The sequence below is a fragment of the Triticum urartu genome, chromosome 7, assembly GCF_003073215.2.
Source record: "Triticum urartu cultivar G1812 chromosome 7, Tu2.1, whole genome shotgun sequence".
NCBI classification, from domain to species: Eukaryota; Viridiplantae; Streptophyta; class Magnoliopsida; order Poales; family Poaceae; genus Triticum; species Triticum urartu.
In genome coordinates this window covers 505,523,812-505,595,900 of record NC_053028.1, presented here as the reverse complement: position 1 = coordinate 505,595,900, position 72,089 = coordinate 505,523,812, and the positions used below count along the sequence as shown (strand labels likewise).

Genomic DNA, 72,089 nt, shown 5'->3' with positions numbered 1-72,089 from the left:
CACCACATGGCCGCCCCGCGCGTCACCACTTGGCTGGACACATAGTCCTTCACTCGGCCACCTCGCGCATCCTCACTCGACCGCCCCGCGCGTCGCCACTTGGTTGTGCACGTCTTCACCACTCGGCCGCCCCGCGCGTTGCCACTCAGTTGTGCACGTCTTCATCATTCGACCACCTCGCACATCGTGACTCGGCCGCTCTACGCGTCGCCACTCGGTTGTGCACATCTTCACCACTCGACCGCCCCGCGCGTCGTCACTCGGTTGTACACATCATCGCCCCTCGGCCACCTCGCGCGTCACCATCATTTGAACATGTCTTTACCTCTACACCCCCAGCACAGGAACGACTAAGTTACTCATATGATCAAACCTCATATCACACTCTGTAGCAAGCTTACCTCTTTCAAGCATCCCTCGGGGGCTACGCATAGCCGTTGGCCATGCTACCCTCAAAGGTTATGCCCATTCGATCAACCCATTGATCGCATCAGGAATATCTTTCTGACCATACATGCTCGTTCCGCCGAAAATCTATAAGGGTAGTACTGTCCACTCGGACGATCGCCCAAATCATTTCTTGAAGTCAGCTTCAGGACTGCAAAAGGGTGAAAACGACTCTCCTCTACGGATACACTTGGCCCTTATCCTAGGCTCCAAGGTGTCAGTTTCACAAACTTGGACTCAGAGATGGCATGTGTTGGTGTTCCCTCGGGATAATGAGTGGCATCTCTCCGGAGACTCAGCCCACACACTAGCCTCGCCACTCGGGTTTCATGGCACATCCATGTCAGACCACTAGTCTATCTCCTCCGGGAGACATACGAGTGCCACCAAGTTTTTCCTTGTAGTCAACATACCCCGATCAGTTGGGAAGCACGTCCACTCGGACAAATACCCCTTTCACGCAAAATCCAACGGTTAATATAAGAAGTACTACTGGAATGATTACCCCCTAGAGTGTCTAGCTTTTTTCTACAATCGTCAGTTTCAAAGCCGAATTCATTCACCGTGCTGAGAGCACGAAGATTCAGCTGCTTGACCGAGTTCCAGGCTGAATTTTTTCCATACTGAGTGCATGAAGATCAGTCCGACTGACTCAGCTCCAGGCTGAGCTTACCATGTCAAGCGCCTGAAGATGCATCCGATTGACTCAATTTCAAACAAAGATATTTACCGTGCCGACTGCATGGAGGTTTACCGGGAGACTTAAACCCTCTGCCAGACTCATCTAGTACGACAGAGGCTCGGGGACTGCACCCAGTGGGGGCACTCAGCGTGCCCCCACTGGAGTAATCTCCACTCGGTACGGCCTGACCAGTCCGAATGATGAACAACAACAAAAAAGGACAGGCTCTAAGACTCCCGCCGACTGCTCGCAGTCGACGGCAGTCTCGGGGACTACACCCAGTGGGTGCACTCAGCGTGCACCCACTTGAATGGTATCCACTCGAAATGGTCCGCCTGGTCCGAGTGACGGCCAAACAACAAAAAAACACGTTCCAGGCGTGAAGAAATTCTGACTGTCGTGGTAACGATTTCGAAAATAAGAGAGGGGTAGGATAAAGGAGCATGATCTATCGAGATGCATATGGGTGACACGGTGGCTTTAGCGAGTTCGGGCCTCTCACGGTGGAGATAACAACCCTATGTCTCGTGCTCCGGAGAGGCTTTGTTTTATCTTAGTATGTATCCAGAGATTACAATGAGGGGAACGGATCTCCGTAGTCCTAAGACTAATGATGAAAAAGAGAGAGAGAGATGGAAGCCAAGAGCCCCCTCGTCTAGTGGTGGGGGTTGCTTATATAGAGTGCGCCACCCCTCTACCTCCTATGTTACAAAGTGGGGCATGAATGCCATAATACCAGCCCACTACCAAGCCCTCTCTATGAGAATGATGCCGACTGCTTTGATGCCTACTGGTCTTCGTATATCCGAGTGAGTCGTACAGTCGAGTGGTGAACTGTCATCTTAGTAGATGGTATATATGCTGCTTGGTCAAGTGGATGGTATGCTGCTTGGTCGAGTGGATAGTATGCCAGTATGAAATTTATCTGGACCCACATGTTGTGCGGACCCCATGCTTTATGATGTTTTGACCCTTTGTGGGCCTACCTATTATGTGTATCTCCAACATTAGCCCCCGAATCGATTGCGATTTTGCAGAACGAGTTTGTGAAAGACACAATTTGGTCCGAGTGATTACGGAAATACTCTGTACTTGTCATCGTGCTTTTAGACAACCAATGTTTGAACAAAATCTCAATGGATTCCGGCACTATGCTTCCCGACTGATCTGGAGCCTATGTCGGACTAGATGAGTCTGGCAGAGGGTTTAAGTCTCCCAGTAAACCTCCATGCAGTCGGCACGGTACATATCTTTGTTTGAAATTGAGTCAATCGGGTGCATCTTCGGGCGCTTGACATGGTAAGCTCAGCCTAGAGCTGAGTCAGTCGGACTGATCTTCATGCACTCGGTATGGAAAAAATTCAGCCTTGAACTCGGTCAAGCAGCTGAATCTTCGTGCTCTCAGCACGGTGAATGAATTTGGCTTTGATACTGACGATTGTAGAAAAAAGCTAGACACTCTAGGGAGTAATCATTCCAGTAGTACTTCTTATATTGACCATTGGATTTTGCGTGAAAGGGGTATTTGTCCGAGTGGACGTGCTTCCCAACTGATCGGGGTATGTTGACTACAAGGAAAAACTTGGTGGCACTCGTAGGTCTCCCGGAGGAGATAGACTAGTGGTCTGACATGGACGTGCCATGAAACCCGAGTGGCGAGGCTAGTGTGTGGGCTGAGTCTCCGGAGAGATGCCACTCATTATCCCGGGGGAACACCAACACATGCCATCTCTGAGTCCAAGTTTGTGAAACTGACGCCTTGGAGCCTAGGATAAGGGCCAAGTGTATCCGTAGAGGAGAGTCGTTTTCACCCTTTTGCAGTCCTGAAGCTGACTTCAAGAAATGATTTGGGCGATCGTCCGAGTGGACAGTACTACCCTTATAGATTTTCGGCGGAACGAGCATGTATGGTCAGAAAGATATTCCTAATGCGATCAATGGGTTGATCGAACGGGCATAACCTTTGAGGGCAGCGTGGCCAATGGCTATGCGTAGCCCCCGAGGGGTGCTCGAAAGAGGTAAGCTTGCTACAGAGTGTGATATGAGGTTTGATCATATGAGTAACTTAGTCATTCCTGTGCTGGGGGTGTAGAGGTAAAGACATGTCCAAATGATGGTGACGCACGAGGTGGCCGAGGGGCGATGATGTGTACAACCGAGTGACGACGCGCGGGGCGGTCGAGTGGTGAAGACGTGCACAACCGAGTGGCGACGCGTAGAGCGGCCGAGTCACGATGTGCGAGGTGGTCGAATGATGAAGACGTGCACAACTGAGTGGCAACGCGCGGGGCGGCCGAGTGGTGAAGACGTGCACAACCAAGTGGCGACGCGCGGGGCGGTCGATTGAGGATGCGCGAGGTGGCCGAGTGAAGGACTATGTGTCCAGCCAAGTGGTGACGCGCGGGGCGGCCATGTGGTGAAGGCATGCACAACCGAGAGGCGACGCGCGGAGCGGCCAAGTGACGACGCGCGGGGCAGCCGAGTGAAAGATTACGTGTCCAGCCAAGTGGCTGAAATGGTCTTCGAAGGAATTAGCCAGATGCTTTTGAAGCTAATGTAGCGATGAGGTTGATGTAGTGTGGTTGCGACGCAACAAGACCGGCGTGACAACTGAGTTTGAGTAGGAATGAAGATGGCGCGCACAGCGTCTGGGTGATTATAAATATGAGAAATATAGTGTTGAATGGATAATTTGTAATTCATCGAGTCGGACTCGGGTAAAGATGAGGAGAATCTTTCGAGTGATGCTCGAAAGAGGCAAACTCGAAAAGGAGTGAAGTGTGAAGTTTAATTTTAAAAGGGACTTATCTGTCTCATGCCTGGCGAGGTCTATATCATTGATACAATGAAGAGGATTCAACAGAGGGGTTGGCTCGATGTGTTTAAAGTCAACAGAGCGACAAGGCCGGTGTTGTGGTGCGCTAGGACCGGTACGGTGACCGAGTCCGAGCAGCGATGAAGTTGGCGCATAGGGCCGTCGAGTGATCGCGTAACTTGTGTAAAAATGGCACAAGCCAATGAAATAATTTCTCGACGAAATTTGATGTGTGCTGAAATGATTTGTGTGAATAACACCCATAGTTTGTGTGAATAACACCCATAGACACCCGCTGGGAGTGCAAGGGGCTTGCTGGTTAACCAGCAAGAGTCTGAAAGAGCGAAGTATCCGTTCGAACTTGTCGAAGCGATGGATCCGACTGAACTCATTGGAATACTGGCTCAAATAAAATGGAAGTGTAGTGTTTCAACTGAGTTGCAGCCCCAGAGGACCGATGCAAACTCGAAATGAAGAACGACACATGGTGTTCGTGAATGATGTATGCGAAAAAATGGAAGCTGGACTCGTGAGTCACATAATCAGTACTAAGTATGTGAAAATAAGCAGCCGAGCGTAGAGGTACACTCGGTGGCGTGGCCTCCGAGTGAACGTGATGTGTGAATTACGGGACACTCGGGAAGACGGAAATAACAGGATGTAAAATGACTTAGCTGTCTGAAGGCGCGCGAGTGGCCGAGTGGTGACGAGGCGATGGTGACAGTCGACCTTTGTCTCGGTGTCCTTGCGGATAGGGATGGAGCGCATATTATACTTGTGATGCAGCTCCTTGAGTTAGAGGTTTGCTCTTGTCTCAGTCGGATTTTGGCTACTTAGGAGAGTCCTTGGACTGCAGCTAAGCCTCCGAGTAGGAGGCTTGCTCTCCACTCGGTAGGATTTCAAACACTTAGGCGAGCACTGGACTGCAGCTAAGCCCCCGAGTGGGAGGTTTGCTCTCCACTCGGTAGGATTTTTTCAAACTTAGGGGAGTACTGGACTGCAGCTAAGCCCCCGAGTGGGAGGTTTGCTCTCCACTCGGTAGGATTTTTTTCAAACTTAGGCCAGTACTGTACTACAGCTAAGCCCCCGAGTGGGAGGTTTGCTCTCCACTCGGTAGGATTTTTTCAAACTTAGGCGAGTACTGGACTGCAGCTTAGCCCACGAGTGGGAGGTTTGCTCTCCACTCGGTAGGATTTTTTCAAACTTAGGTGAAACAGATTCGCAGCTAAGCCCCCGAGTGAGAGGCTGACTCATCACTCGGTAGGATTTCTTGAACTTAGGCGAAACAAATTCGCAGCTAAGTCACCCACTGGGGGATTTTGGTTACAAGTATAAGCAACAACAATTATTTCAGAAAAAACTATTAAAATCTGTGCGGTGATGAGGTGACCAATCGATGGCGATGCGCGGGGCGGCCGAGTGGTGATGAGGTGACCAACCGAGTGGCGACGCGCGTGGCGGCCGAGTGGTGATGAGGTGACCAACCGAGTGGCGATGCGCAGGGCGGCCGAGTGGTGATGAGGTGACCAACCGAGTGGCGACACGCGGGGCGGCCGAGTGGTTATGAGGTGACCAACCGAGTGGCGACGCGCGGGGCGGCCGAGTGGTGATGAGGTCACCAACCGAGTGGCGACGCGCGGGGCGGCCGAGTGATGATGAGGTGACCAACCGAGTGGCGACGCGCGGGGCGGCCGAGTGGTGATGAGGTGACCAACCGAGTGGCGACGTGCGGGGCGGCCGAGTGGTGATGAGGTGACCAACCGAGTGGCGACGCCCGGGGCGGCCGAGTGGTTATGAGGTGACCAACCGAGTGGCGACGCGCGGAGCGACCGAGTGGTTATGAGGTGACCAACCGATGGCGACGCGCGGGGCGGCCAAGTGGTTATGAGGTGACCAACCGATGGCGACGCACGGGGCGGCCAAGTGGTTACGAGGTGACCAACCGACGCGCGGGGCGGCCGAGTGGTTATGAGGTGACCAACCGATGGCGACGCACGGGGCGGCCAAGTGGTTACGAGGTGACCAACCGACGCGCGGGGCGGCCGAGTGGTTATGAGGTGACCAACCGATGGCGACGCGCGGGGCGGTTGAGTGGTTATGAGGTGACCAACCGATGGCGACGCGCGGGGCGGCCGAGTGGTTATGAGGTGACCAACCGATGGCGACGCGCGGGGCGACCGAGTGGTTATGAGGTGACCAACCAATGGCGACGCGCGGGGCGGCCGAGTGGTTATGAGGTGACCAACTGATGGCGACGCGCGGGGCGGCCGAGTGGTTATGAGGTGACCAACCGATGACGACGTGCGAGGGCCGAGTTTGGCAAGTTGATGAAGATGTGCCTAACTGTGCGGCCACGTGCAGGGTGGCCGAGCGGGCAAGTCGATGAAGACGTGCCCAAGTGAACGGCGGCGCACGGGGCGGCCGAGCGGGCAAATTGATGAAGACGCGCCCAACCGAGCGGCGACGCGTGGGGCAGCCGAGTGATGAGGACATGCCCAGCCGAGTGGCTATGCACAGGGAGGCTGACTCAGACAAGTTGATGAAGATGTTCCCAGCCGAGCGGCGACGCACGGGGCACCCGAGTGATGTAGACGTGTCCCACGGAGTGTCGATGCACGTGGCGTCCTAGTGATGCAGACACATCCCGGGGCATGACGACGCGCAGCGCATCCGAGTGAAATAGACGTGTGCCGCGGAGTGACGATGGCGGGGCGTCCGAGTGATGTAGACGCATTCAGCAGAGTGGCAACGCGCGGGGCATCCGAGTGCAATAGACGTGTGTCCCGTGGAGTGGCGACGCGCGGGATGTCCGAGTGAAGTAGACGCGTCCCATTGAATGGTGACGTGCGGGGCATCCAAAGGAAGTTGACACGTCCGTGGAGTGGTGATGCACGTGGCGGTCGAGTGAACCTCCACAGGAAGGTCGAAGGCGCGTTGAGCGAGAGGAAGCAGATGTCGCAGTCGAGGGTCGCCCTGACCTGTCGCCGCGTTCACTGAAGGAGACGAATCCACCAGTGTGCTCGCCGCAGACTGGTTAAATGTAGTGGTCATGGTCATTGCGTTGGAGGACCGGCCGAGTGAACCCCGCGACCTCCCGGTCGAGTGAGGCCTGTCCGAGCAGACTCCTCATCCGAGTGTTTCCGCCCGTCCGAGTGAACCGCAGCCGCGGCTGTGAAGGTGCAAAGCAGATGACGCAGCGACGCGATACCGTGCTAGAGCTGGGTTGCTGACGAAGAGGTCAACTTGGTGCAGGACTCGGTCAATAACGGAGGAATAAATCCCTGTTAATTAGGCGTAATTGCTTGGCTAGCCAACGCATGGAAGGAGTAGCCCACGTCCAGACCATGAATGGAGAATCATGTACGCAGAATCGGCATGTAAGAGGCATTAATTAGCGCTAATTAAGCAAAACTTAAAGCCGTTAGTGTATGTAATGGATGTAAATGGAAGTTTCCCTTTCCCACGGCCATTCACTGCATGCAGTTCATTTCTGTGCCGTGGGGGTTTGCCGGACTTGATCTCGCGGCCCCGGAAGGCATCGAACTCGCCGGGTACGGGACCGTCGGAGGTTCCGGAGAGCAGCTCGGAGACCGTCGACGTCACGGCCGTCGAGGGCGTGCCTGGTGCGGAGGAGCACGTCGACGAACCCGACGACACCGGCGGGCACGTTGTACCCCACTATGGCGTTCCGGGCCAGGTTGCGACTGTCGGAGTCGCGCGTGTGTGTGGCACTGCCTCCATCGTTATGTGCACATCGATGGATCTGCGTTTCCATCGCAGGGGCAGCCGTAGTGTAGCTGTCCAGAGGAAAATGACGGCATCGAGGCCGGAGATGACGACGGTCAGACGGCGTCGGTGCCAATGCATGGAAGCGCAACGTCAGCGTCGTAGATGGAGTCAGAGATGGCAACGCATGGACGGCGTCGCTTCATTGCCTGGGAGCAGAACCAATGATCACAACAAATTGAGGTGTCCCTTTCGCTGCTTCTTCTCCTTATGATTGATCACGCATGGGTGATGTCGGATCCTACAGGAGGAAAAGATCAATCCATTGTTACATATAATTAATTCAAAGAAAGACTAGATTGAATGGATACTTCCCTGATCCTTTGCTCTGTACGAATGGCCCAATGGTCAGAACTCCAGCGGCCAATTACTCTGGCGATGGTCGTTGATCCGTTGCTGAAGATTGAAGAAACAACCATTTGCAGATGGCTCGATAGACGTCGTGCCCCACAGTGGGCGCCAACTGTCGTGGATCTAAGACTGACAGTAGAATGGGCGTGGTATGAGGAGGCAAGATCCTAGATATGGAGTAGTTGTACACACGAGTTTTACGAGTTCAGGCCCTTCTCAGAGGATGTAACAGCCCTACGTCTCGGTGCCCTGAGGCGGTCGACTGGATTATACGTGTGTGTGTGTTTACAAAAGTGCGAACCCCTGTCCCAGAGGAGGGGGGTGGCTTATATAGAGTGCGCCAGGACCCCAGCTCCCCTCCTTTACACAGGTTTCAATGTTCATAAAGGTGGGGCGGTCGACTGGATTATACGTGTGTGTGTGTTTACAAAAGTGCGAACCCCTGTCCCAGAGCAGGGGGTGGCTTATATAGAGTGCGCCAGGACCCCAGCTCCCCTCCGTTACACAGGGTTCAATGTTCATAAAGGTGCGGCATTACTGGTAACGTCTACAATAAAGTGTTATAAATGCCCATAATGCTATGGTTTAAGTCGCGACCGTTGCAGAGTGGAGGGCTTCTCGTCTTCTGATGGTCGAGTGTCTTCAAGGTGGTCGAGTGTCTTCAAGGAAGTCGAGTGATCACATCTTCATGGTCGAGTGGATGATATTTTCTCTTTGACTGCTTCTGATTCTTTGTAAAGATGTCCTCGGGGAGGGTATGCTGGACAGGTCCATGACCCTACCCTAGGTACATAGCTTCATCACCTGGTTTCCTGCCATCACGGTCCCACACCATTGTCAACCTATGTAGTACTAGTCAATAAACGAGAGAATTGCACAAGAAGCGGCCGACAGCTGGGACCAAGCAGCTCGAGCAGTATTTGTGTTTTTGAGGTGTGAGCACTGCAGAGTTTTTCGATGTTTAGCTCAGATATTAATTTTTCTCCTCTGAACAACAACGAAAACATCGTTGCAGGTATTAACTGGGGGGGTTGTGGCCCGTCTAGCCCAGGCCAGATATCCGGCCCAGATATTAATTTTTTTCAAGCTAAAAATGGCTAGCCCAGCTATACTTTTTTTAGGAATACCCAGGCAAGGTCAAGTTGTTGTTCTCCGCCCCGCTGGGCTGCAAATCTTTCCTAGGAGGGATGCATTAGGCTTAACAAGAAAATGGGCTTTAAGAAATAATAAATGGGATGTAATTATAAAAACTAGGCAGTAACTATAAAAAATGCACCAAACACGTGATTACTTTATAAAATATTATTTTTGGATATTGAAAATTTTAATTTCATTAGTTGTTGCGAGCGCAATGTTTCATTGGTTTTTTACGTAATATAAATTTATATTGAAATTGTATTTAATCTGACTAGAAATTTCGGGATAAAAATATTTCGGATCCCATCAAAATGTGGGAAATTTTATTGAATTCTGTTTTGAACGATTGGTTGAAATGGGTTGTACTTTTAACAAACTGTAAATGGGCTGTAGTAAATTCCATTAGAATTCAAAAATGGGCTACACATTCTTACAAATCTCAAATGGGCTATAAGTTCTCTGCCACACACTTCTGGGCTTACTAAGTTGACGTGTCCCCTAAAAAAACAGAGTTGACGCGTATGCAAGGCTTTGTCAACTTATAGTCAACACACGGTTCTAGCAGCAGTGGCCGTTGGATGTCCATCCAACGGATGCCGTGCTTCTTCTTCAATCTCGGATATTCTAGCTTCACCCACCCAAAAAATGATTCCTCCCCCTGACATCTGGGGCACACCATTTCAGAAGCTGACCTGTGGGCCTACTAAGTTGACGTACCAAGGGCTTTGTCAACTTAGTCAATATAAATGATTCTAGCTGCAGTGACCGTACGATGTCCATCCAACGGCCGTAGTGCTTCTTCAACCTCTGGTCTTCTTGCTCCAGCCGCCCAAAGCAGCGCCGGTCGTGCCGCCTGCTCCTGCCTCCCGTGGCCGGCTGTGCTGCCGTGGAGGCCTCACCGCCCCCTACTATTCCCACTGCTGGCCAGGCCCTGCGGCAACGACAACCTCACACCGCAGCCGAACGAGTGAACCCTCATACTCCTCTCCGCGTGGGCATCCACTGCCGCGTCTTCACCGGATCCGCGTCGTCCCCTTCCTAGGCCTCGTTGTCGTCCACCGCCCTGGTGCTCTTGGCGCGGCGTGGTCAACGTGGAAGGAACGACTTCCATCGGACATGGACTGTACATGGAGAGGCTGATAGCTGGGTCCACGGCGGCAGCAAGGAAGTGCCTCCTTATTATGCGGAAAATAATGATTCCTCCACCTAATAGCAGGGACCCACTGGACGGGCCACCAATATTTTGCGAAAAAAATCGTTTCCCCCTGACAGCTGGGACCCACCGGACGGGCCACCGTATTTCGCGAAAAAAACGTTCCCTCCGCTGTTAGCTCGGACCCACCGGAAGTGCCTCCTTATTACGCACAAAACAATGAATACTCCCCCGGCTAGCTGGCACCCACCTTGCTGGGAGGCTGACTTGTGGGCCTACTAAGTTGACGGTGACGAAGGGCTTTGTCAACTTAGTCAATATGAACGATTCTAGCTCCAGTGACCGTACGATGTCCATCCAACGACGGTAGTGCTTCTTCAACCTCTGGTCTTCTTGCTCCAGCTGCCCAAAGCAGCGCTGGTCGTGCCGCATGCTCCTGCCTCCCGTGGCCGGTTGTGCTGCCGCAGAGGCCTCCCCGCCCCCTACTATCCCCACCGCTGGCCAGGCCCAGCGGCGACGGCAGCGTCACACCGCAGCCGAACCAGTGAACCCTCGTAGTCCTCTCCGCGTGGGCTTCCACTGCCGCGTCGTCCCCTTCCTAGGCATCGCCGTCGTCCACCGCCGTGGTGCTCTCCGCGCGGCGTGGTCAACATGGTCAAGGAACGACTTCCATCCGAAGAGTATTGTACGTGGAGAGGCTGACAGCTGGGTCCACTGCCACAACACAATTTTTTTGTGATTTGCCAAGTAAGTCGCTTTGTCGGGCCTGTTGGGCTGCAAATCTTTCAAGACGAGAAGAGATTTCATTTGGCTTGCCGAGAAAATGGCCCATCAGTAATGAGAAATGGGCTGTACATTTTTAAAACACATCAAACCGGCAATTAGTTTCAAATATCTTTTTTTCATTTCAAGATTTTAAATTACATTAATTTTTATGCGTGGAGAATTTGTTGGATTTTATATTGATATACATTTATTTTTAAAATCAGTTTGAATGTGAGTCGAAATTTCAGGATTAAAAACAGTTCGGACCGCACTGAAATATGCAAAATTTCGTATAATTTTTTAACCGTTGCCACAATATGGGCTGTAATGCTAACAAAAAGAATATGGGCTCCAAAGAAACCTTAAGAATTAGCAAATGGGTTGTAAATTATTAGAAATAATGGCAGATGGGTTGTATGCTGTTTTCCACAGATTTGAGGCTTTTCTAAAAAAAGGTTGACGCACAAGCACTGACTGTTGGATGTCCATCCAACGGCCGTCGTGCTTCTTCAATCTCTGCTCTTCCTGCTCCAGCCGCTCAAACAAGGGCCGGCGGGACTGCCTGCTCCCTCCTCCTCGCGGCCGGCTGTGCTGCCGCGCAGGCCTCACCGCCCGACCATACTCCCATCGCTGGCCTAGCCATCCCTCTACTCACCCGCACCTGCTGTTATTCTCCGGCGACGGCAGACGAACCAGTAAACCCTCGTACAATCGTACTCCCCTCCACGTGGGAAACAACTACCGAGTCTTCCCTGCCTCCGTGCCGTCCCCTTCCTAGGCCTCGCCGTCGTCCACCGCCCTGGTGCTCTTGGCGCGGCATGGTCAACGTGGTCAAGGAACGACTTCCATCGGACGTGGACTATACGTGGAGAGGCTGACAGCTGGGACCACGGCTGCAGCAAGGAAGTGCCTCCTTATTACGCGGAAAATAATGATTCCTCCACCTGACAGCTGGGACCCACCGGACGGGCCACTGTATTTCGCGAAAAAACGTTTCCCCCTGACTACTGGGACCCACCAGCTACATCTTCGCACGCAAGGAAGTGCGTCCGGGCAAAAAAAAACGATTCACCCCCTGACTGCTGGGACCCACCAGCTACATCTTCGCAGGCAAGGAAGTGCCTGACAGTCGGGACCCACCTGGTCGAAGCGTACGTAGCGTTGTCATTCTAGTCGCGGACGTGTACATACATACTGGTCGATGTAGAGGCGCGCATGTGTCGTAGTAGAGGCGTGCACGTAGCATGTACACGTACGTACAGCGGCCAAGGTGCAAGAAAGAAAATACGGCCACGTATGTGTACATACGGGCGGGGTCTCGAATGCCTACTCACGCATACATACGGCCAGGGCTCGTGTACATTGCTAGGTCGGAACGGATAAACATCATCGTCATTGTGTTCATGGGGAGGCAACGGAATGCGTCGTGTTCATCGGGAGGGCTTGGACGGAACAGGCGATGGAAACGAGGCCTAGCGTACCGCACAACGGACAAAACGGACCTCCTACGTTCGGAACGGGGTCCTGTTGATCAGGAGGGGTCTGGTGTACCACAAAATGGAGGAAACGGACCTCCTACGGTCGAAACGGGGGTCCTGTTGATCGGGAGGGGTGTGGCGTACCGCAAAACGGATGATACAGACTTGTGTTGGAGCGCTACGGTCGAAACGGGGGTCCTGTTCATCGGGAGGGGTGTGGCATACCGCAAAACGGGACTCCACTGGATACTATTCATCTCCACCATTGACCCCCTCCAACCTCCACGAGCTACTATTCATCCACCGTCGACCTCCTCCAGCCTCCACCTGCGACTGTTCATCCACGGGCTCCTGTTCATCCAGCCTCCACCGCGCGCTACTCCACCGGCTACTGTTCAACCAGCCCTCTCCACGGGCTCCTGTTCAACCACCCCTCCACGGGCTACTGTTCATCCTGCCCTCCGCCGTCTACTGTTCATCCTGCCCTCCATGGGGTGGTCCTGTTCATCCAGCCCTCCACGGGGTCCTGTTCATCCAGCCCCAACCGACTCGATCGATCGGGGTCCTGTTCATCCAGAGGCAACACCACGGGGTCCTGTTCATCCCCCCCCACCGGGAACTGTTCATCCAACCCCCCCCCCCCTGCAACGCTCACTGTTCATCCAGAGGCAGCATCGATCGGCTTCAGTTAGCAGCAGTAGCGAAGGAATCACTCGATCGGGTTCAGTTAACAGCCATCGATCAATCGCTCGGGTTCAGGAACACGTAGCCTGCAGTGCAATCGCTCGGGTTCAGTTAGAGCCCAATGCCTCGCTCGGGTTGAGTTAGAGCCAATGCCTCGCACACACGCGCGTATGTGTACGAGAGAAACGCGCATCGCTCGGCCCCCGACCTCCCACCGTAACCGGGAACTCCCCAAAATTTTCCTCGCCCTCACTTCTACCACGGTTTTTTCCGTCATGGACGGCCCAAAGAATGTCATGCAGCTGCATCTCCGGCCCGCACAGGACGAAAAGCCCATTTTCTTTCATGATTTTTTGTCATAGAAGTAGGAGCCCACCACATCTATGATGATACCGGGTTTTGTCACAATTATCGTCATAGAAGTGTCATATGTATGACAGAAAAAATTTCATTCGGCCCAAAATGTCACGGATGTGTCTTTTTTTGTACTGCTTGGTTCTCAAAAACTGAGGGAAATACTTACGCTACTTTGCTGCATCACCCTTTCCTCTTCAAGGGAAAACCAACACAAGTGCTCAAGAGGTAGCAATCATCCTGCCCTGAAAAGCAAGATTGTTCTCGAGCTTAGTAGCATATCGGTGGTTCATGATTTTCTGAATATCTTCTCGGAAGTGTTACCAGGTTGTCACCTGGCCGCTATGTTGAGTTCATGATCAAGTTGGTTTCTTGTAAACCACCCCTTCTCCAAGAATCTGTGTTGGATACCCCTGAGCTAGTTGGTTAAGCCAAACAACAATTTGGAGAGTTGGAAGATAAAAGCTTGTCTAACTTTTTGTTTGTGTGTGTGTTGAAGAAAGATGATGTCTTCATCGATTGATCTCGTGACCAGTTGATGGATCTATTATCTTGTCCAAACTTTGATTTGAGTGTGGGCTATCCTCAAATCAAATCAGAACCAACGATGTTCGTAATGTTGTCTTACTCATGGTTGATCCCCCGAGCATACACCATTACATCTTTTGGTCTGACCAATGCTATCACCGTGTTCACTTAATTGTGGAATTCCATCTATATGGAAGCCTGGATGGATTGTTGTTTAGCCCATTGACAACATTTTCATCTTGTCCATGATTCATGTTGAACATCTAAGTTAGTGTTGGAAACTTTGAAAGCATTTTCTTCGTGCTAGATCATGAAGTTTATGTTTGGTGAAAGAAGAGACTTTCTCCAAGTTCACGTGCATTAGGTGTAAGCTGCCGCCATGAATTTGAGAAAAGTTTGTTTTGCTTCCTCTGGAATCATACCAAGTCAATCACGCATGTGCGAAGTATTCTATGGTTTGATAGACTGATCATCTCCATTCCATATGTATTCCCTAGTACACCAAGCCACTGATTGATTTGTTTAAGGAGAAGAAGTGCCTTCTTAAGAGCATGCCTTATGCAAGGACTTCGTTATCCTTGATGATGGTTCCCAACTAGAACTCGGTAGTTTTTGTTGTAAGACTTCTACATGGTCATGCTTGTCTTGGACAACGTGTTTACATGTATGTAGCAGAACCAGCTCATGTTTTGGAGCTTGCTATGGTAGTTCATTTCCCAAGAATCTCGCAACGTCATCTCGTCGGTTTGTGTTGCAAACTTTCTTTTCCAGACATGTTGTCTGAAATATCATGTTACCAACCAGATCTGAATCTCAGGCAGATATGATGGTTGGAACTTTTCCAAGATCTATGAGGTAGGCTCCAGCAAGGTTGATGTTTTGGCCGACACACCTAGCCGGAAGATCTATTATTGTAGCATCTTGATCAAGCAATTGACCATCTTCTCCATGAGGATGTTTTGCGACTTATTTTCGAAGTTGTTCCTTATGGATCCTTTGTTCTCCCGAAGTCAGACCTTTACTTCATATTCCAGATACCAAATGGTATTGGGTTAAGCTAGTACATCAAGGAGAACATTAGAAGTGGAGTGCTAAATGTCTCTCGGTCGATCATCCAGATTTCATTTCCTTGGCATCGCTAAGATGAAGTCTGAGAAAGTGATGTCTTCCTTTGCATCTGCATCATCCATCACTATTCATCATGGTAGTATGATGTGTTGCCAGGATCCTCGACACGGATGTTGGTAAGACCCTTATGAATATGGAAATGCTCAAGTTCTTGAGAGCACGCTCAGACACTAGGTTATATCCTCGATATCAATTGGAATGTGCCTTCCATTTGCCGAGTTGTCTTATAACTCTAGTTTCCTTTCCAAACTGAGTATGCCATTCTTTCGAATTCCATCAAACGATCAATTGTGAATTGCCTCTGGCTGGAATAAAGAGTTCCAATGATCTATCTATCAAAAGTAATTCCTTTTTCCACTCAAGGGAATACTTCTATGAGTCACGTCCTCTAAGGTGCCCTGTTATGGGATCATGGCAATCAATCTCCTCGCTACTATGAAACAATGCGCCATCCTATTCTAGCGTGGAATTGTTTCCTACCAATTTGAACATTCGTCATCTGGTTGTTTCCATCCCTCTTGAACTGTGTTTGTGTCTCAGCTCAAGAGATGATTCAACATCTCACTCCATGAGTTGATCTTGAGTGCTTGATGTTCAAGGAGATCATTTCCAGTAGATCTTCTTTTCTGTCATCATCGTGTTGGATGAAGATCTCGAAAGCAAAGGCGTCAAGATCAATTTGAAGCAATGGATCAACATCTTCGAGAATGGCAATTGGATCATGAAGATCGTGTTAGCCTTGTGTTCCATCTGTCCTCTTACCTCACGTCTTGAATCTCGGGATGAGATTCTTATTTAGTGGGGGTGAGTTGTCACATCCCTAGCTTTACCTTGCACTAGGCTAGCACTTGTGTGTTGCATCATGTTTAAATTTTATGTAAAGTTGAAATGAGGATTGATCAAACCCTAGCACCAGAAATAATTCAAATAGGTTCAAATATTTTTTTCAAAGAACCCAAAATGTCATTAAAAATGTTCATGATTTCTGATAAAGGTGAAAACCTCTGCCAAAAATGATGAGCATATTTCTTGGACATTTATGGATTTTTGAGTTAAATCATATTGTATTTGAATTGGAGCATTTAATGCCTATAAATATTTCAAATGCTTCAATACTTCTGAAAACAATTGGGGGCTGTTGGAAATAATTCAAATAGTGCCACAATTTTTGACAGGATTTTACAAAATGAGTTAGTATTTTTACTAGTTCAAAACAGATCAAAATAAATAGAAAACAGAAACAGAATTAGAAAAAGAGAGAGAGAGAGAGAGAGAGAGAGAGAGGACTCACCTGGGCCACTTACCTGGGCCCCCCTGGCCCTACTCCAGCTGGCTCAGCCCATCGCAGCGGCCACCGTCTTCAACCTCCTGCCAATAGGCAGGAGGGCGTGTGCCCGACGTGCGCGCGCACGCGCCAGCCACCTCCTGCTTGCCTGCTCGCCATTGGAAGCACCCGAGGGTGTCACGCACTCCCCTCGACCCTCTGCACCTCCCCCTCCTCGCCGCTCTCTCCCCCCCCTCTGCTCTCTTCCCGAGCGGAGCTCGTCGCCGCCGTTCACCATAGCCACAGCCACAGCCTCCCCCACGCCCCCGCGATGTGACCAGAAGTTCTGCCGTGACCTATTCTTCCTCTCTGTCGAGCCACACATCGCCGGACACCCTGCAACGCTGTCACCACCGTCATCTTCCTCCTCGGGTGCCGGAGCTCACCGCCGTCGATTCGCCGTCTCCAACGCGTCCGCGAGGCCGCTGACCTACCCTGCCGCATCCCTGTGAGCTCCTGCTCCTCCCCCTTGCTCATCCTCCCGTTTTCGTGCCCTAGATGCCTCTCCCACCATGGCTGTGAGCTTCTCTCTGCCGTCCATGAGGTCGTCGTGGCTAGAGCTCACGCACGGCGTGTCCGAGAACACACCTGAGCTCAGTGTGCTCCCAGGAGCCCGCCCCACCCACCAGATCGTCCAGAGATGCACCCTAGCACCTAGCCCGGGAGAAACCAAACTCCAGCCGCCACCTCGCTCGCTGCCGGCGCTACTCCCGGCCACCCTGCGGCCTCCCGTCCGGTCCTTTGGATGTGGACGAGCAAGAGATCCTCCCCGGTGCCCTCAGCGCGCCAAACCACCGCCCGTAGCTCAAATCTGAGCCGCGTCGCCGTTGTTTTGGTCGTCGTCGGCAGGCTCCGGCGACTGCTGACGTGGCCGTCATTAGCGCTAACCCTGCCAACTAAACACCCCTAATAGCCACTGAAAGCGGGCCCTACCCCTGGTCAAACCCCAGTCAGCACAGAGTTTGACTGGGATTAATTCCCGTGTCACTGACATGTGGACCCCACACGTCAGGTTTGACCTGGATCCGGCCCCGTTGACCCGCTGACATCACAGTGTCGTCATGCTGATGCAGTAATCACTTTTCTGGATTCTAAATAAATCTAAACGATTTATTTATTTTCAAAAAATATCCTAAAATTCTAAAAATCATAGAAAATAATCTATAACTCAGATTGAAAAGATTTATATATGAAAAATTATCAAAAAAATCCAAAAAATCTGTTTATGGTATTCTCATGCATGTTTGAACAACTTAGAGCCACTGTTTATGACAATTTGAATAAATGGCATTTTAAATGTCCCATGTGGAGTTTGAATTTTAACCTAGTGTTCAAACCAACTCCATTTAAATCGTTGCTAGTTGCATGAGCTCAAATCACAGCATATTGCCATGTCACATTCATGCATCATATTGTTGCACCGCGTTGATTGTGTTTCTTCTCTATTGCTGGTATTTGTCCCCTCTCAGTAGACGTGGTTCCGACGATGAGTTCGGTGACACTGATGAAGAGATATACTATCTTCAGAAGTGCCAGGCAAGCAAAACCCTCTTGTTCATTCCGATACAATCCCACTCTCTCGCTCCTGCTCTCTTTTACTACATTAGGACAACAACGATTCAACTGTTACATGCTGCGGTAGTTGAACCCCTTTCCTTTGCATGACCTGTCATTGCCACAGTAAATAGATGAAACCCACTAGCATGAGTAGGAGTTGTTTGAGCCCCGATGTGACTACTCATTCATGCTTGTTGTCATGCCTGCTACTTCTTAGAGTTGAGTCAGGTCTGATTCATCGGGGATGAATTAGAATGTGATGAACATGTCTTACTGTTGAGAGCTAAGTGTGTGAATACGATTTGGTCAAGGTAGCAGTGAGAGGCCATGTAGGAGTACATGGTGGGTTGTCTTATTGAAACCGTCCTCAGGAACTGAGTTCTGTGTTTGTGATCCATGAACAGCTACTACCACACATTGGGATCTGAGCACTCCAAGCTCTCTCGACTTATTAACCGCCTCGATCTCTGTCCAGGAGTTGCAACTAGTTTCTGGTGTTTGTAGGTAGTGTTAGTAGTCTACCAAGTGGCACCCGGTACATGTGGGTTTGGGACAGACTAGGCACCGTGATACGGTGTACCAAGCGTAGATTCATCCGTCGAGGTGGGCTTGGGAACCCTGCACACATCGTTTGGGGCCGTGAGCGACATCCCGGCCGGATCTCCTTGCGAATCGAACCCGAATAGGCGATAAATCTGGACTAGAGACTTGTGTGGTTAGTCAGGTCGTGGCCGACACCCTCGCTGGGCTTCCGCTTGAAGGTTGCCGAGTACATGTCGTGTAAACGGCGATAAGTGGTGAGAGCGTGTGTGAAGAAGTACACCCCTGCAGGGTTAACATGATCTATTCGAATAGCCGTGTCCACGGTAAAGGACTTCTGGGTTGCCTGTACAGTTCATAGACAAGTGAAAGTGAATACTCTAAAATGCGCAAGATAAGCGTGAGTGCTATGGATGGCCTGCTCATAGGGAGACGGGAGCGGATCCATAGTGGTGTATTGATTTGGTGAATATGTGGACTTGTGTGCGCCACCTCAAAAGAGTTACTTGCAGTCGTAGTTCAGGATAGCCACTGAGTCAAAGCTAGCTTGCTGTTGTTAAACTCCACCACCCCCTTTGTTGATACTGATGCATATGTAGATAGTTTTGATGTAAGTCTTGCTAGGTACATTTATACTCATGTTTGCTTAATTTATGTTTTTGCAGAGAGAGAGTTCAGTCTCACTAGTAGTATCGCGTGGACTTCGACGTTTAGCCTGTTACCTCAGCTACGATCTTGTACCCTTGGGAGGGTCTTGTAGATAGTCAGGCTTCTCAACCATTTTTTCATTTGTAGTTGTCTGTACTCAGACATGTTTATGCTTCCGCTTGTTGCTTGTATGCTCTGTATATTGGGTCATGAGACCCATGTTTGTAATACTTGGCTCCTCGGAGCCTAATGAATAAATACTTTGAGTTGTAGAGTTTTGTTGTGATGTCATGTTGTATTTGCACATATCGAGCATATTGTGTGTATGATTTGAAATGCTTGGTATGTGTGGGATTCGACAACCTAGTTGTTTATCCTTGGTAGCATCTCTTACCGGGAAATGTCTCCTAGTGCTTCCACTGAGTCATGGTAGCTTGCTACTGCTCCGGAACACTTAGGCTGGTCGGCATGTGTCCTTCTTCGTTCTTGTGTCTGTCCCTTCAGGGAAATGTCACGCGGTGTCTACCGGAGTCCTGTTAGCCTGCTACAGCCCGGATTCTCCGAAGTCCTGTTAGCCCAGCTGCTACAGCCCGAATTCACTCGCTGATGACCGACACGTTCATTGTTGGGTCATGTATGCCTGTCCCTGTAAGTTAGTGCCACTTTGGGTTTACGACTAGTCATGTCGGTCCGGGTTCTTTGTCATATGGATGCTAGCGACACTATCATATACGTTAGCCAAAAGGCACAAACGGTCCCGGGCCAGGTAAGGTGGCACCCGTGGAAATACCGTGCGTGAGGCCGCAAAGTGATATGATGTGTTACATGCTAGATCGGTGTGACTTAGGATCGGGGTCCCGACATCCTATCTTTTGTTCTCCGCTAATAGGAACTCGGGAGTGATTCTTTGTTACACTTTGAGGGATAATCATATGATCCAACTATGTTAGCACTATTGAGAGATTACACTAGCGAAAGTACGGACCCTAGGCCTCCTTTTTAAGCATTGAAATACCGTTTTTGTGCCCGTTTACTATTTGCTACTTTGCTATTTTTATTTATTCTAATTATAAAAATATATTTCTACCATCAATATTACACTTTTATCATCATCTCTTCGCCGAACTAGTGCACCTATACAATTTACCATTGTATTGGGTGTGTTGGGGACACAAAAGATTTCTTGTATTTGGTTGCAGGGTCGTTTGAGGGAGACCATCTTCATCCTACACATCTCACGGATTGATAAACGTTAGGTCATCCACTTGAGAGAAAATTGCTACTGTCCTATAAAAATCTGCTTTTGGAGGCCTAACACGTGTCTACAAGAATAAAGTTGCGTAGTAGACATCACTAACCATCGGACTAGGACGCACATTTAGTTGCTTGGATTTATTTTAGTCCTTTATTTAATTCAGTTTTTTCGATGATTTTCATTCAGTGGGAGAAAACGTACTCGTCGACTACGAGGCGTCTATGATGACTTTGTCAACCTCAAAAAGTTGTTCATAAGGGTGAGATGTGTATGTTCATAGAGGTAAGTGTATGCTCGTGGTCGTGAGCATTTGTGATTGTATTGTGTTAAAATAAACTTTTTTAGTTTTGCTAAATCACATCTAGATATGCCATAAGTATTGCACATCTAAGTCATATGACATTGATCTTACATTGAGATTCGCGTGGATTTTTTTTCTTTTCCTCTTTATGCTTGATCTTACATTGATCTTACATAGAGCTCAGGGGCATATCATGCACACATTAATCATGGCAAAAATGACAAAAGGCTAAATGGAGTAGCAGATCTGACAATTATCTCAAGTAGCACTCTTCTAACAGCATTTCAGGCATCAAGATGAACTCAAATGAAAATTATGCAATGGAATGAAATGATGTACTCTCTGAGATGAACATTTTGATATGCTATATGCATGAATCGGAGCTATGGATGCAAAGTTATAGCACGATGAACATGGGCACTTGAAACTGGAAATTCGGGGACTTAGAAGAATTCGACCTCCGGATCTAGGGTTTGACCGCGGCACGCAAAACGAGGCGGCGGCGGCGCTGCTCGCCGGAGATGACGAAGACGGCGACGGCCGGGGTCGGCGGCGGCGGATCCGGCTCTCCCGCGCCCGGGTCCGGCCGGAGACGAGGTCGGGGACGGCGGCGAGGCGGCACGGACGCCGAGGCGGCCGCGGACGGCACGGGCGGCGAGGCGGCACGGACGCCGAGGCGGCCGCGGACGGCACGGGCGGCGGGCGGCAGCGCGCGCGCCGGGGGGGAGGCGGCGGATGGCGGCAGGCGATGGCGGCGGCGAGGCGCGGCAAGGAGCGGGGCGGCGCGGTGTGGATGGGCTCGGGGGGCCCGACTCGGGCTCGCCCGGGCCGGCGGTGGGACAGGCGGCGGGGCGCCACGTGGCAGCCTGCCACTGGTGCGGGCGGGCGGCGGACGGTGTCCGACCGGTACGGACGTGTTCGGCGCGGCGCGATGGATTTTTTAGGGTTTGAGACGAGGGGAATCCGGGATTTCGGAGGAGGGACTATATATAGGCATAGGGAGAGATAGGAGAGTCCAAATGAGGTGCGGTTTTCGACCACGTGATCGTGATCGAACGCTCTAGATGATGGAGAGGGTTTTGGGCCAACTTGAAGGGGTGTTGGGCTGCAACACACACGAGGCCTTTTCGGTCCTTCGGTTAACCGTTGGAGTATCAAACGAAGTCCAAATGATACGAAACTTGACAGGCGGTCTACCGGTAGTAAACCAAGGCCGCTTGGCAAGTCTCGGTCCAATCCGGAAATGTTTAATCCCCACACATGAAAGAAAGGTAGAAAAGACCACCGGAGGAGAACGAAGCGCCGGAATGCAAAACGGACAACGAGGAAAATGCTCGAATGCCTGAGATGAACACGTATGCAAATGCAATGCACATGATGACATGATATGCGATGCATGACAACGATACAACACACGGAGAAAAAAACCGAACCCGAGAAAATAAAATAACTTAACGCCGGAAACGGCAAGAGTTGGAGTACAAATTGGGAAAGTTATATCCAGGGTGTTACAAAGGCCCACTGCCAGCCTCTCTCCTTCCTTCTCCTGCGTAGGCCCACCACATGCAACATGCAAGAAAAAACAAACTCTCTTCTCTCTCCCTCGCTTGCGCCGAGGAAGAGCTCGTCCGCGCCCCCAACCGAACTTGGGCAGTCGGCCGCGACGGGCACCTGGCTACGGCGGGAGCCTGCCGGCGCAAAGCAGGCGAAGGCGGCGAGGCGGCCCGGCGAGGCGTAGAACCCGGCCGCGGATAGAGGCGGAGCCGTCCCGAGGCGGCGCGGCCGGCTAGCGGCGAGCCGGCCGGGCCCGCCGCGGCAGCAGGCGCAGGGAGCCACCGGGGCGCGATCCAACGGCGGGGCGTTGGGCTGGAACGGGCGGAACCGCGCGAAGGAGGCGCGGCGACGCAGGCGGGCGGAGGGCCAGGCGCGGCCAGGCCGGGGACGGCCGGGAGGGCCAGGCGCGGACAGGCCGGGGACGGCCGGGAGCGCCGCGGCAGCGGGCGGAGCCGTGCGCAGGAGATCGGACGCGCCCGAGGCGGGGCGGAGCAGCGCGCGAGCGGAGACGGCCGGATCGGTGCGACATCGGCGCGGCAGAGAGGAGCGGAGCCGTGCTCAAGGGCGGACACGCGGAGCAGAGCAGACGCGGAGCTCGCCCGCGCCCGTGGCCGGGGCTGAGCTCGCGCCCGCCTCTGCGTGGCCGGGGCGGCGTCGAACGCGACGGCGGGGCAGCGGACTTGGGCACGCGTGCTCTTTGGTGGCGTCCTGCTGCTGGGTGGAGAGAAGGAGGAGCAGGGCCATGCCGCCTCCACCTCCATGGCCGAGCAGAGGAGAGGCAGATGAGGGGGTGGGAGGACAATGAGTGGAAACTTTTTGACATCCAGGCAAAAATTATCGCCGAGAGCTCCCAGGTGGTGAAAAAATTGTCTCATGGAGCTCAACGGCTGAAGATGCTCTTACATGTATAATAATTAGGACACATCTAAACTAGACACATCCAAATTTTTTTATGGCTTATACTGTTGTATACAAACTATTACGCAAGACAGCCTTTTGCGCTCTCTTGAGAGAAAAATCACCTACCATCCCCTTTTCCATCCTCTCCATGGCGGGGACGGATCTGGATTCGCTGACTTGCCAAATCACTGTCCGCGAACACTGTTCACGTAAACCACTGTTCATGCAAATCACTATTGACCATACTGTAACATCCGATTTTTCAATCCGACGGACGAGACTGGGCAAAGGTAGTGATACTGTAGCTTCGCTACCTTTGCCACGGCAAGTCAGCGAATCTGAATCGGGCGGGTACAGCTACATGCGTTCTTGTCCATTGCTAGCAAAATAAAAGCCGAAGTTCCCCAAGGCTATATACTGTGATTCCTGTGGCTCGCAGAAGCAATGGCGCCATGCGATGCAGCTGTCCGGCGCCGCGTGGTCCTTTTCCCGCTGCCCTACCTTGGCCACATGATCCCCATGCTCCGGCTTGCCGCGGCGCTGCACGCCGGCGGCCACGCCATCACCGTGCTCCACACGGAACTCCACGCGCCGGACCCGGCGTGCTACCCTGCGGACTACCGCTTCGTGGCCGTGGCCGCCCCCGACCTCCCCGCCGCGTCAGAGGACATCGCGGCGTTCCTGGCGGCGCTCAATGCCTCCTGCGGGGCCGCCTTCAAGGACCGGCTGGCCGCGCTCCTCGCCGAGGGGGGCGTCCGCTGCGTGGTCACCGACGTGGTGTGGTTCTCGGCGCAGGCGGCAGCGAGGGACCTCGGCGTGCCGGCGCTGGCGCTCATGACGAGCAGCGCGGCCAGCTTCCGGACCTTCATGGCCTACCCGGCGCTGCTCGCCAAAGGCCCCCTGCCATACGACGAGTCGCGGGCGGACGCTCCCGTGGAGGAGCTGCCGCCGTTCCGGGTGAGAGACCTGCAGCGGATCGACGCGAGCAGCCTCGATACCTTCGCCGGCCTGCTCGAGCGGTTCGTCGACGCGGCGAGGCGATCGTCGGGCCTCATCGTCAACACCTTCGACGCGATCGAGGGGCCCGAGGTCGGCGACATCCGCGACGGCCTTTCCCTGCCGGTGTTCCCCGTCGGCCCCCTCAACAGATTCTCGCCGCCGCCGCCCCAAGAAGGCTCCTCCAGCTGCCTGGACTGGCTGGACAACCAGTCGCCGGGATCCGTCCTGTTCGTGAGCCTCGGGACCGTCGCCAGCGTCGACGCCCACGAGCTAGCGGAGCTGGCCTGGGCTTTAGCCGAGGCCGGCCGTCCGTTCGTGTGGGTGGTCCGGCCAGGCATGGTCCGCGGGCGTCCATCGTGCCCGCTCGAGCTGCCCGGCGACCTGGCGGAGCAGATAGGCGACCGAGGGATGGTCGTCCCTTGGGCCCCTCAGGAGAAGGTGCTCGGCCACGCCGCCGTGGGCGCCTTCCTGACGCACAGCGGGTGGAACTCGACGGTGGAGGCGCTGTCGGAGGGCGTGCCGATGGCCTGCCTGCCGTGCTTCGGCGACCAGTTCGGGACGGCGAGGTACGCGTGCGCCGTGTGGAAGGTGGGGGTGGAGGTGGGGAGGCTCGAGCGGGGGGGCGTCCGGGCCGCCATTGACAGGTTGATGGGCCCTGGCATTGAAGGGGAGGAGATCAGAGAGAGGGCCCGAGATCTCAAGGGCAAGGTGGGACGGTGCGTTGGAGAAGGGGGCTCCTCGCACATGGCGTTGCTCGGCTTGCTGGAACGAATCGCTTCATTCTGATGAAAGTTGTGGTCGCAGCTGCAATCCTGCCCATCCGTGATGCATAGGATTTGTGTCCAGCAGTGTTATGCAATGTATCTATCTATACTAGTTATAAAAGAGCAAACATTATCTTCTCTAAATGCACCTTACAAAACATACACGAATACATGATCATCACATGATTAGTTCCACTAAACTTAATCTAACGGCTAGCCTTAACTTAATCCGTTCACTGTATGCACTTAGCAATTTACATTGACTAACCATACTCCACCGTGGAGGAAAAATATGAAAACGCCTAGTCAATTAAGAAACTATAATCACGGACACATCATATTAGGAAACTAATCACAAACACATCCTATTATTAGGAAACTAATCACGGACGCATCCTATTATTAGGAAAATGATCACGCGTGCATTCTATTATTAGGAAATAATCACGAACGCATCCTATTAGAAAATTAATCACGGAAGCATCTAATTATTAGGAAACTAATCACCAAAACATCCTATTAGATAACTAATCACGAACGCATTTAATTATTAGTAGGAAATTAATCACGAGCGCATCCTATCATCTCCTATTAGGGAATCTTGCACTCTACATTACATACTACGCACCACCACTTTGGTAGAGGTGACGAGTCCGCATCATACAGAGAGACCAACCATGTTTCTTCAAATATCTTGAATCATGATCCTTATGACTTCATCTCTACTACTTATAAGAAGTACATTTTTTCATTTGACTATTTCCTGACTTGAGAGGTAAGGTATGTTTTATCCACTAGATTTGCTAAAATTGGAAGCATGTCTACATTTTTTTTCTTTCTAAACCGGCATTTGTTGGCCTTTTTTTGCCATTGTTATTCTTACAAGTGGTAGCCTACGCATGTTGAAGACCATTTCCAAATTATTTATCTTCATATCATTATTACTACAAACTGAGAGGATATTTCTTATATTGTCAAAATTTTAGAATGATGTGCCCTTAAAGAAATGTGTGGTACTCAAGTAATTGTTCCAAGTTGTCATATTAATGTTTTTGTCCAGTGAATAACAAGTATAATTATGCAATTTATCACTGTAATTTTTATTTATTTTACATGTTCTATTTTCATAATAAAGTAAGTCACTTTTCTTGCTTCCAGACATTACGACACTTGTGGTGTAATAGTAGAATCGGATGGTCCAACTAGCATTTTTTTGTCTTGTTTCACAGCTGATTCTATGCAGTCAAGACATCTCTACACTTCTCTATCTAACAATTGCTTTCTCTTTTCAACAAACCATAGAGGTCTCTTCCCACTATTGTGGTTGACACTTAATTGTAATAATAATTCTTGATTGGAGTTTGTTGGCACTGAAACGCTTCCTTAGCTTGTCCTAAGTGACAATTTCATGTGTGATTATACTTGCATAAATGTGTGCATGTGGAGAATCATGATGAATCTTCTAAATAATTTTGAGTTTTATACATTGGAAAAAGTGGATGGTCTTTTAATACAGGAGACATGTTGATTAAGCAGAAACGATATTTCAAATTATTTGTACAAGTTGGGAATAAGAGATTGTGTACTTTATAGGAAAATTTCAAATTTATGAATAAATTGTCTTGTATTAAGTTTAGTATAATGTGTTAATCTAAATAGACGTGTGTTACACGTGCTCACTTATTAGTCTAAATAGACGTGCGTTGCACGTGCACACTTACTAGTTCCATAAATTATCCAGTTTAATCTATAAATAATAAGCCAGGCTCTGAATGCATTGATCAGATTATTTTTTGCGAGAATCGGGGAATTTTATTCAACTTCAACGGGGTTACAATCGGCTAATACAAGATCGGCAATAGAGTCTGGTCCCTGATGCAACCAACACACGGTGCTTCGGCGAACCAACTCGTGGTTGGATGGTTAGAGGGATAGTGGTATCCTCAGCCCACCAGGGTTCAAATCCTGATGCAAGCATTATTCCTGGATTTATTTCAGGATTTCCTGCGATATGCTTTTGGTGGGAGAGACGTTTTCGTCGACGACGAGGTGCCTACGGTGACTTCATAGATCTCAAGATGATATGCCGGCTCAGTCTCTCGAAGATGCTCATAAGGATAGGGTGTGCGTCTGTGCGTTCATAGAAGTGGGTGTATGCACGTATGTATGAGCGCTTGCGTTTGTACTGTGTTTTAAAAAAAACACACGGTGCTTCAGGTCCGAGCACAACTAGTTAGGTAGGTGTCGTTGTGGAGCTCCAACACCTCAGTACTTTGCTTTGTAGTCTCCGGTGAAAACCTAAGATCAGGCTTGCCGATCTGATGACGATGTTGTGTCCTCGACAACTCTATCTTCTTGGAGGCAGCATCTTGGAGACCCAAATGACAGTTTGTGTTGTTGCATGTGATTGAGGGTGGCGCGTTTGTGTGGTGGTGTAGTCAGCTTGGGGTCCGTTGGTGGTGTTTTCTTCTTCATGTATTTCTCTTCAGCTACCCTTTCTCTTTAGCTATCCTTCACGTGGTCTTTGTCCTGTTGCCGTGCATGCTCAAGACCCTCCATTGGTTGTCATTATGTTGCGGCAAGCTTCGGGCTCTGTGTCTCTTCTCGGTTCACCTTTGCTCAATGACGACGCCTCCCCAACTTGCTAATCACCCCGACCTCCCATGCTGAAGCTCCCGGTCAAGGTTCGTGTTAAGGTTTGGCACTCATTGATTGTGGGTCCTCCTCTGTTTGTGCCGGTGCAGTGTGTTAGGCTGTTTGTAGAGTCTTGGCATTGTGATCCCTCGACAGTACCCTCATCTACTTGTGCCTCTCGTAGTGATGGTCTTTCTGTCTGCTAGCTAGGTCGTGCCTTCTCTTAGGCCTCCATCTTTTCTCTTCTTTATCTTTGATACTTGTCCGGCTTTGTTTTCCTCGTAAAAAGGACCAACTTAACTTAAGGTTTTCGATCAGGTTTTTCTTGGCTTTTGAACAATATATTCAGGTGGGAGAACTCTTCCCCGGTGATTTAAAAAAAACTATCTTCAACTTTGCTAAGGTGGGACAACGCTGCTCGGTGCGGTGCGTTGGGCAATGTGTAACCCTATTTTGAACTCCTGCTATTTTCAACTTTGCTTTGTTTAGCAAATGCATGTGAAACAGCGAACATATAATTGGGAATTTAAACCATAACTGTCGTGCAGTTGTGTTTTTAGTTGGGGAGAGGATGCAGTTTGGAGTAAGTTTAGCATAACCAGAGCTACAGGAAACAGCCTCTCACCGATTTCTATTATTGTGCAGATGCTTTTGCTCCGGTGTTCTTGTTCCTCCTGTATCTCAAGTTTTGAACACTACACTTCTGATTTACACTTGTGCAGGGAGATACGGATGACACAAATTCTTCTTCCTGTGGAGCATAATCATGCTACAGTCAAAACTGACTCCGGGGCACATGCATGCTCTTTATTGTTAATGGAATTAGGATGCCATAACGGGTGCAGAAGGTGGACATAGGCCCACCGAGCAAAGAAGATGGTTTTTCTGATTTGTTGCATAATAAAATCCTGAAGTGTAAATCTGCAATGTGATCAAATTATAGATACTCCTACATAGAGCTTTTATATTGACAGGATATGTGTCAAATAAGTCCGCGCCTTCTGTGGCGCTGGGGGGGAGGGGGGGAGGGTTCGGGGCAGGTGGCCCTGACTCCTCCTTCTTCTGCGGCGGTCAAGAGGACCGCCTCTCCGACGACGCCGGCAAGCCACTCGGCGCCGAGGGGTGGGGCGGGAGGAGGGCTCGGGCAGGCGGCCCACGCCCTTCTCTCTCCCGACTCGCCCGCGGCTCAGGGCCTCCGTGTGGGCCACTTATCCGAGGGGCTTGGGAGCCCCCAGCCGCATACTCCAGTGACCTTGGTTGGCCCTTTGAGGGATTCAACGCGAGGTTTTACTAGGGAGGAGGTCATTGCTTTTGGCGGGATACCTAACCCGGTCTCGGCGGGGAGACGGATGAGTGCTCGCGTTCAGGAGCTCCCGGAGGTGGATGACATGCAGCAGAGGTGCGCTATGAGGGCGGCCAAGCTTCATGATGCTGCGATCTCTACTGGTGTGTCCGTTGACATATCTAATTCTTTATTGCATTTTTCTAATGAGGACATTATAAATAATGCAAACCAATTAGGAGTTTCACTAGGGGCTACGGATAGTGAGATTTCCAAGTCGGTGAATGATCTTTTAGATTTGGAGGCGGAGCGTGCCTTAGAGACAATTCGTAATCTCGCAGCGGTAAAACCCATGAATGATGATGAGATTGATGCGTTAGGGGTCAGGGTGCCGGATAATCTGTGTGTGGATCTAGCACCATCCAACCATGAGTCTGAGATGATGATGTGCCCATAGAGGATGCAGTTGTTAGTACCGTTCAACCCAGTTATGAGGACCGGAAAACTGAACCTAGTAAACCAAAGCGCAAGTGGAAACGAAAGATTTATCCCGATTCTGCAGTACGTAGGAGTGCTAGGATTCGAACCACCAAAAAATTCTATGATGATCGATGAAAGAAATCTTCTGGAATAGCAGAGGTCTGAAGGACTTGGCTAAAAGAAGGTTTCTGGCTGAGGCATCTTTGGAGCAACGTTTAGATTTTGTTGCTCTTTCGGAAACTGGTCGAGCTAACTTTGCGCCCCAGTTTCTTTCCTCTCTTGTGGGTGGTGTTGATTTCGATTGGCATTGTCTCCCCCCGCGAGGAAGATCGGGTGGTATCTTGCTGGGTGTGAGATGTGATTCGCTTGAAGTCCGAAGTGTAGTAATGGGCGATTTCGCGGTTAAGTTTCGAGTCAGGTCTAAAGTAGATGGTTTCAACTGGGCTTTGGTGGCAGTTTATGGTGCCGCACAGCCCGAGCTTAAACTGGAGTTTCTAGCGGACCTTGTTCGAATCTGTGGGTCAGAGCAGCTCCCAATTTTAGTTGGGGATGATTTCAATATCATTAGGAGGAGAGAGGATAAAAACAATGATAACTTTGACGGCAGGTGGTCGTTTATGTTTAATACCATTATTGAAAGCTTGGATCTAAGGGAGATAGAGCTTTCTGGTAGAAAGTTTACCTGGGCTAATGCTCTGCCAAACCCGACTTATGAAAAGCTTGATCGAGTTCTCGCGAGTGTAGAGTGGGAACAGAAGTTCCCTCTTGTAACGGTACAAGATCTCTCGCGGGGCATTTCCGATCATACACCCTTGTTCGTGGATTCTGGTGAGCCGAGCCACGTGGGGAACAAAAACACCTTCTCTTTTGAGATGGCCTGGTTCGAACGCGAAGGATTCTTGGACCTGATTGCCAGGGAATGGGCTAAGGGTGCAGGAGGGAGGACTTCGGTCGAGCGCTGGCAGAATAAGATTAGGAATTTGAGAAGTTCCTTACGGGGTTGGGCTAAGCACCTTAGCGGAGTGTATAAGATTGAAAAGGACGGGCTCCTTTCTCTTATACAGGCACTAGACATAAAGGCCGAATCCACAATTTTGTTGCCTGCTGAGCTTCAGGTTAAATCTGAGGCGGAGAAGAGGTTGAAAGAACTTCTCCGCGAAGAAGAACTGAAGTGGGCGTTGCGGGCTAAGGTCCGCAGAGTGGTCCAAGGGGACGCGAATACTCAATTCTTTCACTTGATTGCTAATGGTAAGCACAGAAAGAAGAGGATCTTTCAACTTGAACAAGATGAGGGCACTATTTTAGGACAAGACAACCTCAGAACCTATATAACAGAGTATTATAGGCAGTTGTTTGGACCGCCGGAGGATAGCTGTGTGTCCCTCGATGAGTCCAGGACTGAGGATGTGCCTCAACTGTCGGCTGCTGATAATGATATTCCGGTTGCCCCGTTCACTGAGAAGGAGGTGTTTGATGCTATTGCACAGATGAAAAAAAATAAGGCTCCTGGACCGGATGGTTTTCCGGTTGAGTTCTACAAAAAGTGCTGGCACATCATTAAGGGGGATTTGCTTCCTATGTTTCATGATCTGTTCTCTGGACAGTTTCACTTATTTCACTTGAACTTTGGAACTATCACACTGCTCCCTAAGAAAAAACGGATGCTGTGAGAATTGAGCAGTTCAGGCCAATCTGCCTTCTCAATGTTAGTTTCAAAATTTTCACCAAGGTCGGGACTAATAGGCTTACACAGATTGCGCATTCTGTGATGCAACAGTCGCAAACTGCTTTCATGCCAGACAGAAACATCCTTGAAGGGGTGGTCGTCCTTCATGAAACGCTCCATGAAATCCATTCAAAAAAATTAGATGGAGTAATTTTTAAGGTGGATTTCGAGAAAGCGTACGATAAGGTCAAATGGCCATTCCTCCAACAGGCATTGCGTGTGAAAGGTTTTGATGAAGCCTGGCGCCGCCAGGTTGAATCATTCACGCAAAAAGGTAGTGTGGGAATTAAAGTGAATGACGATATTGGTCGTTACTTCCAGACACATAAAGGCCTAAGACAAGGAGATCTGATGTCCCCTATATTGTTTAACATTGTGGTTGATATGTTAGCAATTTTGATAGGGAGGGCTAAGGAGAATGGTCAAGTAGGTGGCTTGGTACCCCATCTTGTTGATGGAGGTGTATCCATCCTGCAGTACGCTGATGATATAATCATCTTCATGGAGCATGATTTGGCCAAGGCGAGAAATATGAAGCTGGTGTTATGCCTTTTCGAACAATTGACCGGATTAAAGATTAACTTTTATAAGAGTGAGTTGTTCTGCTTTGGTAAAGCAAAGGATGAACAGGACGCTTATAGGCAATTGTTTGGGTGCGAGTTGGGGGAGTTACCTTTCTCTTACTTAGGTATCCCGATCCACCATCGTAGGCTGACGAACCGAGAATGGAAGTGCGTCGAAGACCGATTTGAGAAGAAGCTGAGTTGCTGGAAGGGCAAGCTCATGTCATACGGTGGCTGATTAATTTTGATTAACTCGGTACTCACGAGTATGCCTATGTTTCTCTTATCGTTCTTTGAAGTCCCAGTTGGTGTCAGGAAAAGACTGGACTTCTATCGATCGCGTTTCTTTTGGCAGGGTGATGACTTAAAAAGAAAGTACCGGCTAGCTAAATGGGATATCATCTGTAGACCGAAATACCAAGGGGGTCTTGGGATCGAGAATCTTGAAGTTAAGAACAGATGTCTTCTTAGTAAGTGGCTGTGGAAACTGTCTTCTGAGACTGATGCCACATGGGTGCAAATCCTTCGTAGCAAGTACCTCCACACAAAAACTTTGTCCCAGGTTACAGTCAGGCCGACCGACTCGCCTTTTTGGAGAGGACTGATGAAAGTCAAACAATCCTTTTTTAATAGGACAAAGTTCATTATTGGCAACGGTGCTAGTACGCGTTTTGGGAGGATACTTGACTCGGAGAGACACCCTTGGTCATTCAATATCCGTCTTTATATCGTATTGTTCAGCGACGTGAGGTGTTCGTTGCAACGGTATTTCAATCTATCCCCCTTAATATTCAGTTCAGACGGTCGCTAGCGGGCAATCGTTGGGAAGCTTGGCTCCGTCTAGTTAGGAGACTGATGGAGGTTCAGCTTTCTCAACAACCCGATGAATTACGCTAGAAGCTGGCTAGGTCTAGAGTTTTCACGGTTAAATCAATGTATATTGATGTTATTAATTCGTCCTCCATTCCTACCTCTAAGCATGTTTGGGATGTTAAAGTGCCTTTAAAAATAAAAGTGTTTATGTGGTTTGTCCATAAATAAGTTATTTTAATCAAGGACAACCGGACAAGACCTACTAGGTGTAGGTTCTGTGATCGGGATGAGACGATTCAACACCTCTTTTTTCATTGCCCGTTAGCCAAAGTTCTATGGCAGACGGTCCACATTGCTTTTAAGATTACTCCACCGAACTCTGTCAATGCGTTATTTGAGATATGGCTTAATGGGATTGAGCCAGACTTAGCGAGACATATTTGTGTTGGAGTTTGCGCCTTGCTGTGGACTATCTGGAATTGCAGAAATGATTTGGTGTTTAACAGAATATCACGTATTCACTTTTTGCAGGTTATTTTCCGAGCCACCACACTGATCCGTTCGTGGTCGCTATTCACTCTGACGGAGGCCAGGGAGCATTTGGTTACTGGATCTGTCCGCTGGGAGATGGTAGCTCGGGATATTTTCAACCGATTTGGATGGCGGTCATGTAATAGGATAGGCAATTAGTTTACCTATCTTTCTTTAGCCAGCCGGTTATGGCTTTTCTTTCTTGGCTAGTTGGTGTTTCTAGCCTTTTTAGCTCTGTGTGAGCTTTCTTTTTTTTGTTCTGTCAGTTGGAGACTTTGGAACCTTGTTCGAACTTTTTTTGGTTAATAAGATGGCCGTATGCATCACTCTGATGCAGAGGCCGGGGAACTCCCCCTTTTCGAGAAAGAAAAATAACCTATTTGTAGATGGGTTGACATGATCATGGTACACTGTCAATTTTTGGGTCTGATATACTGGAATTTGATTCATCAAAAAACAATAGAAATTTCTAGAAGCATCAATGTTTGTGTAAGCTGAAATCGATCTGAAAGGTGAAACCTGGTCCAGAAATAATGAAATGTTCAGAACCATTCATGGAAGTGTGCAATGGGGCAATGCTTCAACATTCGATACATGCTCACTCGGTCCCAAATAAGTGTCCCTGATTTAGTACAATCATTCTGGTTGACATCTGTTTTGCGATACGCCGATGGCATTTGTTGATTCCAAAAGATAGCAAGATGGCACATGGATCCAAAATGGACTCAAACTGAAACAATCCAGTAGCAACATTCCTGGAGACATTAGAAAGCAGAAAGACAAGGTTACAGTTTCTGCAGTTCAGAGCAGCAAGTTTCAGATTATCAGCAGTACACCCACCATGCAAAGTTCTGAACTGAACATCAGTTCAGATATCAAGATGACCACACAAGTATCACCAAGCCCTAGCAGTTGTCGAACATCGCACGCACTCCTGTCCTCGGCTATAAACCGGAACGGCACGCACTCCTGTCCTTAGCGATGCAGTGGCTGGCAAGGTCCTTGGAACTGGCGTTCGATTTCCTCCCCTGCCTCAGCATGGCAGACATGTCCGGACAATCCCTTCCCGGCGAGGTCCGTGCCGGCGGTCCACGCCTCCAGCTCCGGGTTCCGGTAAATTTTGTTTTGTGTTTTAGTAGTAGACAAGATCTCAGCATGCAAACTGCAAATGAGGGGTCTGATCTGGCACCACGTGCTTAGCTTTACTACACCATTTCATTAGTGTCCCTATCCCTACGGGGATGCTACAAATCTTGAGGACAACGAACGTAGACTCCTGCTGGTCCAATCTGATGCCGTAGCTCGGCCGTAGCTTTTGTTTAGGGGCTAGAGCTTTTGTTAGGGCGCTCTTGTCCTCTCTCGCAGATATTAAGGTCCCGTTGGAATACAAGAATAGACGAATTTCACAGAAATAGGATCCCATGAAGACTTTCGACGATGACCCTTGGATTGGAAATTTGGCTTTGAAAATTTATACAGGAATTCCTTCTTTCATGCACGTTAGAGAGGATCCTACAGGCTCTTTTGATTCGAGGTCGATATGAAAAATGTGAATTAGGAGAGGGATTAATGAATTATTATAACACACTGACAGATTTGTAAAACCGTGTAATAAGATTTTCTCAATCAACCGAGATAATGCTACATATTTTGCATCGGAACCATGATACATATTTTCTTAATATATATTACTTTTTCTCGTTTCTAACTATTACTGGGGGGGTAGTTCTTCTCCCGATCCAACCCTCCGAAACACCTCTATCGCAACAACCCTCATGCCGCTGCCGGCGGCGGCCTCTGGCCGGCTGGCCGGTGGCAGCAACGCCTCCAATCCGACTCCCCTCCTTTCATGCCCAGCCCGTCGGCGCATCTGGTTGATTCCCATTGTCCAGATCGGATCAGGATAGGCCGATGGTCGTCAACATGATCTGCTGCTTGCTCAAATCGGCCTCCAACTGATTACCCTCCACTACTAAATTTGCTCTATTTTGTGACATTTCACTTGTGTCACGTACAACCCTTTTTCGTCGCCAAAAATAGCCACCATGACGTTTTTCGGCCGTCGCCCCCACCGTCATCGAAGCGCCGTCATAGAAAATAAAATCTGACGGTACATCTTTTTCGTCTCTCAAGATCACATATCAGGCGATGAGCCAAATAATGTCACCGTTTGCCGTTTTCGTTGACGGCCCCTAATGTCACTTACGATAGCCCAAACTGTTGCATAAGATCATTTTCGCGACGATAATCCCGTCACAGGTGATCGGTCGACGGGTTTGACCAGTCAAAGATTCTGACATGTGGGGCCAGCAGTTGCTGACGTGGCTGCTTCCAGATGGGTCCCCCGTGCGTTTTATCGCCGACGGTCCCGTTAGTAATAACCGGTCGTCAATTTTGACTGGTGAAAGCTCCTGACATATGGGCCCAGAAGATGCTGACGTGGCTGCTTACATGTGGGACCAGGTAGTCTAATATCGGTGACGATGTGTCGTCTGACCTGTCAACGTTTTTGACATGTGTGCCCATTGTTGTGGTGATGTGGATGCAGGTCACGACGTCCATAACTGTCGTCATAGTCTGCACTGTGTAGGTGCTGTCAATTTGTTTTATGTATTGCAAATGGCGGGCATATTTGATACAAAACTGAATTAATTTTCAAGAATTTTAATATAAATTTAAACAAATTTTGAAATACAATGAAAATTCAACCCAATGACTACATCGCAAACAAGAACACAAACCCGAACAAAACTCAAAAAACATTTTAAAACTTAATAAAAAAACATAACCCTTCCGCCGACAAGAGACAGGATCCACTGCGTCTCTATGGCCTTGAGGCAACTGGAGACGAGGCAGACCGGCGCCGGTGCCAGCGGGAGGCACGAGAAACCCTAGCCCTCGGATGTGAGTGGTCGTTTGATAGAAGGGTTGAATCACTTTTTGTTTCACAGTAGGAGGGACAACGTTGGTCGATGGAGATCTCATAGTATTAGCCTTTTTTTAGGGCAATCTAATAGTGGTAGCTGATCTATTTAGATAGCATTTCTTAGTCGGGCCACGCATGTAATAAGAATAAAATGTGGCTATTGTTAAGTTCCACCAAAACGATGAAGATCTTCGCTAGTGTGCCCACGTCCACACGGGCATCCTCGCACGTCGCAAGCAAAAATCCGTAGCATGTTTCTTTCCCCTTGGAGGTCCAGGATGGCACGTGCGTGGCGTACTGGCGTTCGAGACATGTCCACCTTTTTCCCCACCGCTGGTACGGAGTACTACTATGTAGGCTCGTCCGTTCTCGCGCCTCCATCTGCTTCGCGGCGGTGTGTCTGCCATAGGTCGAGGTAAGGTGAGACGACGCTGCTAGGGTGGCTGCCGCGGCCTCGGATGCACATGGCCGCTCCACTTCTCGGTGATATCGCCAGCTGAGCTGCTGCTATGGAGGAGAAGATCGTGGCAGGAAGTGACCAAGAAGAGGAGAGCGACGCGTCTCCCAAACCAAGACAGTTTTTCTTTTCAGAGCCACATAGGGCATTTTCGACGTGAACGCCTATTCTCCCTTCATATATTCCCCCGGCTCGGACAATTTTAAGCCTTCAATGTAGATGTCCATATTGGTCCAGACACGGACGGCGTCTAAAATCCTCCGGCCCTAAATGAGAGGCGGTGGAGTAGGGGCGTCTGGATGTCCGCCACATCGCCCGACAGGCCGGTTTCCTTATTGTTTTTAACGAGGCCCCTCGCCCTCGCTCACGCTCTCCTTGCCTTTCAAAACCCTAGTCATTGCTCCGCCGTGATGGGCAAAAAGACAACACTGGAGGAGCACCTCTGTGGCCGCATGGTGTGGTATTCGCAACTCCTCACCACGAAGCCCGGTATGGGATGCGACGCTCGGCGTCATTCCCTAAGATGCAGGTGTCGCCTGTTTGGGTCCTCTTCGACCCGAAGCTCGCGGAGGCCCGGTCCTTGGACCGGTTCAAGACCACCAAGGAGTCGGATGCCCGTCGTTAAAGTCGGATCAGTCAAGACCTACTCCAGATCAGGATCGCCGAGTCAAAGCGTGAGCTCGGCCTCAAGATCGATGAGAGTGCAAAGTGAAGAAGGAGGCATGGTGGTTGGGACGACGACAACAACAAAGGCGGCAATGACGATGATGATCTTGATAGCCTCGAAGGTTGTGCACACGAAGTTGTTGTCCACTATTTACTCTAGTTTAGATTAAATTTGGAGGAGTTTGCGTGTACTAATATATGTGAAACTTGTTGAATTCGTATTTGAAATGTTTGAAACAATGAGATAACATGGAATAACCCTGAAGAGACGACTATTCGCGGATACGTCTGAACATGACCAAAAACATTTAAAGACGACATGTTTGATAAACGACCTTGGGGATGCCTTAGGGGTTACGGCAACTATAACAATTCTAGTCACCAAATCTGTCTCAAATGTCCGGACAGGACGACCCAGACAGTTTTAGCCATCCAATGTTGGTCGTCAAACACCGATAAACAGTTGGCTAGGCGGTCCGGGCGTCTGCTGCCACGGTTAGTTGGACCACATCTTCTTGTTGATCCGCTTAGCCAACCGTCCAAATTTATTGATTATGGTTGCGTGACCTTTGTCCGGCCTGTTGTTCACGGACATGTCTGAACGCGTCCGCGGACATTTGTAGATTTAAAATAGGTGTTGGAGTTGGGAAAATACACAGGAGCTCCTGGGTGCTCCACACCCCTATACGAATATTAAACGTAAAAAATACCAAAAATTCAAAAAAAACTGAAATTTGGGATATCAAACCTGGGTTCTCAATCTACTTCCGTGTGAAATTTCGTAGAACATATCTGTGACGAAGGAAATATTGTCCGAACAAAAATTCATCCAAAACAGTTTTATCCTATACATAGGTTTTTTTGTCTTTTTTGCCACGAATACGTTTACTAGTATTTTTCACGAAATTTCACGCGGGAGTAGATCGGGAGCCAGGTTTGATATCCCAAAATCTCAGGTTATTTTTCAAATTTCTCGCTATTTTTTTATTTCAATGTTCGTATAGAGTGAGTTGCCCTTGCTCTCGCAGCAAGCGGCTAGCGCAGGTCATGCACAGTGCTGGTCTGGTCTGAAAGAGCAGTGCCGCCGATGACACGCAAACAATATTGAATGCATGGTACCCTAAATTTTTTTTTGAATGCATGGTGGCGCTACAGTGGCTACGTACCGTACGTAGGTATAGCATTAAATGGAGCACACGCGCTATATGTATATGCAGTACTACTCGGTATAAACTCCATACGCAGGGAGGCCGATGGCGGACAAATTTCGTGTTTTGATCTTTTACTCAAACCTATTAGAGATCTGACTCTAGTTTGATTTTTTTTTTGCAAGATCTGACCCTTTTGCTATCGTCAGGATTCATGGCAGTAGGGTATAACAGTCTACCGTCAAGGTCTCTGGCGGTAGGGTTGTACAGGCTACCGCTAGTCTGTTTGGCGGTAGCAAAAGGGTTAAATCTTCATTTTTTTTCAAACTAGGGTCAGATCTCGAATATGTTTCAAGAAAAGGGTCAAAACACAAAAAAAATGCCGCCGCGGCATAAAGGTGCTCCAAACGCTCAAAGGAATGGAATTTCATCACATGTCAAACTTCAAACTCTACTGTAAGCGCTGAACGCATACGGTCTAGTGTTGAGTAAGTAAGTTCGTATGCATCTCCCTCCCCCACCCTAAAAATGGGTTTAGCTGCATTTAGTTTGGTAAGACGAATGCCATGACAGGGGAGGAGGGGACATTTGGTGAGACAAATGCGGACGCCTACGTTGCTCAAACAAAACACGAAGGCCAACGATCTTTTTATCCCTACGATAGTCTTGCGCGGGAATCCTCTCTCTCTCTCTGCATTGACGGTTTCAACGCGAGAATCTTATTATATGCCCCTGGGGAGAAAGCGGAAATGAGTAGTAGGTCATCTGCAGCAGCGGTGCGGCCTAGCGTAGGGCAATGTTTCTTGCCTTACTCTACTGTGGTAGGGTCATGATGTATCGCTCTGCGACTGAAACGGGCGCGAATTAACATGTGGTTAAGATAGTTAGGTGAACAGTGGTATTCCCAATTCATCAGGATTCAAATCCTGATGCTCGCATTATTTTTGGATTAATTTCAGGATTTCCGGTGATGCGTTTTCAGCGGGAGGAGACATTCTCGTTGACGATGAGGCGTCTACGGCGACTTCGTAAATTTTAAGATGATATGCCGACTCAGTCTTTCGAAGACGCTTGTGTCTGTACTGATGATAAAAAAAAAGGAACAGGAACGGGCAGATTTCGTCACGTCTCAGAAAGAGAGATGAAGCGACGGGTCGCGTCGACCGGCGCAGCAGCAGCAGCACCAGCATGCCCGCCGCCTGCTCTCTCTAGTCCTTCACCTCACGCCCGTGCCGTCGGTCGAATAGACCGATCGACCAGACGTTTCGTACGTGCACGCCGAGCTGTACCACAACCCAAGGAATACAAGGCTAGCCAGCCAGCCAGGGTCGGCCGTCGGCGAGCAATCCAGTCGGGCCGGTGAGGCCAACTCCACCGCACGACCAGAGACGGACGTTCGCAGTAGCGGAGCTACAGCCCCAAACCTGGACGGGCCAGTATAAAGAAAGCCAACTATTTTTATCAGCTTGGTCTAATTTACCTATCAACCTTCATTAAACTTGCTACAACATAGGCGGGGCATAGCCTATTTCGCCAAGACGTAGCTTTGTCATTGGACGTTCGGTTTGGTCGGATTTTGTTCTTTTGGGATGGCAATGAGGTCGTCTATGTCCACGTCTGTCCATTGGATGGTGGGTGCGTCCAACGCGCGACCGCATTTTAAATCATATTCGAAGGTTACATGATTAAAAAAACAAAAAATAAAATAAAATGCCTAAAAAGTAAATAAACGCAGTTAAAAAAATTTAAAACATAATTTAGGGCTCACGGCCACAAAACGGCCCAGTTTCACGGTTCACTTAAACGGTCCAATGTCATAATTTTTACATAAAAACAAAATAAATAAACGCCGTCCGCGTACTCCTGCCGTGGTCGTCGCCGTCTTTAGCGGCCGCCGGTGTCGTCGTCGTCGTCGCTGACGAGATCGACGTAGTCCGGCGGCGTCCACAGATGGGCCGGCGGTCCATGGTGCACGGGGGCGGCATGATGGAAGGTGGCAGGTGCCTGCACCACCTCCTCCCGCGACGAGGCGTCCCGCTCTGATGAGTGCGGCAGCGTGGGGCACCAGTCCACTCCCCCCACGACGGTCGTCGTCTCCGGAGCCGTGCATGGCCAGCTCAAGTGCTGGCCCACCAGGTCCGGGTTGAACGCGGCCACCGACGGTTCCTCCATCACCTCCTCCTTCGCCACCATCTTCAGCTCGGGGATGACGACGTCGCCGGCCGCGGAGAGAGCCGTCATCTCCTTGAGGCCCTCCCATTGATGCTTCTCGTGCGTGCGCGTGAAGTCCTCCATGACACGCGCCGTGATATGGGCCTCCTCCTCCGCTGTCATGCGAGGAGGGGGAGGTGGTGACGGAGACGGGGAAGGCGACGGCGTGGGCGTGAGGCCGCGCACCCGCTTACGCCCGCGCACCTCCCGTCGTGGCCGCCGTGGCCCCGACACCGTGTCGACGAAGTAGGACGCGCGCCGCACAACGCACTCGTCCTGGAGCCACGTGTCCCAGAACACGAAGTCGGGGGCGTACCTCTCGTCGTAGTAGAGGTCGTCGGGGTGGAGGAGGCGGCGGCACTCGATCTCATCGCGCCGCGCACGGCCACTCATCGGGACCGGTGGGATCGGGACCCGATCCGCGAAGAGGTGCCAATTGTTGGGGAGGTGCACGTCGCTCCACGGGACCGGTGTCCTTGTCTCCCACTACCACCAGCACACGTCTGCGCCCAGGTACCGTCGGTCGCGCTCGCCGGTGATGGTGAAGGGGGCAGGCGCGGGGACTCGATTGGAGGTGCATGGCGGTGATGCGGGCTCATCCTTCTTCACGGAGCCGTGACGACGTCCCGAGGAGGAGCCGGCCTCGCGGCCGTGCTTCGCTTTGCGGCCGTAGTTCCATAGCCCCATGGCTGCGGCCGGCCGGCGAGTTCAAGGATGGGGAGCAGCTAGGGTTTGGGAAGTGTCGGGTTTTGAGTGGGCAAAGAGGGGCCGGAGTGAGAAGTGTGGACGACGATCGGTCCACGGTTTTCCATTGAAGAAGGACGGTGACTATTCGCTTGACGGATGATAGGTGAGTCCACCCGCGCGTGCGCATTGATGTTGGCGGGTTGGAGATAGGTGGCCGCCTGCCATGCGGCCCTAACGCAAACGAGTCGCGCGCCCGTTCGCTGTCCTGCTCGACACAAACCCGACGCATGTTTGCGTTCAAAATGAATTGATCCGAACACAAAACAGATTAGATGGGTCCAGACCATCGCGCGCTGGGTCGTCTAGTTTGTCCCTTTTAACCCGAACGAACGACGCCGGACGGGATGGGGTTGGGCAGTAGAGTTGGCCTGAGTTGGGTGGCGAGAGAGGCGTCGGGGCGGTGGGGGCGGCGGAGGCTATGTAGAGTACGTGTAGCGCCACACGCGGCGTGGCGAGCGAGTGAGTGTTCAATCATCAATCAATGCGCCGCAAGTGGAGTAAAAATTTCCTCGCCTCTGACAACCGCCGTTCTCCGGAGCAGGCTACCGCTTTTCCCTTCACACCTCGGCGGTAAAAAAAATACATTCCTCCCGCTCTACTGCCTGGGATCCTACTGCCGCAAGCACTGTGCGCAGGGAGACAGCACAAGGGAGCGAAGCTGAGGACGCAGGGCACGATGGCAGCCCCGTAGTCAGAGAGTCCAAGGAAGGGCAAGAAAAAGCAGGCAGGGGAAGGGAGGGGAAGCGGAAGGGGCCCAAGATAGCGAGGCGGCAGCCATGGAGGTAGAGCCACCGCCACCGGCAGCGGCAGGGGCAGCGGTGCCGCGGAAATGCGGCGTCGGCGGGGAGCAGCCGGACCACGGGACCCCGAATCGGCCGCGGGAGGCGCAGGAGGACCAAGCAGCCCCGGCGCCGCTGCGGCGGGAGCTGGCGGCGGCGCGGGCGCGGCGGAGGGCGGGCCGCGCCACGCCCTCGCCGTCCTGGAAGCTCGAGGCGTCGCCGCCGCGGCCGGAGGAGCAGCCGGCGGACGCGGCGGCGGCGGGGAGGAGGAGCTCGTCGGGGGCGTCCGCGCGCCAGCTGGGCGCCACGCTGTGGGAGATCCAGGACGTCGTCAGGGCCGCGGGCGCCGGCCGCCGGATCCGCAGGCGCGCGCGGAGGGGGCCCGCCGCGTCCCCTCACCGCGGCGGCGACGACGACGACGACGTGGATCGGGTGAGTGCTCCGCTACCTCCCTCTCTCTGCTTTTTCCTGGTCAACGTCGGTGATGTCGCTAGTCTGTCGCGGCATGTTATTATCTTCCCTTGCAGTCCTTTTCTGCTAGCTCCATACAATACTCTGCATTGGCATCATGTCATTGTCGCCGAATTTTCAGTGGATCAGAGTATGTTAGAAATTGTTCTCTAGTGTACTTGTCAGTGCGGCGGATAGATTAGCTTTCTGCCACAGCAAGATATCATATGTTGTTGCTTCTTGAGATTTAGCTACTATTTCGGCGCTAGAAAATCCTAACTGCAATGTGCCCCTTGCTCGGTTCTTCGCGAGGCGGAGATCAGGTCCTAAAATCCAGCACCAAGCACACCGTTCGATTAGCATCACTCTGAGATTTTACTAGTATTTTGTTCTCCACTTTTGTGGTGTTGAACTGTCAAGAAGACAAGAAGTAATGTGCAATAAAGCCGCAATCCACTGCTGTCACAGTAGCATATACTTGTACCTTCCTTTCAATTGAGGGTTTGCTCGTACACATTTTCTGGCACATATACGGTTAATGTGGTCCTCCCCTGGCCCTTGTGCATTGGCTGCTTAGTGATAAAATGCCCTGAAATTTATCACTCAGCAGTTGCCTCAACAGAATGGAATTTGGACTGCCCTTCTTCTAGGGGAATTTGGAGTATGTTTTGCACATAGAACCTGCAACTAAATACTAGTAACAGTATTAGTTCGAAATGCACTGGTGTTGAAACATCAAACATGTCATCAACCGTATATGGTGGAGGGTTTTTTCGTTAGGAAATTTTCTTTAGGATCACCGAGTTCTCTGAGTGTTCTTGGGTTGATTATTTTAAGATCATGCAAAAGCTAAGGAAGAGACATAGAATGTTAAAAGGAAAAACCTCCGGGCGATCATTCACAAATCAGGAGCTGGCAAATATTTCTAGCAGTCCTATGTATTCGTAGTTCTTTGAGATGGACTTGATGTGAATTTCTACCTTGCATTTGACTTGCATGGTTGATTACTGTGATGATTGTGATTCTTTTTCTTGATGTTCTCCTAGCAAAAATCCCAATTCTAAAGGTGTAAACACATCTTCTATCAGTTGGGATCTTTGCCATAAAATCTTGGCAATTGTTTTAGTATACATCTGAGCTTGAAGAATATGCTTTCTCCTTGTAATTATAACCTTAATGTTCCCTACTATGTAATGATCAGAATATATACGAAAACACACCTGTACTTCATGTTCTTCTAAATTTTCTTTCTCTGAAAAAAGGGGAAACACCCACCTTGTATTAGATAAACTATCTTTAATGTTCCCCACTATGTAATGATCCCAGAATATATACGAAAACACACCTGTACTTCATGTTCTTCTAAATTTTCTTTCTCTGAAAAAAGGGGAAACACCCACCTTGTATTAGATAAACTATCTTTAATGTTTCCCCACTATGTAATGATCCCAGAATATATACGAAAACACACCTGTACTTCATGTTCTTCTAAATTTTCTTTCTCTGAAAAAAGGGAAAACACCCAGCTTGTATTAGATAAACTATCCTTAATGTTCCCCACTATGCAATGGTCCCAGAATATATACGAAAATGCACCTGTACCTTCATGTTCTTCTAAATTTTCTTTCCCTGACAAAGGTAAACACCCAGCTTGTATTAGATAAACTAAAGTGTCACAGTAATAAATGAGTAGCATAGCCATGTGGCCATAACGAGAATATACGGAATGAAATAGTAGAGGCGTAGAGAATATACGAGCTTGCAGTCCAAGACTGGTAAAAAGCTTACGTTCTGCTATCTTTCTCTCGAAGTCCAAGCACCATAAAGCCACATTTGTCTACAAAACACACACCAAAAGGCTTCTGCCCTCCATGGTGTGACCTGTTTAGGAGTTATAGATTATGGAAGCATGTTTTGTTCCCCCTTTGCTGATTAGCCTGAACAATGCCGTATCACCATAACACATGCCATACTTAAGGCTTTCAGTTTGTCTTGTACTTACGGATCACATTGGATGTATAACTGTTTGGTGCAATGTTCTATTGTAGGATCATGTTCTGTTTTTCTTATAGTGATGCACATGCTCAATCAATAGGATCTTGCGATTTTAAGTAAATAAATTTCTGAAGAGAAATTTTTGCTATCAGTGCCATAATTCAATGGTTTCAGATTTACCAAACTCATGCCAACTAGAATATCATGAATTTTATGAATGATGCTTCCTGAACTAGTTTTGCTTAAAGGGAGCAATGCTTTCTCTTTGAGGTGCCAAAGCTTAAGTTCTTTTGTTCCAAAAGCCATGCATTTTGAGATCTCTTAATGTAATTCCAATGGAGAATTATGTTTTCTGCTGTAAGCTTCACAGCTTAGTGTTTTGTTATTTTACAAAGCCATGAGTTCTGAATTCCATAACTTCTGTCGCATTTCAGCCACATATTTCAGGCGGCTGTGGTAGGGATCTTTCAGCACCATTGATGGAACATGAAAAGTTACATGAAGATCGATGCCATTCAAGGCAGTCTCTTTCTCCTGCAAGTTACACTAGCTCAATTGGGGTATGCACACACATCCCCTCCCTTTACTCATCTCTTGGTAATTTTGGTGTTTTAGTTGTCATGTCATTATGGAATCAAATTTAGCATTTGAATCTGTACAAGAGTGACTTGCATGCTTATTATGTTTGTTGCTTATTATGCATTATTATCTCTAGACTGGAATGCCAATACTATTTCTGTAGCCGGTGTGATCGTGCACGCTACTGGTCATGCCATCTTTTATCCTGTCGCCAATGATGACATGTTGTGTTATTGGTTTAGTATTTTGCAGCTATAAACATTGGAGGAAACATGTTTCTCACAATTGTATTTGTCTGTCCTTTCATTAAACAGGCTGCTACCATAAACCTCGTCAGTCCTACTCGGTCGTTGAATTTCAGGGACAGATATAGGGATGCAGGTTGCAATCTTAAAACATCAACAGAACTATTGAAAGTTCTGAATCGTATTTGGAGTTTGGAAGAACAGCATGCGGTTGATGTGTCAGCAGTTAAGGGATTGAAATCGGAGTTGCAGAATACACAGGCACGTGTTCAAGAGCTTACACAAGAGAGGCAGCGATATCACTATGAAATCGAGTCTCTGGCCAGGCAAGTCACTGAAGACAAAATGGCTCGGAAAAACAAGGAACAAGAGAAGCTTAGAGCAACCCTTTGTTCCCTGCAAGAGGAACTTGAAGCTGAGAGACATCTGAGGAAACATTCTGAGAATCTCCACAGGAAGTTAGGGAAAGAGTTGTCTGCGATGAAACCGGCATTTCTCAAGGCTGTAAAGGACCTGGAGAAAGAGCAGAAAGCAACCCGCCTATTGGAAGATCTCTGCGACGAGTTTGCGTTAGGAATCAGAAACTACGAAGAGGAAGTGAGGGTGTTAAAGCAAAGGCATGTAAAGGAGTATGAACAGAAAACTGATAAGTTGGTGGTTCATATTTCGGAAGCATGGCTGGACGAGCGAATACAGATGCAAAATGCTGATGCCAGGGGAGATTCAGAAGGGAAAACCTCAATCACGGAGAGGTTGAGCGGTGAAATACGGAGTTTCCTTCATGGTAGAAGATCAAGCAACTTCTACGGTATTAACAAACATGCTGGTAATGAGAAGGGAGATGCAAGCTTGTGCCGACAGTCCCTCGAATCTCTGCACTTAAATGGAGCCACCAGTGCCCCCCGGTTAGCTGAAGATGATGAAAATTCTGTTGCTAGCGACTTGCATTGCTTTGAGTTGAACATGCATGGAGACGCTGTGCAGACTCATGACCTTGCAGGAACTCGACGGACAGTCGCCGACTGCATGTATTCACCAATGAGAAGGCTGGAGTTCTCCGATGGTCTGTCTGTTGAGGGCTCAAGGATCTCATCCGCAAGACCTTGTTCAGAAAAAGGCAAGGTAAAGCCAAGAAGCAGCAAAGCACAGCTGAATACTTCAGCGCCAGAAATCAGCTCTCGCAACGGTGACAAAATTGATCCTATAGATGAGCAGAACGAAACAGTCATGACCCAAGTTTCTCGACGGTTGCACGATGACTTGCTGAAGATCAAATCAGAGGCTCCTCAACATGCATTTCTAGAGCGAAAACCCCATGATCATCATCCCCGGACGTACCAGTTTCGTGAGTGTGCCGCGTCGTCAAGCGATCTGCTACACAATCTGCACAGTCCAGCCCGGCAGCTGAAGAATCATCAGCGCGTGCCGTTGGACTACCAAACATCTGAATGCACTACTACCGGTGACCTGCGTGGTCTGCGTAGTCCATCCTGGCAGCTGAAGAACCAACGTGCGTCATTGGACTACCAGATATCTGAGTGTGCCACCACAGGTGACATGCACAACCTGCGCAGTCCATCATGGCAGCTGAAGAATCATCATCGGTCGTCGCTGGACCATGAAATCTCCGAGTCCTCGCCGGCGCGGTCTCTCGGCTCAAAAGACAACACGCTCAAGGCGAAGTTACTGCAAGCGAGGCTAGAGGGGCAGCATGCCCGGATTAGGGCGTCGGGCTACCCCTTGATCAGCACAAGGAGATGAGCACACCGACTGGCTGGCACCCTTGGGCTGATGAGCTTCCATGTTGTGGTTTCCTACGGCATGGAGCTGCATTTTAAGTTAATGTGACTTGATGTGTTTAGAATTTCACGCGCGGCGTCTCGGGTCTCGGGTCGCGGGCGGGATATGCGGAATTGTAGCTGCATGGGGGAGGAGAGACAGACCCCCTTGAGTAGATTTGCTGCATCCTTCAGGCTCATCCGGCTATGATTGAATGATTGAATGTACGTAGTAGAGATGGACTTTCGGTAATCACCTGTTGTTGTAATGTTTGTATTGTATAGTACTAGTATTATATGTGTGGATGTAGAAGTAGGAACCTGAAACACCCGTGGCAAAGCTAATGGCTGGAAGAAAGCTTGAGAGCTGTACTATTGTTCCCGTCTGCTTGAATTTTCAGCGCGATCTTGCAACGATCGTCTGATTATATGATAGTACTACCCATGAATGAAAGCATGTGGTCAAGATCGATGGACGTTCACGTTCGTGTTACGTGCCCAAACCAAAGCGCCGCGTGGTTGGCTGGATGCAGCAGTACACCAGCCAAAATTGTGTGTTTTTTCTCTCTTTTTTTGAGGCAACCTCGCAAAGTTTTTTTATTTTTTGAGGGAGTTGTCCAGCGTTGCCATCCAGGCCTGCCATTTCTGCATCTGCAGGCCCAAGCCCAAAGCAGCGCACGGGGATAATAAGCTGCGACGGTTGCTCGTCTCCCCCGAGTTGCCGCACACCTCTTCCCTTCCTGAGAAATAGAACACCCAAATCCCCTCGGCGGCGCAACCCTAGCAGCACGCCGCCAGCGGCGGGCCATGGCGACCGACGGCGACATCGACATGGCCGACCTCGCCTCCCTCGACGCCCCGGCCTCTCCTGCCGCCGCCGCCGCCCCCTCCGTCCGCTTCCAACCCAACGTCAAGGGCAAGCCCAAGCCCAAACCCAAGCCGAAGCCGAAGGCCAAGCCGGCGCCCAAGCCCAAGCACAAACCAGAGCCGGAGCCGGAGCCAACACCGGAGGAGGGTGACCCCCACGCCGCGGCGGCGGCGGCGGCGGCCACGCTGCCGGAGGGCGGCGTGGACGCGATGGAGACCGACGCGGACAGGGTGGGCCCCGGCGAGGGCGCGGATGACATGGATGTCGAGGACGAGGACTTCGTGGTGCGGGAGATCGACGTCTACTTCACGCCCAAGCCCTTCGACAAGGACAGCAAGCTGTACATCATGCAGTACCCGCTGAGGCCATGCTGGCGTCCGTACGAGCTCGGTGAGGTGTGCAAGGAGGTGCGCGTGAAGCCAGGGAGCTCAAAGGTTGAGGTGGACTTGGAGGTCGACACGCAGAGCAACAACTACGACCCGGAGGTTTCTGGGTCTTTGAGGGTGACGACCCAGACGTTGTCATCATCGGAGGCGGCTGATGTGTCTGACTATGCCGTCGGGGTTCTCCGAGGCAACATGGTTCATCTGAATCATCTTGATGCGGTGATGCAGCTGCGGCCGTCAATGCCGCATCTGATTTCTGGTGCTTCGCGTACTAGGCAGCCTTTGCAACAGGTGGAAACAAATGGTGGTGGTGCTGGTGGCAAGGCTGTTCCATCCGCTAAGGGAAATCAGCACCCAGATGGTTCCAAGGACTCCCCTAAAGAACCTGAGCCATGGATTTCTCTCACTTACGAACCAGCTGGGAGTGATGTTGCAAGCAAGTACTATGCTGAGATGGTAGCAAGCGAGGGCAGGCCTATAGATTTCACAATGAGCACACATGATTATGCATTGTCATTGTGTCCCGGAGGGCCGACAGGCAGCAAGAATATTAACAGAAGCCAGGCGATCCGGGAGATGCTTTCACTGCCACTGGAAGAGCGCCTGAAGAAATGGTTTACTGAGGTGTCACAAGTGACTCGATTTGTTGCTCTAATGCATCTTGCTCCAGACTGTTCGGAGGAAGACCTTCTGGAAACTCTTCCAGTGTATGCTGATTTGGTGCGTGGTTTATGGGTCTGCCGAAGTTCTTTGTTGTATGATGATGGACTCGCTTCCAAAAGGGATCAAATTATGCTCGAGTTTACAAAAATGGAATCCATACCTGTGAAGTATGTGGAGAGACTGATCAGAGATGAGCGAACAAGGAACATGATATTGAATCCGCTGGGTAAGAGAAGGGATAAGCTTCAAGACTACAAGTTTATAGTAGCAGCAGATTCATCCTTCATAAAACGTTATTCCCATATAGTCAAGGAGCAAGAAAATGCTTGGTCGGTCCGTGCTGCAACCATGCCTGACCCCCGAGAGAAATGCAGCGCTACTGAACAAAGGAAAACCAAGAACTCAACCAAATCTAACATTCCTGTGAAAGGGCCTGATCCAGTAATGGGTAAGACCAAGGACGGCCTCGTTCAAGGAAGTGAAAACCATGTGCGCTCTGTCTTGGATAGCGTCTTCACTGCCAATAAAGTTCGCAGCTTTCCGGCCGTTGTTAGAGACTTGAGGCACTTGGCAGTAAAATATGCCTCTGACAGGAAAGATGGAGGAAGATTCCAAGCTCTGTCAAATGCTGCACAAACTTGTGTTTCTCTTTCTCGTAAAGAGCTTGATGCTTCAATACGTCTTGTTGCTGTTCCTGTCCATGATTTATATGTTCAAAAGTCCGAGGAGAAGGCTAGTGTGCGAAATTGTCTCATTAAGCTCTTCCGTGATAGAGTTCCCAATGGAACATTAAAGAAGCAGGAAATCCTTGATTGTGCTCTGAGTATCTTAAAGAGAAAAATTAGTGAGAAAGAGTACCATCAGGCTGTGTCTGAGATCTGCATCTCAAATGAAGATGGACACTTGGTATTGAAGAATGGTGAAATGCCCTGAATTCAGCCATCAGGCTGTGACTGAGTTCTGCATATCAAATGAAGATGGATACTTGGTATTGAAGAATGGTGAAATGCCCTGAATTCGATATGATGATGAACCTTATAGATGTCCAAAGTGCTTGAAGTTTACTGTAGTCACAGAAGGTGGTAAATAACTATTCTAGCATTGCACGTCGTTCTCTAAAAATAGTTGGGTGTGTTCTTAGTAATAAAGATGGGCATTGGTTGTGTAATTGGTTCATATCTGGACCACTTGCTGACAAGGTTCAAAATTCAAATCAACATTTCTAAGCACTATGTTTCTTTATTAAAACTATACCTGTGTTGTAGCTGGTCTCCGGTATTTGTTGTGTTGCTCAGGTGTTGATGTGCTGTCTTGCCATAGCAATGGCTGAAAAGTACTCCCTCCTTCCTATAATATAAGACATTTTTGACACTGGACGGAGGGATTACATCATGAGTAGGTCAACATGCAGTCTCTTCATTTTTTCATCTTTGCTACACAGCTTGCTTACATCTTTGTGTACAACGTCAATCCCAACCAGAAACATTGGGTGATACTCAAAATGTATAAAACCATTTACCTCTATTATGGTCCCAGCAAACCCTGGTGATTTGGTTTGGTTCAAGGAGAGGTAGATCTGGATTTACATTTGTTTTGGTGTGGTCTTCTTTAATTTTGTAGGAATTGCTCCAGCGGAAACACATATCAAATTCCAGGTGTATAACCATATATTGTTGTAGATTTCAGGTTGGATGGATGGTCACATGAAAGAATTGATCTGATTTTGCCATCGTTTGTCTCTGTAGAATTTTGCTCACGCTGGGCTGTGTCTATCTGTAGATTTTTGTTCATGTGTGGAAGCTGGACCGTCTATATGTACAATTTTGTTCATGCAAGAATTTTTTACTTGCACTCATTAGATCATCTTATTCTCATGTGTAGCTCAATCATTTGCCCAAATTATTGTTCTTCCATCTGGGCAATCTTTAGTTGCAGATCCATGCTTAAAATTTTATTGTGTAGATGCATGTTCACTCCCCTGTTCTGCTTGAGCCTGTTGCCTTGCCATGAAGCCCTTTGCTGCAACTTGTCACTTCACCGTCGATGACACTCTGCTGCAACCCAGCTCTGTCCAAGTACTTAAATTATTCAATTTTGTTACTATATATCTGAGCATATATATTGTAAATACGAATAGTATCATAGGCTTTTAAGAAACAGTGTTGCTATCTGTTTGACATTGGTATGGGTGTGAGTTGCTTTAGAGGTTGTTTTTCTTGAAAACATATTGGTTTACCAAATTGAGTTTTGTTTCATCATGTTTTTATACCATGCCATCAGGATTTTCAGTTGTTCTTCTGCATTACACACAATATGTCGCAGCCCTTCAGGTTTTTTGGTTGTTCTTTTGCCATACCATCTATCTGTGTGTATGTTCCTGACATATAGGCCCTGTTTGGATACTCTAACTAAGTTAGAGGCTAGAGTTATATTTTAACCCTAAATTAATCCTAAACTAACTCTAACCAAAGAGATGTTTGGATGGTATGGTTAGATTGACAATAAATATTCTTTCTTAATCATTTGATTACTTTGGACCCTATTTGGATGGGAGAGGTAACTTTTTTTACTATTTTTTTAGTGGGCCCAGAAGAACTAACCCAAATAAGCACCTCTAGTGTGGGCTAGTTTTTTGGGGTGGGTTAGATCCAACTAACCCACCATGTTTGGATACTTTTAGGTTATTTGATCCCCAACTAACTAAAACTAACTCTAACCTAGGAATCCAAACAGGGCCATAGTTTCCTTTTGTTGTGCAGATGTTCTTATATTTTCTCATGCCTTCCCCTCCTATTTTAGCTTAGTATTCTTTGGATATAACATAGCCGCTACAAAGGTCGGTACCAAGGGTGAGTGCCTCCACATTTGGAGATGATCTCATAGGATGTCCATTACTATGCTTCTTTTATTCTTTTGGTTGAATGTTGAACAAGGAAAAGAATAGTATCTGTGTTGCCTTGATAGGCACACCCATTATTTATTTCGTGCAAATTTTCTTATGTGAGTCTCTCAATATATTCCGTAATATTATGCACTGAGTATCCTGACCACTAATTCTTACTTCTTTTTTGCGGGAGACCATTAATTCTTACTAATAATAGGCTTCTTGTTTTTTTTTATTTTAGAAAATGAAAGCAAGGAATGTGTTATGGGTACACATTCTAGACAAACTATTACAAATTGGGGTAGCAAACTGGAGTAAATCAATGCGACAACACAGCTAGAGACCACTTGTATAGGAACTGCAAGTGCATAGTGTACATGGATAGGAGCAGAAAAATAAACACACCGGTCAGAAGTGTCGTTATCTAAAAAAATGGTCAGAAGTGTGACCTTATCAGCCAAACATGCATCCACATGAACCAAAGAATTGGTCAGCAGCAAATGGGTTGTATTGTTCTACTTCTATGCAATCATGACTAGAATGTGTACCTATTGTTCTACCTCTAAGAAAAGCATGACTAGAATGTGTGCTCATAGTGTACATGGATAGGAGCAGGAAAACAAACACTCTGGCCAGAAGTGCTACAAATAATAGGCTTAGTTATCGAGGTTTCTCTATGGGGTTATAAAACAAACTATTTTAGTGGCAAAACTGGTTACTATTGGTTAGCATGGTAACCTAATAACTGGTGAAGACACATCTTGGGTCCAGCTCATTTTGGACGAATGAAGCTCCAGAAATCTAAAGGCAATGTAGGTTCAGAGGCGCAGTCCTAAAACTAATCTTCCAATGGACATGTTGATTCATTCACGTGCTGTGACGAATGAACCGATTCATCAAAAAAGTCGAATGAACCGATTAGTATGTACATTGTCACGTGATCAAATGGCATGCTTTGTGGGAGTTAGATTTCTCTGATGATAGCTTTGTGTGATTTATGCAGGCATGCACAACCTAGGTAGACCTCCCTTAGAACTGTGTTTAAAATTGAAACTGGCTGTTTTTTCAGGGTCCTAACGAGTAACGCCACTTGGTTTTGTTTCGGGTGAAACTATATGCTGGCAACAAATATTCAAATGTTTCTGTTGGAGTTGTACTAATTTAATGTACGCATGTAGGAACTGGACTGGATACATTGTGTATAAAAAATCAATCCTAAGTTCAGATTAAAAAAAAAAGTGAATTGCTTATATGTGTGTATCTTATTGATTCATATGCCTATTCTTGAATTTTAAAATTGGGAAAAATCTTATGTCCAGTTTTTCTATCGGAGTTGTAGTAATTTAGAGTTTCTTATAGTCAAATGCATGGAATAGCAGAACTTTGTACGTCTCTCCCAGCCAATTGCTACGTTGGTATGTCCCTCCGGTTCCATCTTTATCACATTGTTTTGTGTTATTTCCCCATGGTTTACATGCTATATGATTATATATATTCATTGTTGTTTGGCTTGCTTATACCAGTTCTAGGTAGCTATTTTTTACACTATAGGTTCAAATACCTAAGATGTGTGTGTGTTAATTTTGTGAAGGTTTCATTTACATATATAGTTATCTGCCCTTCCCTCCTTTGTCTCTGCAGCTGAACCAACAACGCAAAAGAATACTTTTCTCTGGTTAGGTTGATTATTTGCATCTGTTTGGTTGTGGGGAGCTGAGATATAGTTTATTGTTTTCATTTTGTTCATTCGTAGATATTTGATATTGTTAGATAGACGAATGGATGAATGGACCTTGTATTGCTATGGGCCTAACAGGGCAGATAAGTACAATGTACATATGCAAATAAATCCCTATACAAGGGAGAAAACTACACTACCCTATACACAATACCATAACACTTTGACAGCCCCCCTCAAACTCAGGGTGGATCTATAACACTGAGTTTAGAAAGAAATAGCTTTGTTGAGCTCGATTTTGTGCCTTCGTGAAGAAATCTGCTAGCTGGAGCTCGAAAGGCACGAATTGAAGAGCCACCATCTAGTCCCACACCTGCGATCTCGTGTAAGAAGCATCCACACCAATATGTTTGGTGAGCTCATGCTTCACAAGATCTCGAGCAATGCTGATTGTGTTGGTGCTGTATGATGAGAGAGGGGTCGTGCGGTAGTAGAAACACCAAAATCAATAAGAAACCTGTTGGGGAATGTAGCATGCAATTTCAGAAAAAAAAAATCCTACGATCACGTAAGATCTATCTAGGAGATGCATAGCAACGAGAGGGAAAGAGTGTGTTCATGTACCCTCGTAGACCGAAAGCGGAAGCGTTAGGTTAACGCGGTTGATGTAGTCGAACGTCTTCGTGATCCAACCGATCCAAGTACCGAACGTACTTACGTACTTCTCCTCCGTGTTCAGCTCATGTTCAGCTCAATGACGTCCCTCGAACTCTTGATCCAGTAGAGGGTCGAGGGAGAGTTCCGTCAGCACGACGGTGTGGTGACGGTGATGGCGATGTGATCCGCGCAGGGCTTTGCCTAAGCACTACGACGCTATGACCGGAGGAGTAAACTGTGGAGGGGAGCACCGCACACGGCTAAGAGAATAATTGATGTGCCTTTGGGGTGCCCCCGCCCCCGTATATAAAGGAAAGGGGACGAGATGGCCGGCCAGGAGGAGGCGCGCCAAGGGGGGGAGTCCTACTAGGACTCCACTTCGCCCCCCTTCCTTCCAACGAAGAGGGGGAAAGGGGAAAGAGCGGAGAGGGAGAAGGAAAGGGGGGGGGGCGCCCCCACCCCTTGTCCAATTCGGATTGGGCAGGGGGGAGGCGCGCGCCACCTCTTGTGGCCTGCCTCCCTCTCTCCACTATGGCCCATGAGGCCCATTAACTTTCCCGGGGGTTCCGGTAACCTCCCGATACTCCGAAAAATCCCCGAACCTCTTCGAAACTATTCCGGTGTCCGTATATAACCTTCCAATATATCAATCTTTATCTCTCGACCATTTCGAGACTCCTCGTCATGTCCGTGATCTCATTCGGGACTCTGAACAAACTTCGGTCACCAAAACACACAACTCATAATACAAATCGTCATCGAACGTTAAGCGTGCGGACCCTATGGGTTCGAGAACTATGTAGACATGACCGAGACACATCTTCGGTCAATAACCAATAGCAGAACCTGTATGTTCATATTGGTTCCTACATATTCTACGAAGATCTTTGTCGGTCAAACCGCATAACAACATGCGTCATTCCCTTTGTCATCGGTATATTACTTGCCCGAGATTCGATCGTCGGTATCATCATACCTAGTTCAATCTCGTTACCGGCAAGTCTCTTTACTCGTTCCGTAATACATCATCCCGCAACTAACTCATTAGTCACATTGCCTGCAAGGCTTATAGTGATGTGCATTACCGAGAGGGCCCAGAGATACCTCTCCGATACTCGGAGTGACAAATCCTAATCTTGATCTATGCCAACCCAACAAATACCTTCGGAGACACCTGTAGAGCATCTTTATAATCACCCACTTACGTTGTGACGTTTGATATCACACAAGGTGTTTCTCCGGTATTCGGCAGTTGCATAATCTCATAGTCAGAGGAATATGTATAAGTCATGAAGAAAGCAATAGCAATAAAACTAAACGATCATTATGCTAAGCTAACGGATGGGTCTTGTCCATCACATCATTCTCTAATGATGTGATCCCGTTTATCAAATGACAACACATGTCTATGGTCAGGAAACTTAACCATCTTTGATTAACGAGCTAGTCAAGTAGAGGCATACTAGGGACACTCTGTTTTGTCTATGTATTCACACATGTACTAAGTTTCCTGTCAATACAATTCTAGTATGAATAATAAACATTTATCATGATATAAGAAAATATAAATAACAACTTTATTATTGCCTCTAGGGCATATTTCCTTTAGTCTCCCACTTGCACTAGAGTCAATAATCTAGATTACATAGTAATGATTCTAACACCCATGGAGTCTTGGTGCTGATCATGTTTTGCTCATGAAAGAGGCTTAGTCAACGGGTCTGTAACATTCAGATCCGTATGTATTTTGCAAATCTCTATGTCTCCCTCCTTGACTTGATCGCAGATGGAATTGAAGCGTCTCTTGATGTGTTTGGTTCTCTTGTGAAATCTAGATTCCTTCGCCAAGGCAATTGCTCCAGTATTGTCACAAAAGATTTTCATTGGACCCGATGCACTAGGTATTACACCTGGATCGGATATGAAGTCCTTCATCCAGACTCCTTCATTTGCTGCTTCCGAAGCAGGTATGTACTCCGCTTCACACGTAGATCCCACCACGACGCTCTGCTTGGAACTGCACCAACTTACAGCTCCACCATTCAATATAAATACATATCCGGTTTGTGACTTAGAGTCATTCGGATCAGTGTCAAAGCTTGCATCGACGTGACCATTTACGACAAGCTCTTTGTCACCTCGATAAACGAGAAACATATCCTTAGTCCTTTTCAGGTATTTCAGGATGTTTTTGACCGTTGTCCAGTGATGCACTCCTGGATTACTTTGGTACCTCCCTGCTAAACTAATAGCAAGGCACACATCAAGTCTAGTACACAACATTGCATACATGATAGAACCTATGGCCGAGGCATAGGGAATGACTTCCAGTTTCTCTCTATCTTCTGCAGTGGTCGGGCATTGAGTCTGACTCAACTTCACACCTTGTAACACATGCAAGAACCCTTTCTTTGACTGGTCCATTTTGAACTTCTTCAAAACTTTATCAAGGTATGTGCATTGTGAAAGTCCAATTAAGCGTCTTGATCTATCTCTATAGATCTTGATGCCCAATATATAAGCAGCTTCACCGAGGTCTTTCATTGAAAAATTCTTATTCAAGTATCCTTTTATGCTATCCAGAAATTCTATATTATTTCCAATCAACAATATGTCATCCACATATAATATTAGAAATGCTACAGAGCTCCCACTCACTTTCTTGTAAATACAGACTTCTCCAAAAGTCTGTATAAAACCATATGCTTTGATCACACTATCAAAGCGTATATTCCAACTCCGAGAGACTTGCACCAGTCCATAAATGGATCACTGGAGCTTGCACACTTTTTTAGCACCTTTAGGATCGAGAAAACCTTCTGGTTGCATCATATACAACTCTTCTTTAAGAAATCCATTAAGGAATGCAGTTTTGACATCCATTTGCTAAATTACATAATCATAAAGTGCGGCAAATGCTAACATGATTCGGACAGACTTAAGCATCGCTATGGGTGAGAAGGTCTCATCGTAGTCAACTCCTTGAACTTGTCAAGAACCTTTCGCAACAAGTCAAGCTTTGTAGAAAGTAACATTACCGCCAGCGTCAGTCTTCTTCTTGAAGATCCATTTATTCTCTATGGCTTGCCGATCATCGGGCAAGTCAACCAAAGTCCACACTTTGTTCTCATACATGGATCCCATCTCAGATTTCATGGCCTCAAACCATTTCGTAGAATCTGGGCTCATCATCGCTTCCTCATAGTTCATAGGTTCGCCATGGTCAAGTAACATGACCTCTAGAACAGGATTACCGTACCACTCTGGTGTGGACCATACTCTGGTTGACCTACGAGGTTCGGTATTCACTTGATCTGAAGTTTCATGATCATAATCATTAGCTTCCTCACTAATTGGTGTAGGAATCACTGGAACTGATTTCTGTTATGAACTACTTTCCAATTCGGGAGAAGGTACAATTACCTCATCAAGTTCCACTTTCCTCCCACTCACTTCTTTCGAGAGAAACTCCTTCTCTAGAAAGGATCCATTCTTAGCAACGGATATCTTGCGTTCGAATCTGTGATAGAAGGTGTACCCAACAGTTTCCTTTGGGTATCCTATGAAGACACATTTCTCCGATTTGGGTTCGAGCTTATCAGGTTGAAGCTTTTTCACATAAGCATCGTAGCCCCAAACTTTAAGAAATGACAGCTTAGGTTTCTTGCTAAACCACAGTTCATATGGTGTCGTCTCAACGGATTTAGATGGTGCCCTATTTAACATGAATGCAACCGTCTCTAAAGCATAACCCCAAAACGATAGCGGTAAATCGGTAAGAGACATCATAGATCGCACCATATCTAATAAGGTACGATTACGACGTTCGGGCACACCATCACGCTGTGGCGTTCCAGGTGGCGTGAGTTGCGAAACTATTCCATATTGTTTCAAATGAAGACCAAACTCATAACTCAAATATTCACCTCCACGATTAGATCGTAGAAACTTTATTTTCTTGTTACGGTGATTTTCCACTTCACTCTGAAATTCTTTGAAGTTTTCAAATGTTTCAGACTTCTATTTCATTAAGTAGATATACCCATATCTGCTCAAATCGTCTGTGAAGGTCAGAAAATAACGATACCCGATGCGAGCCTCAACACTCATCGGACCACATACATCAGTATGTATTATTTCCAATAAGTCAGTGGCTCGCTCCATTGTTCCGGAGAACGGAGTCTTAGTCATCTTTCCCATGAGGCATGGTTCGCAAGCATCAAGTGATTCCAAAAGTCCATCAGCATGGAGTTTCTTCATGCGCTTTACACCAATATGACCTTAAACGACAGTGCCACAAATAAGTTGCACTATCATTATAAACTTTGCATCCTTTGGCTTCAATATTATGAATATGTGTATCACTACAATCGAGATTCAACAAAAATAGACCACTCATCAAGGGTGCATGACCATAAAAGATATTACTCATATAAATAGAACAACCATTATTCTCTGATTTAAATGAATAATCGTCTCGCATCAAACAAGATCCAGATATAATGTTCATGCTCAACGTTGGCACCAAATGACAATTATTCAGGTCTAAAACTAATCCTGACGGTAGATGTAGAGGTAGCGTGCCGACGGCGATCACATCAACCTCGGAACCATTTCCGACGCGCATCATCACCTCGTCCTTAGCCAATCTTTGTTTAATCTGTAGCCCATGTTTCGAGTTGCAAATATGAGCATCAGAACCAGTATCAAATACCCAGGCGCTACTATGAGCATTAGTAAGGTACACATCAATAACATGTATATCAAATATACTTTTCACTTTGCCATCCTTCTTATCAGCCAAATACTTGGGGCAGTTCCGCTTCTAGTGACCAGTCCCTTTGCAGTAGAAGCACTCAGTTTCAGGCTCAGGTCCAGACTTGGGCTTCTTCCCTTGAGCAGCAACTTGCTTGCTATTCTTCTTGAAGTTCCCCTTCTTCCCTTTGCCCTTTTTCTTGAAACTAGTGGTCTTGTTAACCATCAACACTTGATGCTTCTTGATTTCTACCTCCGCAGCCTTTAGCATCGCGAAGAGCTTGGGAATTGTCTTTTCCATCCCTTGCATATTATAGTTCATCGCGAAGCCTTTATAGCTTGGTGGCAGTGATTGAAGAACTCTGTCAATGACACTGTCATCAGGAAGATTAACTCCCAACTAAGTCAAGTGGTTATGGTACCCATACATTCTGAGTATGTGTTCACTGACAGAACTATTCTCCTCCATTTTGCAGTTGTAGAACTTGTTGAAGACTTCATATCTCTCAACTCGGACATTTGCTTGAAATATTAACTACAACTCCTGGAACATCTCATATGCTCCATGACGTCCAAAACGTCTTTGAAGTCCTGATTCTAAGCTGTAAAGCATGGCACACTGAACTATCGAGTAGTCATTAGCTTTAGTCTGCCAGACGTTCATAACGTCCGGAGTTGCCCCTGCAGTGGGTCTTGCACCTAGCGGTGCTTCCAGGATGTAATTCTTATGTGCAGCAATGAGGATAAACCTCAAGTTACGGACCTAGTCCGTGTAGTTGCTACCATCATCTTTCAACTTAGCTTTCTCTAGGAACGCATTAAAATTCAAGGGAACGGTAGCACGGGCCATTGATCTACAACAACATAAATATGGAAAAACTATCAGGACTAAGTTCATGATAAATTAAAGTTCAATTAGTCATATTACTTAAGAACTCCCACTTAGATAGACATCCCTCTAGTCATCTAAATGATCACGTGATCCATATCAACTAAACCATGTCCGATCATCACGTGAGATGGAGTAGTTTTCAATGGTGAACATCTCTATGTTGATCATATCTACTATATGATTCACGTTCGACCTTTCGGTCTCAGTGTTCCAACGCCATATCTGCATATTCTAGGCTCGTCAAGTTTAACCCGAGTATTGCACGTGCAAAACTGTCTTGCACCCGTTGTATGTGAACGTAGAGCTTATCACACCCGATCATCACGTGGTGTCTCGGCACGATGAACTATAGCAATGGTGCATACTCAGGGAGAACACTTATACCTTGAAATTTAGTGAGGGATCATCTTATAATGCTACCTCCGTACTAAGCAAAATAAGATGCATAAAATATAAACATCACATGCAATCAAAATATGTGACATGATATGGTCATCATAATCTTGCCCTTTGATCTCCATCTCCAAAGCACCATCATGATCTCCATCGTCACTGATAACCCACAAGTATAGAGGATCGCAACAGTTTTCGAGCGTAGAGTATTCAACCCAAATTTATTGATTCGACACAAGGGAAGCCAAAGAATATTCTCAAGTATTTGCAGCTGAGTTGTCAATTCAACCACACCTGGATAACTTAGTATCTGCAGCAAGGTGTTTAGTATTAAAGTAATATGATAGTAGTGGTAATGGTGGCAAAAAGTGACGGCAGCAAAAGTAATACTTTTGGGTTTTACAGTGATGGTAACGGTAGCAACGGAAAAGTAAATAAGCGAAGAACAATATATGGAAAGCTCGTAGGCAATGGATCGGTGATGGAGAATTATGTCGGATGCGATCGATCATGTAATAGTCATAACATAGGGTGACACAGAACTAGCTCCAGTTTATCAATGTAATGTAGGCATGTATTCCGAATATAGTCATACATGCTTATGGAAAAGAACTTACATGACATCTTTTGTCCTACCCTCCCGTGGCAGCGGGGTCCTATTGGAAACTAAGGGATATTAAGGCCTCCTTTTAATAGAGTACCAGACCAAAGCATTAACACATAGTGAATACATGAACTCCTCAAACTACGGTCATCACCGGTAATGATCCTGATTATTGTCACTTCGGGGTTAACGGATCATAACACATAATAGGTGACTATAGACTTGCAAGATAGGATCAAGAACTCTCATATATTGATGAAAACATAATAGGTTCAGATCTGAAATCATGGCACTCGGGCCCTAGTGACAAGCATTAAGCATAGCAAAGTCATAACAACATCAATCTCAGAACATAGTGGATACTAGGGATCAAACCCTAACAAAACTAACTCGATTACATGATAAATCTCATCCAACCCATCACCGTCCAGCAAGCCCACGATGGAGTTACTCACGCACGGCGGTGAGCATCATGAAATTGGTGATGGAGGAAGGTTGATGATGACGATGGCGACGAATTCCCCTCTCCGGAGCCCCGAACGGACTCCAAATCAGCCCTCCCAAGAGAGTTTAGGGCTTGGCGGTGGCTCCGTATCATAAAACATGATGAATCCTTCTCTCTGATTTGTCTCTCCCCGAACACGAATATATGGAGTTGGAGTTGAGGTCGGTGGAGCGTCAGGGGGCCCACGAGGTAGGGGGCGTGCCCAGTGGGGGTAGGCACGCCCCCACCCTCGTGGGCAGGGTGTGGGCCCCCTAACATGGATTCTTCTTCCAGTATTTTTTATATATTCCAAAAATAATCTCCGTTGATTTTCAGGTCATTCCGAGAACTTTTATTTTTGCACAAAAATAACACCATGGCAATTCTGCTGAAAACAGCGTCAGTCCGGGTTAGTTCCATTCAAATCACGCAAGTTAGAGTCCAAAACAAGGGAAAAGTGTTTGGAAATGTAGATACGACGGAGATGTATCAACTCCCCCAAGCTTAAACCTTCGCTTGTCCTCAAGCAATTCAGTTGATAAACTGAAAGTGATAAAGAAAAAAATTTACAAACTCTGTTTGCTCTTGTTGTTGTAAATATGTAAAGCCAGTATTCAAGTTTTCAACAAAGATTATGAACTAACCATATTCACAATAACATTTAGGTCTCATGTTTACTCATATCAATGGCATAATCAACTAGCGATCAATAATAACAAATCTCGGATGACAACACTTTCTCAAAACAATCATGATATGATATAACAAGATGGTATCTCGCTAGCCCTTTTTGAGACCGCAAAACATAAATGCAGAGCACCTTTAAAGATCAAGGACTGACTAGACATTGTAATTCATGGTAAAAGAGATCCAGTCACAGTCATACTCAATGTAAACTAACAATAATGGATGCAAATGACAGCGGTGCTCTCCAACTGGTGCTTATTAATAAGAGGATGATGACTCAACATAAAAGTAAATGGATAGGCCCTTCACAAAGGGAAGCAGAGATTTGTAGAGGTGTCAGAGCTCGGTTTTGAAATAGATATGAATAATATTTTGAGCGGTATACTTTCATTGTCAACATAACAACCGAGAGATCTCGATATCTTCCATGCTACACATATTATAGGCGGTTTCCAAGCAGAATGTTAAAGTTTATACCCCCACCACCAACAAGCATCAATCCATGGCTTGCCCGAAACAACGGGTGCCTCCAACTAACAACAATCCTGGGGGAGTTTTGTTTGAAATTATTTTGATTTGATTTGCTTAAAGCATGGGACTGGGCATCCCGATGACCAGCCATTTTGCCATGAGTGAGGAGCGGAGTCCACTCCTCTTGAGAATAACCCGCCTAGCATGGAGGATACAGACAACCCTAGTTGATACATGAGCTATTCGAGCATACAAAACAGAATGTTTATTTGAAGGTTTAGAGTTTGGCACATACAAATTTACTTGGAACGGCAGGTAGATACCGTATATAGGTAGGTATGGTGGACTCATATGGAACAACTTTGGGGTTTATGGAGTTGGATGCACAAGCAGTATTGCCACTTAGTACAAGTGAAGGCTAGAAAAAGACTGGGAAGCGACCAGCTAGAGAGCGACAACAGTCATGAACATGCATTAAAATTAATCAACACTGAATGCAAGCATGAGTAGGATATAATGCACCATGAACATAAATATCGTGGAGGCTATGTTGATTTTGTTTCAACTACATGCGTGAACATGTGCCAAGTCAAGCCACTCGAATCGTTCAAAGGAGGATACCATCCTATCATACCACATCACAACCATTTTAATAGCATGTTGGCACGCAAGGTAAACCATTATGAACTCCTAGCTAATTAAGCATGGCATAAGAAACTACAATCTCTAATTGTCATTGCAAACATGTTTCTTTCGTAATAGGCTGAATCAGGAACGATGGACTAATCATATTTACAAAAACAAGAGAGGTCGAGTTCATACCAGCTTTTCTCATCTCAACCAGTTCATCATATATCATCATTATTGCCTTTCACTTGCACGACCGAATAGTGTGGATAATAATAATAGTGCACGTGCATTGGACTAAGCTAGAATCTGCAAGCATTCAATTCAAGAGAGAAGACAAGGTAATATGGGCTCTTTGTTAGATCAACAATAATGCATACGAGAGCCACTCAACATTTTCATTATGGTCTTCTCCTCTCGACCCCCAAAGAAAAGAAACAAAACTATTTACACGGGAAAGCTCCCAACAAGAAAAAGAAGAACGAGAAATCCTTTTGGGTTTTCTTTTTAATTACTACTACTACAGGCATGGAAAGTAAACTAACTAAAAGCTACAACTAATTTTTTTAGTTTTTCTTAAGGTTTATTAAGGCACACAAGAAGAAAGCTAAAAAGGAAATAAACTATCATGGATGATACAATGAAAAAGTATGAGCACCGAAAACTAGCATGAGTGTGTGAACATGAATGTAATGTTGGTGAGAAATACGTACTCCCCCAAGCTTAGGCTTTTGGCCTAAGTTGGTCTATGCCCATGGATGGCCTGGTGGATATCCAAAGTTGAAGCTGGGGTCGTACTAAGATGCATCAGCTATTGCCTGACGAGCTGCAGCTTGGAGGCAAGCTGCCTCCGTCCTCCTCTCATACTCGGTCGCCTCCTCCTTGGTTATAACATATCTCCCTTTTGCCCGAAAGTCAAAGAAGGTAGGAGCAGGGAGAGCGACGTGATATGTGCGTCGTTTGTCAAAGATTAGTCGGTACTGGAGAAACTGATTGTTCCTCTCAACAAACTGATGACGAACCATGGCATTATAATCTAAATAAACAGGAGGCAACTCAATATCATCTCCACGTATGGGTATCTCAAGAAAATCAGCTAAACGACTTGCGTAAATTCCACCAAAGAAATCTTCATTAATTTTGTTATTATGCAACCTGCGTGCAACAATGGCCCTCAAGTTATATTGTCTATCTCCTAATACAGCACTCTTGAGAACACTAAGATCTGGCACACACATGTGACATGTCTCATCCTTACCATTTATGCATCTACCTATAAAGAGAGCAAAATAATGTATAACAGGAAAATGAATGCTCCCTATGGTAGCTTGCGTGATTTCCCTAGATTCCCCCACAGTTATACTAGCAAGGAAGTCTCTATATTCAGATTTGCGAGGTTCACTAACATTACCCCACTGTGGGAGTTTACAAGCAGTGTTAAAATCTTCTAAGTCCATGGTATAAGATTTATCATAAAGATCAAACAGGACAGTTTGAGAATTGCGTGCTGATGAAAATTCAAACCTTCTCACAAAGGAATCAGTGAGGTAGTGGTACTGACGGCACTTATCTGCCATGAAGCTCTCAAGATTGGCATATGCACATATGCTTCAAATTCCTCCTTGATTCCTGCTCGGACCATGAAGTCCTCTCCGACGGCCATTCACAAGGCCGCACTTGAGCATCCATTGGTGGTTCATTGTCCGGCCCGCGTATTGCGGGCCTGGGTCCTTGCTTCCTTGAGGAACCACCTTGGTACATTTTCCTAAACATATTTCTTCCTCTGAAAAATTTCTGATTTTTTTAGTAACTTAAAAATAAAAGTGAACCAAACTCAACAAAATTGATAGCAACTACTCCTACAAGTGCCTAGAGGCCCTATCATGCATTAAAACTACTTTTGACCACATAAATTTGACATGCAAGCTCAAGAACAGGGTCACCTAAGCAGCAAAAATTTGCAATAAATAAAGCACTAGAACAAAAACTAATTGGACCATTGGAGGAGTCACATACCAAAGAACAATCCCCCAAAGCAGTTTTGTGAATGGAGCTTTGAGCTAGGAGATCGAAAATGGCAGCAAGATGAGCTAGAACTCGTGCTTGAGCTGGTTGGTGATTTTTTTGGGAGAAAGAAGGAGTGTGTGGTGGCTGGAATAAGTGGAGGGAGGCCACCAGGGGCCCACGAGGCGAGGGGCGCGCCCTGGACCCTCGTGGCCAGGTGCTGGCTCCCCCTGATGTGTTCTTAGTGCCAAATATTCTCAAATATTCTAGAAAAAATATATTAAATTTTCAGGGCATTTGGAGAACTTTTATTTTTGAGGTATTTTTTATTGCACGGATAATTCAGAAAACTGACAGAAATTACTATTTTTGCTTTATTTAATATAAATAACAGAAAGTAAAAAGAGGGTACAGAGAGTTGTGTTTTCTAAATTCACCCATCTCATGTTCTTCAAAAGGAATCCACTAACAAGGTTGATCAAGTCTTGTTAACAAACTCATTCCGAATTGCATGAAACCGAAGAATTTTTGAATAACACTAGGTTACCTCAACGGGGATATGCACGTCCCCAACAATAAGAATATCATGTTTCTTCTTGACAGTAGGAAGAGGAAATTCAAAACCTCCAAAAATAATCGATGAAAATTTTCCAATAGAATTGATACTGTGGACTTGAGGTTGTTTCCTCGGGAAGTGTACCATGTTCTCATTACCATTAACATGAAAAGTGACATTGCCTTTGTTGCAATCAATAACAGCCCCTGCAATATTCAAAAAGGGTCTTCCGAGAATAATAGACATACTATCGTCCTCGGGAATATCAAGAATAACAAAGTCCGTTAGAATAGTAATGTTTGCAACCACAACAGGCACATCCTCACAAATACCGACATGTATAGCAGTTGATTTGTCAGCCATTTGCAAAGATATTTCAGTAGGTGTCAACTTATTCAAATCAAGTCTACGGTATAAAGAGAGAGGCATAACACTAACACCGGCTCTAAGATCACATAAAGCAGTTTTAACATAGTTTCTTTTAATGGAGCATGGTATAGTTGGTACTTCGGGGTCTCCAAGTTCCTTAGGTATTCCACCCTTAGAGGTATAATTCGCAAGCATGGTGGAGATTTCAGCTTCCGGTATCTTTCTTTTATTTGTAACAATATCTTTCATGAATTCAACATAAGGATTCATTTTAAGCATGTCAGTCAAACGCATACGCAAAAAGATAGGTCTAATCATTTCAGCAAAGCGCTCAAAATCCTCATCATCCTTTTTCTTGGATGGTTTAGGAGGAAAGGGTATGGGTTTCTGAACCCATGGTTCTCTTTCTTTACCGTGCTTCCTAGCAACAAAGTCTCTCCTATCATAACGTTGATTCTTTGATTATGGGTTATCAAGATAAACAGCAGGTTCAATCTCTACATCATTATCATTACTAGGTTGATCATCAACATGAACATCATCATTAACATTATCACTAGGTTCATGTTCATTACCAGATTGTGTTTCAGCATCAGAAATATAAATATCACTGGGATTCTCAGGTGTGTCAATAACAGGTTCACTAGAAGCATGCAAAGTCCTATCATTTTTCTTTCTCTTCCTTTTAGAAGGACTAGGTGCATCTATAGTAGTTCTCTGAGAATCTTGCTCAATTCTCTTAGGGTGGCCCTCAGGATACAAAGGCTCCTGAGTCATTTTACCACCTCTAGTCATAACTCTAACAACATTATCATTCTTATTGTTTAATTCATTGAGCAAATCATTCTGAGCTTTAAGTACTTGTTCTACTTGAGTGGTAACCATAGAAGCATGTTTACTAATAAGTTTAAGTTCACCTTTAACACTATCCATATAATCACTCATGTGTTCAATCATATAAGCATTATGTTTCAATTATCTACCAACATAAGCATTGAAGTTTTCTTGTTTAACAATAAAACCATCAAACACATCTAAGCATTGGCTAGCAAACTTAATAGGCGGGATTTCAGCTTTATCATATCTATAGAGAATTTACCTTTACCACCTGTGTCGGGTTATCAAGACCATGTATTTCTTCAATAGGTGGTAAATTAAGACCATGTATTTCTTCAACAGGCGGTAAATTCTTAACATCATCAGTTTTAATACTTTTTTCTTTCATAGATTTCTTTGCCTCTTGCATATCTTCAGGACTGAGAAATAGAATGCCCCTTTTCTTCGTAGTTGGATTAGGAGTTGGTTCAGGAAGTGTCCAATTATTTTCATTAGTCAACATATTATTCAATAGCAATTCAGCTTTATCAACAGTTCTTTCCCTGAAAACACAACCAACACAACTATCCAGGTAATCTCTGGAAGCATCGGTTAGTCCATTATAAAAGATATCAAGTATTTCATTTTTCTTGAGAGGATGATCAGGCAAAGCATTAAGTAATCGGAGAAGCCTCCCCCAAGCTTGTGGGAGACTCTCTTCTTCAATTTGCACAAAATTATATATTTCCCTTAAAGCAGCTTGTTTCTTATGAGCGGGGAAATATTTAGCAGAGAAGTAATAAATCATATCCTGGGGACTACGCACACAACCAGGATCAAGAGAATTAAACCATGTTTTAGCATCACCCTTTAATGAGAACGGAAATAACTTAAGGATATAATAATAGCGAGTTTTCTCATCATTAATGAACAGGGTGGCTATATCATTTAATTTAGTAAGATGTGCCACAACAGTTTCAGATTCATAGCCATAAAAAGGATCAGATTCAACCAAAGTAATTATCTCAGGATCGACAGAGAAATCATAATCCTTATCAATAATAAAGATAGGTGAAGTAGCAAAAGGAGGGTCATATTTCATTCTAGCATTCAAAGACTTTTCTTTAAGCTTGGCTTATAATTTCTTAAGATCAGATCTATCATTGCAAGCTAAGAAATCTCTAGCAGTTTCTTCATCCATAACATAACCCTCAGGAACCACATGCAATTCATATCTAGGGGGAGAATCTTCATCATCACTTTCATCAATATTATTAGTTTCAATAATTTTATTCTCTCTAGCCCTAGCAAGTTGTTCATCGAGAAATTCACCTAGTGGTATAGTAGTATCAAGCATAGAAGTAGTTTCATCATAAGTATCATGCAAAGCAGAAGTGGCATCATCAATAACATGAGACCTATCAGAATCAACAGCATGTGTAGGTGTCGCAAGTTTACTCATAACAGAAGGTGAATCAAGTGCAGAGCTAGATGGCAGTTCCTTACCTCCCCTCGTAGTTGAGGGATAGATCTTGGTTCTTTGATCTTTCAAGTTTGTCGTGGAAACGTCACGACAGATGTCCTAGTGTGAGGACTTAGTCGTGAGGCCAACGCATCTATGCGGTAGCTTGAAGGGGTTGATCAGAATTGAGAGACGCAACACGCAAGATGAAAACTTAGACAGCTTCGGGCCCCGGGAAACATCGTCCGGTAATAGCCCTACATGCTGTTTGTGGCTAGATCTCATTATGCTCATGAGAGAGTCGCCGCATAAGCCGGCTACCCCTTTGTGTCTAGCCCTAGAGATTAGTGCTTGTTGCTTGTCCCTCTTTTGGGGAGCCCTGACCCTCCTTATATATGTTGAAGGGGTGGGTTACATGACTAGTCCTAGTAGAATTAGGATTACTCTATTACAAGTGTAGTCCTAGTCTTGCTTCCTTTGTAGGAGAATATTCCTTATGTCTTCCTCTTAAGCCGGCCCACCATCACATGAACCGCCCTTCTGGGCCTTGGGACTTCTTATCCATCTGACCCGCCATTGGGGTCATCAATAAGTCACCAAATACTCGCCGAGTCTCTGTGAGCCGCCAAGTCCGCCCGGGTCATACTGCGGGGTATATCCTCGACATTAGCTCCCAGTTTAATTTGGATTTATCCATGTTAAACTGATCCTGCAACATAAACACAAGAACAGACTTGACAGGTTGTGCTTCGGGTTAAGAATTCTTGTAAGCCGGCACCTGATCCTCCTTAATTCCTTGTCATTTCCTTCTTCTAGAAAAATCCGGGTCAATAGACCAGCTTCATAATCAATTTGCTGACATTGGTTTCTTGATATTCAGTCGGCTTGAAGATGTAGAACTTGCCGGTTTATCATTGCCAAAATTGCCGGGTTATAAAAACTGATGATTTTGGGTTATGACTGTTATACACACCGGGTCATGATTGTTGCCAACGCCGGGTCACACAATTAATCTTCCTGATTTGCTGAAAACTGAGAATTTGAAGACGTTCCTCCTTTATATGCATATTACCTGTAGCCCCCAAGTCTTAGGATGAGAACATAGTTGCCGGGTTGTCATGCTTGCAGCAACCTGGCACTTGAAATTTCCTTATGCTCATAAAAACATCAACCAGTGTAGCCCCCAAGGCCCGGGTCATTATACAATAATGAGCAGGGATTTTGTAGATATAACCATGTAAACTTGAACATCAACATGTAGCCCCCAAGGGCCGGCTTAGTAAGATAATACTGAGCTGGGACTTCGTATATAATTTATTGATAATAACATCATATAATATAATCTCCACCATGGGGCTTGAACCCACGTCCACGAGGTTAAGAGCTTTGTACTCTACCAACTGAATAGTGGATCGTTCAATATAATAGATTAATGCTTGTGTACCCTGAATTTTTGACAGGAGCAATTGGTAGCCCCCAAGGGCCAACTCATTACGATGTGATGAGTCGGGTCTTCAATAAGGTGAGCAAACAATGACTTTGCATTAGCCCCCAAGTGTCATGGTGCATGCTTGCAGCGACATGAGACTTGTGTATTTGATGTAATCCCAACTTGAATAATGTAGCCCCCAAGTGCCGGGTCGTATGAATAAATCATATCCATTGATAAAATAATAGCCATTACGCCAAAGCGACTTTGAATACCTCATATGTTGATAAGTAAACCCGGAGTTTAAATACCCGGCGGCTCTTGGCCGATGACGATTTAATACGCCTCCATTGTAAACCGGAATTTTTATAACCCGGCGGCTTATAGCCTTTGAGAAAATCAAGAATTGATAACCCTTTTGAGACACCAATTTCAATCTTTGATGATGGGCTGAAACTTAATCATTTATGTAAGTCATAGCTCTGTAAATCCTGCACAGAGTTTAAACAACATATGCCCTGGTGACTTAATGTCAATAGCCAGGGCGGGTAACCACCCAAATGTAGTCTTATCCTGCACACAAGTAGATCACAAGATCCCTTGGCGGTTTACCGCAGTGCGGGTCATAATATCCCACATATAACCATTGTGATATTGAATTTGTACTGCCGGTTTACATGACCTGTGCAGTAAGGGTGATAACCCAATCCTTAGAAGCCAATACTTCCAAATATATGATGACTGTCACATGCTGGCGACTTATCGTCCAAAGCCAAGCCGGGTTTAAACGAAACCACACTTATACTTAGATCTGAGCAAAAAAGTCTCAAGACAAAACCAAAGATTGTTTGCAAAAACTTAAACCAAATAAAAATCGAGGTTTCTGATTCGAATACGATCAGTAAACCATTCCAAAAGGGTTAAGCTAGGATTCGAATACAATCATGTAGCCCCCAGTGGCTTTGGCGTTGCGCCGATCAAGAGGGTACCGACAGCTATGTTCTCTTTGGTTTGAATACGACCTACGTTTGAATAGGAAGCCCCCAAATGACCTTGAGAGGTTTTTAACGACCCTGATTTGAATACGATCCAAGTTGGACCCAAAAGGGGTTAAGCTATGATTCGAATACGATCAAGAAGCCCCCTAGTGAGTTTGGCAGTGTGCCGATCAAGTGGGTACCGACAACTATGTTCTCTTTGGTTCGAATACGACCTATATTTGAACAGGGAGCCCCCAAGTGACTATATAAATTTTGGCATCACGCCGATCAAGAGGGTACCGACAGCTATGCTCGATGAGCAGGAAGCCCCCAAGTGACCATAATAAAGTAAGCCGTAAGGCAGGATACCCATGTTTGAACCGCGCATCATGGTAGCAAGTTCTCTTTGGCAACCTTTAATCTTCTGAGAACTCGAATCTTGCGAGAGATTAATTCTTTTTGAACCGGAACTTTAAACCGGATTTGAAAGCTTCAAAACTTTGAGACAGATTGTCCTTAAGCCGGATGTTTGAACCGGATTTGAGAGCTTTAAAAGCTTTGTAAGAGACAAATTTACCTTGAGCCGGATGTTTGAACCGGATTTGAGAGCTTCAAAGCTTTGCGGGAGAGAGATGTCTCTTGATACGGATTTTAAACCGGAATCTTTATTTTGAACCGATAATTTTCTGATGGCCTTTAAACTGGCAATATTTACTGAGCCATGGCATCATAGCCCCCGAGTCTCAAGGCGACTTGAGGAGTTGGCTTGAGATTCTTTATAATTAACCGTGATATAGACCAGTTTGAATCCTACATGGGACAACTTGCAAACCGGAGTAATTTCTCCTTTAAAGAAAGCAATATATAATATAAAAAACATGATGGATGGATTTCACCTGATACGTCATGCCAGTAGTTATCCACCGCAGAGTTGATGATTACCACGGTGAAGCTGAAATCAATCGCAGTTGAGCCGGCTGCGGGAGCAGACGGATGAGTCGGCCATGGCGTTGTAAGCCGGTGCGAACGGGCGAGTCAATCGCAGGCGTGGTAAGCCGCGCGGACGGGCGTGTCAGCCGCGTTGTGTTGATGTAGTGGGGGCAGCGATCTGCACACATACTCGTCAAACAACACGACACGGACAAGCGCTAGTGCAAAGATAATGCTGGTGCGCACCCCTTGTGTGACACCTTTATTTATAATAAACAATAGTCTTGAAAAAAAACCATAGACCAAAGTAATTGTTCTTTTGATGAAAACAATA

The 72,089-nt window shown here is 47.1% G+C and overlaps 3 protein-coding genes across 3 annotated transcripts; all 3 read left to right on the top strand.

Annotated features, from left to right (window-relative positions):
• Positions 1-23,456: 23,456 nt before the first annotated feature.
• On the top strand, positions 23,457-25,343 carry LOC125523860 (DIMBOA UDP-glucosyltransferase BX8-like). The gene has a single exon (XM_048688924.1). It carries the CDS (start codon positions 23,832-23,834, stop codon positions 25,170-25,172), a length of 1,341 nt encoding a protein of 446 aa, XP_048544881.1. The 5' UTR covers positions 23,457-23,831; the 3' UTR covers positions 25,173-25,343.
• Positions 25,344-41,884: 16,541 nt separating this feature from the next.
• Positions 41,885-47,532, top strand: LOC125520037 (uncharacterized protein At5g41620-like). Its single transcript, XM_048684831.1, has 3 exons — positions 41,885-42,545; positions 44,993-45,118; positions 45,452-47,532. The coding sequence occupies exons 1-3, from the start codon at positions 42,111-42,113 to the stop codon at positions 47,141-47,143; spliced, it is 2,253 nt and encodes a 750-aa protein (XP_048540788.1). The 5' UTR covers positions 41,885-42,110; the 3' UTR covers positions 47,144-47,532.
• Positions 47,533-47,858: 326 nt separating this feature from the next.
• On the top strand, positions 47,859-50,371 carry LOC125518814. Its single transcript, XM_048683685.1, has one exon. The coding sequence runs from the start codon at positions 47,968-47,970 to the stop codon at positions 50,008-50,010; it is 2,043 nt and encodes a 680-aa protein (XP_048539642.1). The 5' UTR covers positions 47,859-47,967; the 3' UTR covers positions 50,011-50,371.
• Positions 50,372-72,089: the final 21,718 nt, after the last annotated feature.

Coding starts and splice junctions, on each gene's coding strand:
- LOC125523860 (XM_048688924.1), top strand. CDS start 23,832: ATGGCGCCATGCGATGCAGCTGTCCGGCGCCGCGTGGTCCTTTTCCCG.
- LOC125520037 (XM_048684831.1), top strand. CDS start 42,111: ATGGAGGTAGAGCCACCGCCACCGGCAGCGGCAGGGGCAGCGGTGCCG. Junction 42,546..44,992: donor ACGACGACGACGTGGATCGG/GTGAGTGCTCCG, acceptor GTCGCATTTCAG/CCACATATTTCAGGCGGCTG. Junction 45,119..45,451: donor GTTACACTAGCTCAATTGGG/GTATGCACACAC, acceptor TTCATTAAACAG/GCTGCTACCATAAACCTCGT.
- LOC125518814 (XM_048683685.1), top strand. CDS start 47,968: ATGGCGACCGACGGCGACATCGACATGGCCGACCTCGCCTCCCTCGAC.